The following is a 57,034-nucleotide window of genomic DNA, read 5'->3' as shown; positions in this document are numbered from 1 at the left end:
TCCTGCATAGGAATTTCCATTTCCTTGGAGATTCTATTTCCAGCATACCAACAGTTATCCTATTTTGTATTTCCTAGGAAATCCAAATTCAAGTTGAATTTGAGGTAAACCAAACGACCTCTAAGTCAAAGAGAGCTATGGTGTCCTCTTTAAAAAAATTTTTTTTGCCCCAACTGTAAAAAATGCTTATTTTAAATTTTTTTTTAATTCCTTCTTAATATACAATTATGTGTAATAAGAAAATTTAAGATTGCCTAACTTTATAATAAGATTTAATTTATGCACAAAACCTTTAATTTCCAAAAAAAATAAGAGAAATTTTTGATTGAAAATTTAAAGTAATTCCAAAAGATTACAAAGTGAGAACTTCCAAAGTTTTTTTTCTATCTAAACTTTCAATTGCAATTAAAATTTCAAAAGACATACATTAACAAACCATAAATATGAACATACCAAGAAAAATAAGAGGTTAATCTTACCTTTTTATTTTTTTGGCTTTTATAATTGCCGTATGTGTCGATTATTATAATTTATCATTATATTTTTTTAAAGGTTCGTAATAATCGTTTGTGTGAGTTGGGATAATTCATCTCATCATTTTTTTATGTATGAATATGTCATGGTTATTAGATATATTATTTAAAATATGTTCGTCATTCAAATATATTAAAAAAAATAGACTTATACCGTCCAATTTCTCAATGTAATAGTACACAATCAATTACATTATATTAAAGAGATTAACATATATCATTTAATAATATCAATCTATAATACATTCTGATACATGTTCGTTTATCGCATTGAAAAAAGAATTCAATTTTGAATGATCAAATTAAACTACAATAATACCTAATACCAGTATTAATGTAATATGTCGTCGCATGCATCAGGTGTGCATATGAGACTATACTCTATAAACAATTCCGTCGGGACAAAAACATGCATAATTAAGGAAACATTAATAAGAAGGTACCGCGCAAATTATTCTACAATAATTTTAGGAATTGCAATTTCCAAAGTACTCAATCAAGCTAAGTTTGACCAAAATCTTTCATTAGGAAAGTAAATTAGGAGATCATTATAATGAAACATTATTTCCTTTCTAGAAACTGTTACCGATCTTTGATTTCCTTGCAAGTCTACCGTACATTATAGGAGGACACTTCCTATGATTACAAGTAAATTAGTTATTAGGCTCGGGCTATGTCCCGGGTAAGAAAAAATTTCATTTATCAATATAATACTTTATGATAATAACACTAAATACAACTTAGTCTAGTGGTTAGAAATTTAGTATATGTACTTGAGGTCTTGGGATCAAACCCTATACTATGCAATTTCTTAATTTTTTTTATTATATATGGATTACATGATCTAAAACTCTATAGGGAGAATGCCACGTGGCATAGTTTCTTGTTTTCGCACGCCTTTTAATATATTTGTATAAGATAGTAAATCTAAAATATTAGAGCAATATTTAAACTTCTATATTATTATATGTTATTCTACACACTTTTTTGTTCTTACTAACTATTTTTTAGGCTCGTACTACACCCGATTAATTATATTTACGGTTTTTTCACCATATATCCCTGACAAAAATTTTTTTTCACTGTATACCCTCGCAAGTTTCCAAATTCAGTTTCTTGTTTTCGCACGCCTTTTAATATATTTGTATAAGATAGTAAACCTAAAATATTAGAGCAATATTTAAACTTCTATATTATTATATGTTATTCTACACACTTTTTTATTCTTACTAACTATTTTTTAGGCTCGTGCTACACCCGATTAATTATATTTACGGTTTTTTCACCATATACCCCTGACAAAATTTTTTTTTCACTGTATACCCTCGCAAGTTTCCAAATTCACCATATACCCTTGACGTTTTAAAAAATACATCCACTTGCCCTTATGACTAACGGTGTTAGACTTCTGTTAGTCATTAACCCTTAAACCCTCCTCTAACCCTACTTCCCCCTCTAAACCTAATTAACAAACCTAAACCTAACCCCTAATATAATACCCCTAACCCTAACCACCCAACCCCACCCTTTCCTCCCACCCCAACCCATCCCCTCTCCACCCCCAAAGCCCCCCTCCACCGCATCCCCGCAGCCACCTCCCCCGGATCCTCGCAACCCCCACCCCCTCCCCGAAGCTCCGCAGTCAGGCGCCTCCCACGCATCCCCGCAACCCCATCCCCTTCCACCTCCCATGCATCCCGCAGCCCCTCTCCAATGCATCTGGGTTGTTCAAATCTGGGTTCTTCCAATCTGGATTCTTCAAATCTAGGTTCTTCAAATCCGGGTTCTTCAAATTCAAGATTCTTCAAATTCTGGGTTCTTCAAATTCTGGGTTCAAAAATTCAGGGTTCGAAAATTCTGGATGCGTGGGAGGGGGGATCTCTACAAAAATAAATTAATTTAGCAACAGTAAAAAATTGTTGGTATTCACGAGAAATTTGTTGCTAACTCGCGTTAGCAACAAATTGGAAACAAAAAATAGTTGTTGCTAAAAGGCTTGTTTCCATATGATTTTAGCTACAAAATCTGAAACATTTTCGTTGCCACATAGCATCCATTGAAATATTGTTGCCATATTGGTTTCTATATTTGGTGAATTTGTTGCCAACTCTAGTAACGAGTTATAAATGATTGTTGTGACTTATCGCAACAAATTATTAATGTTTTGTTGCTACACATTAGTAACAAATTATTGATATTGGTTGCTAAAAATAGAAACAAACTTTTGATTGTTATAGAGTTACACTTTGACTAATGCACTTTTCATACAACGTGGGTTAACCTTATATTTTTTGTTAATTGTTTCATAATTTGATAAATACATTTATGCAAATCAATAAAGAGAAGGAGAGTCAGTCCACTTACAATTCTGAATGATATCTGCATACTGATACTAATAGAAATTGATAATAGTGTTTGAAATTTCTTGATATATAAAGTGGTAGTTTGGCTAATCTTTCTTCGATGTGGGACACATTGTTAGGAAAAACTGATGTTATTTCAGCAACAAATAATAAAATATATTGTTTCCAATGATAACAAATCAAATATCTATTTCCATATTGGTTTCTAAATAGCAACATAACGAATATATGATGTCATCTATCAACAAATCATAAAATTAATTGTTTCTAATGTGATCAACGAATGAAATATTGGTTTTGGTAATTTGTTGCTAAATGGCAACAAATTGGAAATATGATGCCATCTAGTAACAGTTAGTAAAATTAATTGTTCCTAATGTCAACAGAGCCACAATTGGTTGTCGTAATTTGTTGCTAAATGACAACAAATCGCAAATATGATGCCATCTAACAACAAATAGTAAAATTAATTGTCTCTAATGACAACAAACCAAATATTTGTTGTCGTAGTTTGTTGTTATATGAAAACAAATCGAAAATACGATGCTATCTAGCAACAAATAGTAAAACAACTAGTTTCCAATAGCAACAAATCAAAAATATGTTGCTTTTATTTGTTGAAAAATTAGAGTAAAAAACGTCACTTTATAATAGGTAACAAAAAAAAATATATGTTGCTATCTACCAACGATTCAAATTTTTGTTGCCATAATTTGTTTCTATAATGCTCTAATTTTTGTAGTGATGCGGGATGCATGGGAGGGGGAAGGGGAGGGGGTTGCGGGGATGCATGGGAGGGCGGGGGCCGCGGAGCTTCGAAAAGGGGAGGGGGGAGTCGGCTACGGGGATACGGGGGGGGGGCCGGGAAGGGGGATTCTAGGGTGGTGGAGAGGGGCTACGCGACTGGCGGAGGAGGGGGGCGGCGCAACTGGCAAGGAAGGGGATGGGACGGGGACCGGCGCGACTAGCAAGGAAGGGGAGGGGCGGCGGTGGAGGGGGGCTAGGTGGTGGGGTAGTGAGTGGTTAGGGGTAAGGAGTGGGGGAGGGGGGGTTGTTAGGGTTAGGGTTAGAGTTAGGGTGAGGGTTTGACTTAGGTTTAGGTTAGTTAATTAAGGTTAGGGGGGATTAGGGCATAATGACTAATGGAAGTCTAACACCGTCGGTCATAAGGGCAAGTGGATGTATTTTTTAACACATCAAGGGTATATGGTGAATTTGGAAACTTGCGAGGGTATATGGTGCAAAAAAAAATTGTCAGGGGTATATGGTGAAAAACCGTTATATTTATTTATTAATATTTTACTTTGAAGTAATATCATCAAGTATCACTTGATTTGGCTTCTTGGCTCGCCCAAACCTGCGGGTACAAAATGAGACGAGGCAAAGCCTGCGGGCTGTTGTGTTAGTTACACTAGACACACACATGCACCACACACACACCCCTCCAATGCAAATATTCTGACTACCATCTCTACAATAGTCTATATATAGCTCATATGTAGACCTGGTTATTATGCGGGTCGTGCGGGTTGAAAGCGGGTCGGGTCATACGAGGGTCGTCTCATAAAGGGTCGTAGCGGGTTGGGCCAAATGGGTAGTAGGCCGATAATGATGGGCGGCAAAGCAAGAAAAACAAGGAACAAAGAGAGTCAAAACTAAGTTTAAATGAATGTGAATTGGAATATGTAATTGTTTTCACAAAACCTATTTTATTTTTCAAAATTATTGGGTTCTTTTATTAATCCTATAATGGCCCTGTCCAATAATGACCCTATCTAATAAAACTTTGTATAATAAAAGTCCTGTAAATTTAACTCTAACCCTTTAGCCATTGGACTATACTATTTAATAACTAGGTCTATTCATATGTAATTGAGCATTTGACATTTTACAGTTTTTTTGGCCCATCCGGAACATATAAGATCTATCTAAGAGTGTTTGGCATAAGGGCTGTGAGAGAGACCAAAAAGCCATTGACCGACCCCATTGTCATTGTATCATGGCAAGATGTAATATAGGTACAGTGCAAAACCTTTAGCCAAGCTATTAAGATATCTGAAAATTGATAGATCCACTTAAGTTGTGAAGCTTTTAGTAGTATCTATATTATTAATCTATACATATATATTAAAAGGCGTGCGGAAGAATGCCTAGATGTCACGTGGCACTCTCCTTAAATTTCTAATGCAAAGTCTATGTGCCACGTGGCACCCTCAATCTGTCAATTTTCCCACGTGTCTTAACCAAGAATAAGTCATGTGATCATTATTTTAAAAAATATATATGCTGAAGCTTGGACTCGAACACCTGACCTCAAGTAAGGATTTCCAAAGATTTACCATCTAATCTAACATCTTTTAGTGATTCATGTTTCCACAAAATTATAGATATGTATTGCAATTAGTAATTAATTCATGTGATCATTATTTTAAAAAATATATATGCTGAAGCTTGGACTCGAACACCTGACCTCAAGTAAGGATTTAAAAAGATTTACCATCTAATCTAACATCTTTTAGTGATTCATGTTTCCACAAAATTATAGATATGTATTGCGATTAGTAATTAAATCATGTGATCATTATTTTAAAAAATATATATGCTGAAGCTTGGACTCGAACACCTGACCTTAAGTAAGGATTTCCAAAAATTTACCATTTAATCTAACATCTTTTAGTGATTCATGTTTCCACAAAATTCTAGATATGTATTACAATTAGTAATGTGGCACTTAATGCCTACTTTTAGCCATAAAGTTTATTTTTCTTATTTGATTTCTTTTTTGCAGTCATTCCCTTCCTCCATCCCTCCTTTCGAAATTTACCATGATCATTAGAGTCCTCTACTTCATAATTAATGGGGCAACATTATAAATTATTCTTGATGCTAATCAAATCTTATTGTTGTTGTCGAGAATACGAATTAGGAGATGAAGTTCAAAGGATCAAATGACATATTAATAAGAATTAAGATACATTTACCACTACACCAAGTGATATATGGTGTAATCATTTTAAAGTTAAATTATTAATAGATGAACAATATAAGTACCCGAAGCGTAGCCCGGGCCTAAAAACTAGTTAATATATTAAAAGGTGTGCGTAAACCAGAAACGATGCCACGTGGCGCTCTCCCTAAGGAGTTTTAGTTCATGTAATCCATGTACAATAAAAAAATTTACAAATTGCAAAGTATAGGTTTTGATCCCGTGACTTCAAGTTCATGAACTAAAGTTTTAACCACTAGACCAAGTTGTATTTAGTGCTATCATATCAAAGTACAATATTAATAAATGAAAATTTTCTTACCCGGGGCATAGCCCGGGCCTAATAACTAGTTACTACTCAAAATTTGAATCATTCATTGTACGCATCCCTATTGTTGTATAATTCTTTATGGGCCAAAAATGTTGCAAATTGATAATGTGTATAAAACTTGTATGCCATACTGTATCTTTATCATGAAAAATGAGTAACTCGGACACTAAAACATAGCAAAAAACAATATGAATTATTATTTGATTTTGAATGATACAAAACGATAGATAATAATATGAATTTAACGCAACTTAATCTCTCATTGGGAGTAATGTTAAGATAATGCAAAGACAAGCATTTTGTAATGTATTTCTCTTAATAGCCGTATGAGGGACCGGGAGAATATGTAGGAGCAGTGGCGGATCTTAACTAACTATTTAACAGGGGCCGAGTTGGTAAAATAAAAGTTTTAGTGTAAAATTTTAAATGATGAATAAAAACACTAATACACACCAAAATATTAATATACTATTATTAATGGCTACAAAGAGCTTGTAGCTAATGTAATAAATCAAAATCTCAAAGGTGCAATTTTTAAGAGATTATTTCAATTTATTTGTTTGACCATTATTCATGTTCAAAAAATTGAGTAATTTTAAAGAAATTGAAGGTATAGTTCATTAGCAAGTTAATAAATTATCCCAGTTAAAAAAAATTACCAAATTGCTTTCTTAAGTCACAAAAAAAGAGATAAACTTATTTTTTATGATCGTTAGAATGAGTTTAAGAAAATAAGAAGTACTATTATAATTAAATAAAAAAGAAAGTTTTTTAGAGAAGAAGAATAAAAGATAGTACGATTAATGGAATTTTTTTCTAAATTAGGCAAATTGATATAAACCAAATATAAAGGGGGAGAAGAAATAAGTTAAAAAAAAAAGAAGGAAAAGAAAAAAAAGAAGCATTTAAAATGAAGAAAAACAATAAAATCCAAATATGTTGATGCAAGGTTTGAACTTGCAACCTCTAAGGCTCAAACTTCCTTTTACACCTTGCTTCAAGGCCATTGTGCCATAGTTTATTTTGTGACATAAATTACAATTTACTTAATTTATCTTATATATTTATGGGGGCCAAGCCCCCACCCGCCCCAACCAAAATCCGCCTCTGTGTAGGAGTAGTGTAAGTTGGGGTGTAAATTGGTGATGCGGTATATTCAGGAGACTTGTATATTGGGGATATGGTGAGTACTATACTGGAGATGTGGTATACTCTGGTGACTCGTACACTGGAGAAGGGGTGAATTCTGGTGACTCGTATACTCGAGATGGTGTGTAAATCGGTGAGTTGTATATTGGAGATGGAATATATTCTGGTGACTTGTATACATGGGATGGATTGTATACAAGTGACTTGTACACGAGAGATGGATTGTATTTTGGTGACTTGTACATTGGAGATGGGTGTATTCTTGTGACTTGTACACTGGAGATGGAGTGTATATTGGTGACTTGAACACGGGAGATGGGTTGTATTCAGGTGACTTATACACTGGGGATGGAGTATAAACAAGTGACTTGTACAAGGGAGATGGGATGTATTTTGGAGACTTGTATACTAGAGATGTAAATGGATCAGGTTCGGGGTGGGTGGAGTGTCACCCGCATCCATCACTCGCATCCCCCACTCCACCCGATCCATCCATCACCCGCATCCATCTCCACCCGAATCCATCCATCCATTTGTAACCGGGTTAAACGGATAGATCGCTCGGGTGATTAACGGGTGAAATCAAATAGTATTAGGAGAAGAAAGAAAAATTACTAACAAGAACCACTAGTCCATTTATATAATTCTATTTACTATGTAAAATCGTCTCCAAACTAACCCTAATCCACATTATTAACATTTATATAATACTTATATTATCATCTTGTAACTTTTGGGCTATAGATTAATAAAGTTGTAAAATGAAAAAGCCAAAAATTAAAAAAATTATATATTTTTTATTTTAAACGGGTGACGGATCGGGTGGTAAATGGATGATGGGTCGGGTGATGGATGAAAAAATATCACCCGAACCCGACCCGCATCCATCACACGATTATCCGTCACCCGGCTATCATCCCTTTAAACCGGGTTTTTCACCCACTTAATAAACCGGATGGAGCAGATAGTCGGATGATTCACTGGATATTGCCATCTCTATTGTATACTAGAGATGGGGTGTATTCTGTTTGTAGGATCTTGATAATGATGATATAACAAACTAAGCTTTTTATAACAAAAAGGGAGAATGGAGGTAAGCAAGTTATATTGGAGCAAGATGTTAGAGGAATACAAACCATTGCCTTAAGAGTCTACTTTGGAAGAATTATTATTATTATTATTATTATTATTATTATTTGAGTAACTTAAACTTATTGTAGACCAATTGTGAGTTGTAACATTTTGGTATTACATTGTTGTGGTTGTTTAATTTGGGATATTTTGTTGAAAAATTAAACTATTTCGATCTTTTATCATTTTAATTACTAAGGAAAACGTGCGTAAAAAAATCGCAAGGTAAAATAATATATAAAAAGTCAAAATATGCTTGAGACCCATTTTGCACATACCCGTCAGACCCATTGGATCTGGGTAAGGTTTCGAAATTTTCAGGCATTGTGGGTCCGGGGGCCGGAGCAGGCCTGGGTGCAAATAAAAAACGGGTCTTGATTTGGGTCTGGTTAGTTGGACCCGTCCTAAATCTGGCCCATGTCCATCTCTAACTTCGCATTGCTCTTCATCATATAAGACATATAACAATATCGTTCCAAAAACCACACTTTACCTGTGATTATTTTTTTTTTAACGGAATGTGATTATTAACACCAATAATAAAAAGTAAAAAGTACTAAAGGTGGATATTCTAAATATTTTGAACAATTTTTTTTTTTACGGGAAATGTTTTGAACGTTTATGATATTAGGAGCGGATCCAGGATTTTAGTCCTAAGAAGCCAATCCTATACGACCAATATGAGAATTCAAAAAAAAAAAATCTAAAAATTCTATTAAAATCACAATCTAACTGTTCTTCTAAATGAACTCTTACAATAACTTGTGTGTACTTTTAATATGTAATCTCTTTTGTATTTATTCATCCAACATAGTACTTGTGGGAATGTAGAAATAAAATATATTAGTCCAATTAAATTGCTTTGTTTGTTTTATTGGGTAGAGACAAGTCAGACAACCACACATCTATCTATCTCTATTACATAAGGGAAGGGGAGCAACGGTGTCCTCTTTTGAACTGACTATTTTGCCCTCCTTCCTTTTCGAAATTACAAAAGGAATCACAATAAGAATGGGGGTCAAACAAACGCCATCGGAAATTAATTTTCAACAATCACTCACAAATCACTTATATGATGAAACTTTACAAATCACTCATAGAATTGAGAAAATCACGTTATAAAAATCACGCAAAAAACTAAAAATTAACTTACAAGCAAAACTAATATACTAGGACGTCAATACATACAAAAACATTCACAAAATTCACTTACAAATCATTGTTCTCAATAATCATTACAATTACATACTCACAAAAATTACCTATAAACACAAACGAAAAAACATAAGATTTTGACAGTGAAATCACACATTCGTCCATTGGTGGTTTGCGAACTTTCAAATAGGTACTAATTCTTTTAATCTTCAAAGTTATTTCACATTAGTCGACTGTTATGTAGTTGAAAAAATGAGAGAATAAACAATTAGTTGAAAAGGGCTTTTATATAATTAGACTTAAATTTGATTCATTTTCATATAAAATCAGAAAACAAGATGTGTATGAAATTTGATTCATTTTTATGACACATTTAGTTCTTTTTTTAAAATTCCAATATAAATTTTTGCCCAAAACTTTTGCAAAATATCCATGTTCAGAAATAAATTTTGAAAAACAAAACAATATCAAACCTTTTTGCGAACAACTTTTGCAAAAATCCATTTTCAGAAAAAAAAATTTACATTAATTTGCGAAAACCATTTCATGCGAAATCAGATTTGTATGAAAATTTTAAAATTTCATTTCACTATAATTGAAACTCAAAGTGTTAAATTTAGAAAAGGAGAAAAATTAAAAATGCCATTTCATGAAATCAGATTTGTATGAAAAATTAAAATTTCATTTCAAATATAATTGAAACTCAAAGTGTTAAAATTTAAAAAGGAGAAAAATTAAATGACCATTTCATGCAAAATCAGATTGTGTATGAAAATTTTAAAATTTCATTTCAAATATAATTGAAACTCAAAGTGTGAACATTTAGAAAAGGAGAAAAATTACTCTTCACCGATTTAAGTGGCAAATAAGTGTATGGACCAACCGTTCCTGGTTAACAAGCAAGATTTTTTTTAAAAAAAATCCTCCTAAATTAAATCAAATAGGCAGTGCACAAGTTTTATTGCTCAAAATAAAAATAACCCAAACCAACCCATCATGATTCATTTGGATGTATCCTCGCACGCATCGCGTGCACAAAAGGCTAGTACTAATATATTAAAAGGCGTGCCTAAGTCAGAAACAGTGTCACGTGGCGCTCTCCCTAAGGGAGTTTTACTCCATGCAATCCACAACAATAAAAAAAAAATAGAAATTGCATAGTATAAGGTTTGATCCCGGAACCTCAAGAACATACACTAAAGTCTTAACCACTAGACCAAATAATAATTAGTGTTGTCATCTTAAATTATAATATTAATAAATGAAAATTTTCCTTACCCGGGCGTAGCCCGAACCTAATAACTAGTTATATACTCCTGATCGGTGGCCCCAAGGCCCCATGCCCCACAAACACGTCAAAAAAGCATTGAGTATACGGTGGATAATCTATTCAGCAGAGATGGACATAGCACATAAGTATCCAACTTAGCGTAGCTAAACTTATTTACTATAAAAAAAACATACTTCATTTTAATTTTAATATTTGAAGTAGCTTTTGTATTTGTACTAAAACTATTTTTTTGGACTAAATTAATTTTTTTAGTTTAGTTCAGATAAATTCAGTTAGTTTATTCTTACAATTTTAATTCAATTCAGTTAGGATAAGTTAAGTTTAGTTCAAATAAATTAAATCGAGTTCAAACAAATTAAGTTAAGTTCAATTTAGTACAAAAAAAGAGAGCCTGATTCAAAACTCTAAGAGCATGTACAATGTAGCTCTCCAACTAGTTCTCTAACTAGCTCTCCAAGTAGAGAGGAAATGAAGAGTCACTTCTTACCTAACAATGGAGCTCTTGGGTGTGTTTTGGGTGTCTCTCCATGGAGACACTTTGCATAGTAGCTTTTGGGGAGGATACCATTTAGGTTGAAGGAGAGATGACTCTCCAATGTGTGGGATCCACATACCATTGCAATTACCTAAACTTTTTTTTTATTCTTGCAACCATTGAATGATCTCTTTTATATAAAAAGAAAGGTAACAATTACTATCCCAACAACTATAATATTTATATATCTATAAAATGAGCCTAATATTGAATATATTTCATATACAAAATCTAATATCTTTTTTTAATTTTTGAAATTAAATAATAGCATTCAAAATTAATATATTTTTAAAAAAAATTCCACATTACATAAATTATGAAAAAGATAATTTATTCGTAATTATATTTAATTTACATGAATAACTTTATTTATATAACTTTGATCATAATATGAATTGGGGTTTATTTATTGATATGGGGATCACCAAAAAATGAAAAGTTGAATGAAAAGCTCTTTAAAGAGTTTTATTGCTGTTGGATGTTGTTAGATATAGTTATTGAGAGAGTAGCTTGAAGAGAGAATAGATAAGAGAGAGAGTGGAGAGCTAATTGGAGAGCTATGTACCATTATGATGAAAAGTATAATATTTGGAGAAGTAGTGTTCGAACTAATGTTTTGAAAAAACTATTAAATATTAGCTTTCAGAATATAGGTAGCTTTTAAGATTTGATAAAAATTTATTTTTATTTTATTTTTCTCAAAAAACACCTAAATCTACGTAACTAATTGTCATATTACACTTTTCAGAATCAAACTCTATGAGTTAACCATTAGTATAATCATTAAAACTTACACTATTTTTGCCAAACATATCTTAATGACTAGCAAATTTGGAGTATCCTATTTTGAGAATATTTATAGTACACCTGGGTGTACCATGCTTATGGTACACCCAAGACTATTTTCTCCAAATGAGTAAAATGAGCGAATGAGCGAATGAGCAAATGAGCAAAATGAACAAATGAGCAAACATTTCTATTCATTTAAGAAAATGAGCAAACAATTTTATTACAAAATGAGCAAAATGAGCAAATGAGTAAATGAGCAAAATGAGCAAATGAGTAAATGAGCAAAATGCCCATATGAGCAAATTTGGTCTCAAATGAGCACATGAATTTCTAATTTATTACAAAAATACCCCTGGGTGTACCATGCTCATGGTACACCCGGGTGTACCATGAGTGAACTCTCCTACTTTCATGTACTCCCTCCGTCCCTATAATATAGTGCTTGCATTCCTTTTTGGGTGTCCCAAAATGTTTTGCATATTTCTTTTTTATCAATTTGTTTGGACTAAATTATCCTTCATTTCTACATAAAACTTTCCAAAATACCCCTACTTTCTTTTAAAATATGTATCCCTATTTATTGTTTTACACCATTCCAAGATATATTTATTGCTCTTTTATTTTATTTTAAAGGGAAAATAAAAAGAAAACTAGTTCCAATACAAAAACACCCAATAAACATTTACTTAAATATATATTTTTGTGAAATCCTAAAACTTTTTCCATTTCCCTTAATTCTTATGAAAAATAAAAAGTGAGCACTATATTATGGGACGGAGGGAGTAATTCACAGAGTTCGACAAGCAATCGATATTTCACGAATAAGGGTGTATACACTTTGTGGTAGTAAAATATATATTTTTGTAAGATGGTAAGATGGAACTGACAATTCGCACACGTACAACAACTAGGTTTGCAGGTCAGACTCTATAAAAGCAGGGGGAATGATAAGAGAAACCTGGTCCCCAGAAAACCTCTAGTGGGATTTGATCCCATGACCTTGAAGTCATAGACCAAATATCTCTATTATATAAGGGAAGGGGGGAGCAATGGTGTCCTCTTTTGAAACGCCTATTTTGCTCCCCCCCTCCCCCTTCCTTTCTAAATTAAAAAAGGAATATCAAAATCAAAATCGACACTCAAAGAAAACTAACGAAAATTAATTTACAACACTCACTCACAAATCACTTAAAAGAATAAACTTTGCAAATCACTCATACAATTGAGAAAATCACGTTATAAAAATCACACAAATTAATCAGGAAACTTTATTAAAACTTAAAATTAACATACAAACTAAAATTAATAACCTAGAACGTCAATACATACAAAAATTTACTTACAAATCACTATTCTTAAGAACCATTCACAATTAATGGTGGGTCATGATAAAAAATAGAGGTGTATTTGTAGTGAAATCATAATTTAGAAGTTAGACAAGGAAAAAAAATAGTTACTTTTTTTATAGTGTTTTCTATATATAATGAAACTTTTACATATATTTGAACCTATCTTTTTCTATTATATAATAGCGATTAATTATCAAGGTAAAAAGGTTTATGTAAAATATCATTCAAGAATTAAAGTACAACATATCTCTATTATATAAGGGAAGGGGGGAGCTATGGTGTCCCCGAATGAAGAAACTATGTTACCCCCTTCCCATTCTAAATTACAAATTCACTTACAAATCAAAGGGGGCATCAAACAAAAATACGAAAAATATAACTATAATAATCACTCAAGTCAACTAAAATCATAAAATTGCATAATTTACGTTATGCAAATCACTAAAATGAAGAGATTAAACTTTAACAGAAACTTAAAAATTCACTTACAAACTACAACCTATGAAAAAATTGACTTGAAATCAAAGTGTCCTTTTTCTTTACGATTTATGAAGTATTGTACTTAATTTAAAAATCAACTAAAAAATGAGAGCACTCATGGTACACCCGGGTGTACCATGAGCATGGTACACCCAGGTATTTTTGTAATAAATTAGAACCTCAGGGGCACGTTTGTAATTTCGCGTACTCTCTTTCCTCTTCCTCTTCTGCGTGCTTTCACTGAATTTTTTCCGGCGACGCTGTCGGACCTGCCGCTGCTCATTTCCGACGGGGTGTGCGACAACGACTGACCGTTTGTTCGTCATTTTTGTCGTCGTTGTTGTTTCAGGGCTCATTTCTCTCAATTCTTTCTCTCTCTTCTTTCTCGCCGGAAACATAGAAATCAAAACTTCCACGATCTGAAATTCGCGAGATGATGATGATGAGGCGACTGAAATTCCATGATTTGAAAGTCGACAGATCTGAAATTCGCGAAACAAAAAGAAACGAGTTGAAATTCGTCGATTTGTTTAATTTCTCATTGTTCGTTTGTGCTGTTCTTGTTGTTTTGCTCATTGTTGTTCATTTTTTCAATTGATCTGCTGTTGTTCTATTCTTGTTGTTTCAATAGTTCTCTCTCTTCTCCTTCCTTCCAAACATAACAATGACAAAGTTTCCAGATCTAAAATTTGCGAAAAAAAAGAAGAAATTCCCAGATCTGAAATTGAGGAAGAAGATGATGAGCAAATGACCAAGTTTGCTCGTTTGGGTAAAAGTGTGCTCATTTTCTTAAATGAGTAAAAATGCTTACTCATTTTGCTCACTTGCTCATTTTACTCATTTCCTCATTTTACTCATTTGCTCATTTGCTCATTTGCTCATTTTGTTCGTTTGCTCATTTTGCTTATTTGCTGAAAATAACCTTGGGTGTACCATGCTCATGGTACACCCAGGTATATTATAAAGATTCTCCTAAAAAATTATAATATTAGAAATCATAAATAAATTTAATAAAATTTCTATTTTGTTCATAGAATTTAACTTTCAAAGTAAAAAAAAAAAAAAAAGAATGGTGAAAGACTTAAGTGACAGAAACTAAACCAATCAAATTTTGCAACTAAAAACAATTATATTTCGTATGTCTAATGTTCAAATTTTGACTCTTATGCAAAAAAAAATCGAGTTTCTGTTTAAAAAAAAATTGCATGCAAAAAATTATAGTTTACCACTAGGTGAAGTCTTGCTTGAATTGTACTGTATGCAATATGGTTCTTCCCAAAAAGCACCTATTAACCTGTAACCGTCAGTCACTGTTAAATCATCTCAACCAACCAACTGGCGCAACTCATAAAATTTCCAACTTGAAATAAATATCTTTTCTCCTTCCCATTTTCAGTTAAACCTTCCATTTCCTCTTACTCACTCAGAATTCCCCAACACAAACTAAGATGGGAATTCCAAGTGTTCTAATTTTGGTTGCATTATCATCAATTATCCTACACAATGCTAGTGTTGTCTCTGCTTCTTGCTCTAATAGGCAATGCAAGGTACTTAATTGCATGATACTATATCATACTCCTAAAGCAATCATTTTAAGATTTTCTGCACAAAATTTGCTTTAATCTCAAATTATGCTGTCTATATTATTATATTTTATTTTGCAAAATTGTAATGTTGGTTAATTCTACTTAGTACTGGCTACTGATAGTTGCTGCTATTTGTTTGTTTTATCTATTTGGCAGTTGTTGGAAAGTTGCTCTAGAAATTCAGATTGTGCTGCTGGTTTGTACTGTTCCAAGTGTCAATATCCAAGACCAAGATTCAGTGGATCAAAATGTGTTAGATCAACTGTTACTAATCAGTTCAAACTTGTGGTACTCCACCTTTTCAGTTTTTTCTCAATCCCCTTGCTATATATTACAAAATTTATGATGGTTTAAGGCCTTTTTTTCTTATATTTTTACTAGTATAGGACTATAGGAGAATCAAACAGTAAATTGAGAAATAAAGCTCGAAATTTTAAAACCTGTTACATATGATGATTCGTCTGATAGGCGGTAATAAATGGTGGAAATGATAATGGGTAAATTGGCTAGAATAGCACAACTTTTGGCTCAAGTGCAAGGAACAACACAACCTTAAGCGGGTGCAAAGCGTAGCACAAACTTAAATACGTGGTGCAGAAAATAGCATAAATGGCACCGAAGTACGGAGATTCCACCGGAGCTAGGGAATCTCCGTTTAAGGTTATGTTGTCCCTTGCACTTGAGCCAAAGGTTGTGTTGTTCTAGTCAACTTCCAACTTCAATCTCAAAAAAAAATTGATCTCATCTTTACTCTTCTTCGCTGCTATGCTACTTCCTCATTTTGCGATTGTCTTCCCTATTTGACGCACCATAGATCTTCACATCATCAACAAATTGCATCAGCACCAATAACGAAATGAAGTCGCTAGATTTACTTCTATCATTATTAGTAATTGACGTGTAACAACTGTGGTGGCTGATCTCAATTTCTCGTAGCTCAATTAATATTCATTGTTGATTCACCAAAGACCACTCCACGTGCTATTTGTAAAAGGATTGGTTTGATGAGCGCCTGCTTCGAGGTCGCGCCATGGTCGTTCAAACTTTCTGGAACTCTTTTATTTTGTGGTGAATTAGTACGGAGGGCCTGCTCTTGTGGGCTGGGAGTAATGCGAGGCTGTGGTGGAGATGGTGTGGTGTTGCGGTGTTTGGGGCAGAGGATGACATTGTTGGAGTGGAGGTGGTGTTTGGTGTGGTGAACGAAGATGATGGTGTTGAGGGCGGTGGTGGCGTTGTAGTGCTGTGGGCTAGGGAAGAGAGTGGTGGTGATGTAGTGTGGTGTAGGGTAGATTTAGTGAGATGGAGGTTAAGGAATGGTGTGTTTATTAAAATAAGGGTTGTGCTGTTCCTTGCACTTGAGCCAAAGGTTGTGTTGTTCCTTGCCAATTAACCCTTAAAATAATGGAGATTCCCTAGTTCCGGTGGAATCTCCGTGCTCCGGTGCCATTTATGCTATTTTCTGCATCACGTGTTTTAGTTGGTGCTTTGCTTTGCACCCGTTTAAGGTTGTGTTGTTCCTTGCACTTGAGCCCAAGGTTGTGCTGTTCTAGCCAATTAACCCAATGATAATTTATGGGTTTTTCTAACCTTTGTATCAATTATTACATAGATTTAGCTATTTGTTTTTACATTTGCTCATCAAAACTAATATAAGTATATGGCATATATAGTCATTAATTGATATAATTCTCATAATTGATATCTAAGTAGAAAAGGGAATAGGATCAAATTATCATATATCCAATTGATATCAATAAGGAGAATAATATCCTTACTTTAAAATGTCATATTTTTCGGTTTTGTTGAGCAAAGATACAAATAAATAACTATACCTACGCATTTTGGTGCATAAGTTGGGAAAAACCCTTACTTTGAAGTATATAAATTTTGTTAATGAAGTGCCATGACAACTCCGGCAATCACAAAATATTACCTGCCTGCCAAACAGGCTATGATAATCTATAATTGAATGCTACAAGTTAGATCAAAATTCTCGCGAGTATATCTAATTAGCCTTTTGAATTCGCCAATTCGCCCAAAATGAGCCAAAAATGAACTAAAACCGACCAAAATTTGCTTTTCTCAATTTGCGTGATTAGCAGGGGAATTAGGGAATTAGGTAACACTGGATTCGACGCTACTTCCACCTCAATAACCTTAGTTGGCGTGGTTTGTGGGTCAAGCTAGTTCAATGAGCTTCTGCCTTGAGCCCTTGATAACTTACTGCTGTACACATCTACAAAAATATCATTATATAGAAACTTTTTTTTTTTTGATAAAAGCCATACAATGCATAAAGCAACGATAGCTTATATGAGATTCCGCTAGTATTGAGTTTATTCTAGGGTGGCATCTATGATTCATGGTTGACTTGATCACAAGATAAGTGGCAAATACTATCTTTGTCATATGATCATTTTCTGTTCTTCTTGCGTACAGAATAATTCTCTTCCTTTCAACAAATATGCATTTTTGACAACTCATAACTCCTTCGCTATCGAAGGAGAGGCACACAACACCAAAGCTCCTAGAGTAACCTTCAGAAATCAAGAAGATAGCATCACAGAACAGCTACATGTGAGCCTTTTTTGCCTCCTTTTTCTTTAGTAATGTTTTAGTTTGTTGTTGTCTGTAGTCTGTAGAACAAAGATAAATGTTTAATCTTCTGTGCAGAATGGTGTTCGAGCATTGATGCTGGATACGTATGACTACAGAGGAGATGTTTGGTTGTGTCATTCTTTTAAAGGCAAATGCCACTCCTACACTGCATTTGTAAGAACTAATTAAGCTACATTTTTCACTCATTATACTTTAAATTTAGGATATTGCCTTAACAAACTTATTCGAAGGGGTTAAATGCAGTCTTGAACAATATTTATGATATAGGGCATTATCAACAAAATTTCCTGAGCCAATGTTGTTTTGAAATTGTGGTATAATTTTCTTTTCGTGGTTGTAGGAACGTGCCATCGATACATTTAAGGAGATAGAAGCATTCATGGCATCAAATCCATCAGAAATTATAACACTAATCTTAGAAGATTATGTGAAGACTCCAAAGGGTTTGACAAATCTTTTCAAGGCATCAGGCTTGATGAAGTACTGGTTCCCTGTATCAAGCATGCCTAAAAATGGCGAAAACTGGCCCTTGGTTAAGCATATGATTGCTAAGAATCAACGGCTTGTTGTATTCACATCTGATAGGACTAAGCAGCAAAGTGAGGGAATTGCTTACCAGTGGAAGTACATGGTTGAAAATCAATGTGAGGATATGATTTCAAATTCCCTTTGCTTCATCATGAATCTAAAACCATTACTATATAATCTGATTCGAAAGAAATTATATCCGTTGCCCTTTTTTGGGGAAAGTTTGAGAATTTGTTATAAAGTTCAAGCAAAATATCAAAAAATGGGGTTCCAGATGCCAGAAGAAACCCTTGTAAATTGAGTGAACTTTATGATTTTCCTTTAAATGAACTCCTTTGCAGATGGAAGTAAAGGAATGGAACCAGGAAGTTGTCCTAAGCGTAATGAGTCATCTCCGATGAATGATCGCACCAAATCATTGGTATTAGTGAATCATTTTAAGACGGTTCCTGTGAAGCTAACAGCATGCGAACACAACTCAAGAGAACTGATTGAGATGCTAAAAACTTGTTATGCTGCTGCTGGTAACCGCTGGGCTAACTTTGTTGCTGTTGATTTTTACAAGGTAACTTAAGATAAGCTCAGTTATATAATCCAGATTATGAGATGTAAATATATTTAGTTTATGTCATTCAATGGTATGACTATTACAAACATTAACAGAGGAGTGCTGGAGGAGGGGCATTTGAAGCAGTCGATACCCTGAATGGAGAGCTGCTCTGTGGTTCCAATGACATTCATGCATGCATGGTAATATGACACATCATTAAAGGAGTATATTAAACGCAACGCTTAGATCCTACACTTGTGAGCATGATTTTTTCATTAGATGCTAATGCTCAAGTTGCATGTGTATTTCATTACAATTACACATCTACATTATATAAACAAAGGGCATCATATAAAGAACATACATATCTTTTAAAAAAAAATTATGCTAAAGAACATCCATGTACATTGATAAAAAAATGCAAGTGGAATGGAAAGAACATGCAATTAAGAGCATGATGCACATGTATGTAGGATCTAATTTGCACATTGAGTGGCTTTGAGGATTACAAACTTACCCATCTCTCGTCTTTTGTTTGGCAGAGGAAATAGTGAAGGTGAACATGGCCACGTAAAGTATCTGATGCTTGCTTTCATTCAATTGAGATGATTAGAGACATGCTTTGGATCCTTAATTGATCCTGTGAGGGTTTTTCTAGGCTTTGATGCCAACTGCTAACTTAAGTTTTAGTATGTGTTTTGACAAGGTATCTACTGTGTAACCGTTACTCGACTGGCAAAAAGGCCTTTTCCTCCACACAGGAATTTGTATTTTTTGTGATATATTTTTGAACCAAAGACATAACAAGTAATTTACACTCTGCAAGATCTGCAGACTTCCACAAATTTCTGCCTCTAGTCAACTTTATATAGCGAAACACATAGTGATGGATGCTCACTGATGCATATATTGCCGAGGCCGGTATATGTCATATCAGTCACATTTACAAAGGAAGAATTCTTAAGATAGAAGAATTTACATCATAATATGTTACCCTGCATCTAAAGCACAGGATACTATAATTGTGAATTATCTGCTTTTAGCACAACAAAAATGTATTGGATTCATTGAAACTTGGTATCTTGCGCTTTACATCGAAAAACTGACACTGGAATCAAAATTTGTTTGACACGTCTCCGTCTTTTGCTTCAGAAAAGTACCAATTTAAGCTGGCTAGCTATTGCCTATTTGTATGGAGTCTCTGTCCCTTCTTTCTTAGGCTGCAAAAAACCCAGCAGTGTTTGAAATTGATGCAGTCCTGGTTGGCAGTTGAAATCAAGCAGCAATGTTAGGTAAACCTCTGACCATGGACAGCCATCACTGGGTTGTTGTGCACCATCAGTCAGGACAGAAGAACTGACTGTACAGATATATACTCATATTGCAAAATGAACACATTTGTAGAATGTAGAAAACTGCTGTCAGAGATTGTAGATGTTGCACTTTACCAGATCTCAAGTATGGAGATAAATGCACAGCTGACCGCCATCCCCGGCTATAGCCACAGCAGAAGAAGTTAAATCATCAGTAGCAATATGTGAGACCCCATTGCCTGAAAGAGAGAAAACGAGTACCAAAATAAGTCATCCAGGAAAGAATGCAAGGTTAACAAATGTACAGAACAGAGCAGCAACAAAGATAAATACTTCATAGAACCTTGTCTAGCTATTCTGTAAGGAATTCAGAGGTTCCTAAAAATTTCAAGTGACTAAAATGTCAACTTAAATGTTTCTAATTTATGAATTTAATTAGTATCAACTGGTGCACAACAATTTAATAACATATTGTCACTAATGCAGTAACATAACAGTATATAACAGATGCCATAATGTGATTCAGAAACACATGTTATGAAACAGCATTTCACAGAGTGGCAAGTTGGAACACCCCTTTGTAGAATGGCCTTTACATAAAGATCTTAATTGAATTCCCGTTGCCCTAGGCCATATCCGATAGGATTTCGATTACCCTCAAATTTGCTCGAATAGAGATGGTCTTCCCTCCATGCCCTGTTGGACATCAACCCACAAGATACAAGTATCAGGCTCCTCTACTTTACCTACGGTCAAGACGTCACAGGGTCTTATACTCGGCCGTAATCAATACTTAGCAATAAAATATCACAAAAATCTGATTCACCACATTTTTTGCTATGGTTTTTCTTAACTACAAAGACATAAAAAGGAGAAAACAAAAAGGACAAGCCGGACTCAGCAACCTTGGAAAGCTACCATATTGATCCAACTAATTTTCACTAGTACAGCACTTGTTATGTAGAGTTCTGCCTTGCGATAATTAGAACTTCCATATTCAACTCACAAGATCACATACCAATTTGACAAGATCATATAATTAAACCTTAGTGTGTAAGCTTGTTTGCATCATGTGTGGGTCTCTTTGTGTTACATATGAAGTCCCTTTTCACTATGAACTATGAAGTAGGAAGGTGCTAAGGCCCAATACAAGCCTCCTTTATTGTACACGTATCACAGGAAGAAAAGGAAGAATGAAGCTTCTAGAAGGTGATAAGCTATATGGTTATGTTACTGCACTTATCATCAAGGGGGGAAGAATCTGTTAGAAAGTTGTTATGGCTTGAAGACATCTGGCTAGAGGACACCTCAGCACTAGATCTTTGTAATAAATAGCCAGTAGGCAGTAGAGTATTTTCTTATGCAAATATTAAGTGAGAAAAGATATGAGTGGGAGAAACCTTACTATCTGGTGACTAAAATTAGTGTGCAATCTTTCTGATTTTGTGAGCTAACCTGAGGGTTATTTAGCAGTTGGTATCAGAGCAGATTACGGTTTAGATCTTGGAAGTGATGGTGAGCAACATGCAGAGGATTGAACAACTGGAACAGGGGATGGCGGGGCTTCGATCTCCCAGGAAATCCAATCAGCGATGAGTAGTGCTATGTTGGTATTCCAACAAACTCTCTCTACACAGATTGCTGAAAGCATGGAGAAGGCGACCCAAAAGATGGGAGAGGAATTCGTTTCACTTTCTGACCGTCTGGAGGGAAGGGTTTCCAGGGCCAGGGCTGACCATGAAACCATGATCGCCACGGGTCGGCGCCAGCAAGAGAGTTTCCAGGCGGAGGTTCGGGCTGCCCCGGAGGTGAGACAAACCGAGGAGGAGATTCCCGAATCTTCTCACGCTGGAGAAAGGCGAGGAAGGGGAAGAGGGAATCGAGGTGAACCGGAGCAAGAAAATGAGTTGGAGCGTCGTTATGACGACGAGGAGGGTGTTGGGTTTGGCGGTGGCTACCGCGGCGGAGGATGGCGAGCTAAGAAACTAGATCTACCGCTTTTTAATGGCTTGAACCCCGATGGATGGATAATCCGGGCTGAGCGGTTTTTCAGTTTCTACTACCTGACGGAGTTAGAGCGGGTGGAGGCGGCGGTAGTATCGCTCGAAGGTGATGCGCTTCTCTGGTACTAATGGGAGCATAGGCGGCGCCCGATACGACACTAGGAAGAAATGAAGGGGTTATTGTTGAGGGAATTTCGGCCAACTGCCGCGGGTTCACTTCATGAGCAGTGGTTGGACCACCGGCAGCTAGGGATTGTGGAGGAGTACCGGCGAAAGTTCATTGAGCTTATCGCACCGTTGGACGGAATTCCAGAGGAAGTGGCATTGGGCAAATTCATTAGTGGGTTGAGTGAGAGTATTAAGGCTGAACTATGGGTCAATGGGCCCAGGACACTTGAAATGGATCAATCCTTGAAAATTGAGAACAGACAAAAGTCCATAGGCTGGACTTATTCTGGGCCTAGGAGAAACACAGGATCCAACAGCCACCAGAATTCCACCCTCCATTTTAAATCCAACCCCCCACAAATAACCCAATCCGTAGCCTCAAAAACTTTCTCACCTACTTTTCAAACCCAAACCAGCCATAATGAAGCCATCCCCATAGCCAAACCCATTTGAGAGATTAAAAGGATAAGTGACAAGGAACTACAGTACAAAAGGGAGAGAGGACTCCGTTTTAAATGTGATGTTAAATGGCACGTGGGCCATCGTTGTGCAAGGAAGGAACTGTTCACTCAGGATGGTGAAGACTGAGTATATTGAAAATGCAGAGCCATTGTACCTCACCCACTATGACCCAGCCACCACCACAAATACACCCCCACCCCCACCTGAAAACCCCCAGCAAGAAATTTCCCTAAACTCAGTCATGGGAATTTCAAGCCCCAAGATCCTTAAACTAGAAGGAACGATACATGGGGAGAGGGTAGTGATCATGGTCGATCCCGAAGAAACCCACAACTTCATCACACCTGAAACCATCCAGAGGCTTAATATTCCCATCTCACCCCTCTAAGACCTTTGGGGTGTCCTTGGAAACCGGAGCTGCCGTACAAGGTGAAGGAGAATGTAAGAAAGTGACGTTGGTGATGCAAGGGGTTCAGGTGATTGAGGATTTCTTGCCCTTACCTTTAGGGAACTCCGATCTCATTCTCAGAATTTAGTGGTTGGAAAAATTGGGAACGATGACCACAAATTGGAAGACTCAAACCATCTCTTTCAAGCACGGCATTGATACGGTCACCTTGAAGGGGGACCCGTCATTAAGCAGAGCTCGCATCTCTCTTAAGGCGATGCTACGAACCATCAGGAAGGAGAAAGGAGGAATTCTGGTGGAGTTAAATCAAATGGAGCAAGCTTCGGCGCTGCAAGAGCAGGACATAACGTGCCCAGATTGCCCAGAAGAGTTGTTACCAATACTGTTGACATATGAACAAGTATTCCACATGCCTTCTGGTTTACCTCCCTTACGCAATCATGAGCATGTTATCACCCTGAAACACGACACATACCCCATTAGTGTTCGGCCATACAAGTACCCACAAGTTCAAAAAGATGAAATAGAGGCTTTGATTAAAGACATGTTGCTGGCAGGAATCATTCAAGCCTCTCACAGTGCATATTCTAGCCCCGTACTCTTAGTTAAGAAAAAAGACGGGTCATGGCGTTTTTGCGTTGATTACAGGGGCATTAAATAAAGCCATAGTGCCTGATAAATATCCTATTCCCGTGATCGATGAGCTTTTAGATGAGCTACATTGAGCCACCGTGTTCTCAAAACTAGACCTCAAATCGGGGTATGTATGCGACACGAAGATATTCCTAAGACTGCCTTCCGCACTCACGAAGGGCACTATGAATTTTTGATTATGCCTTTCGGCTTAACCAATGCACCTGCTACTTTTCAAGGCCTTATGAATGAGGTATTTCGCCCTTATCTTAGGCGTTTTGTGCGGGTCTTTTTCGATGATATTCTCATCTACAGTGAGAATGTGCAGCATCATGTTGATCACATGAATACTATTCTTGGGGTGTTAACTGCCCACCAGCTCTATGCAAACAAGAAGAAATGTGAATTTGGCAAGTCTGAGGTAGCATATATTGGGCATGTGATTTCTGAAAAAGGAGTAGCGATGGATCAAAGTATAATACAAGCCATGTTGGATTGGCCGGAACCAAGGTCGTTGCGGGAGTTAAGAGGCTTCCTGGGCCTTACCGTTATTACGATAAGTTTGTGCAAGGCTATGCTAGATGCAGCAGCTCTAAGAAGGACAAATTTGGTAACACCTCGAAAAGGCCCTCACCGAGGCTCCTATACTTGCTATGCCTAACTTTCAATTGCCTTTTGTGGTGGAGGCAGATGCGTGTGGATACGGGGGATACGGCTGGGGGCAGTCTTGCTCCAAGAAAGTAACCCTATAGCATATTTCAGCAAGACACTGGGGGTACGAGCCATGAGTAAATCCATATATGAAAAAGAACTCATGGCGATGGTCCTTGCGGTGCAAAAGTGGCGACATTATCTTATGGGCAAGCATTTCATCATTCACTCTGATCAAGGCCACAATATAAAAATGGGTGGGGAAGCTACTAGTGTTTGATTTTACGATTAAATACAAACCGGGACCCTGTAACAAGGTGGCTGATGCCTTGTCCAGGGGGTTCCCTCCTCACTCTGAATTTGGTTCCTTGGTAACTACTCATGGCATAGATTGGGCTGATGTACACAAGCACATTCAACAAGACCCTTGGATACAACAACTCACCACTGACATCCTTGTGGGCAGCAACACTCTGAAGGGTTTTACGGTTGACTAAGGCCTGCTCAAGTATAAAAATAGGTTGGTGTTACCTAAGGGGCTGGACATCATTCCGCTCCTCCACCAGGAATATCACACTTCACCTATTGGAGGGCATTCGGGAGTTCACAAAACTTATCACCGGTTAAGGGCTGAATGGTTTTGGAGGGGTATGAGAAGGGATGTGGAAACCTTGGTCCAATCATGTGCTATCTGCCAACAACAGAAGACTTCTACGCTGAGCCCTGGGTTATTGCAGCCCCTCCCCATTCCCAACCAGATTTGGGAGGACATCTCCATGGATTTCGTCGAAGGCCTACCTAAATCTTTGAGTATGGATTCCATTATGGTGGTAGTGGACAGGTTGTCCAAATATGGTCATTTCATCGCCCTCAAGCACCCCTTCTCCGCCCAAAGATTGGCAAAGACTTTCATCAAAGAAGTAGTGCGCCTGCACGAGTTTCCCTCTACCATTGTGTCCAACCGTGATAAGGTTTTCATGAGCGTCTTCTGGAAAGAGCTCTTCAGGTTACAAGGCACTCAGCTTAATAAAAGCACGTCATACCACCCCCAATCCGATGGCAGGTAGTTAACAAGTCTTTGGAGGCATATTTGCGTTGCTTCATTCAGGAAAACCCACGAGCTGGGCAGCTTGGTTACCATGGGCAGAGTACTGGTATAATACCTCTTGGCATTCCTCTCTTAATTGCACTCCCTTCAAGGCGGTCTATGGGCGGGATCCCCCTCCTCTGTATAGATGTGAGAAAGGTAGTAATGTTGTTAGCACTCTCAAAGAGCAACTTCTGGACCGGGACTACATCCTGGATGAGTTAAAATTTGAGCTCCTCCGAGCTCAGCACAGTATGAAGATTCAAGAGAATCAAAAGAGAAGGGATGTGCACTTCAACACCGGGGATATGGTTTATCTCAAATTACAGCCTTATCGCCAAATCTCGTTGGCTAAGAAGCCTTATGACAAACTGGTTCCAAGATTTTATATCCCCTATAAGGTGTTAGCCAAAATAGGTGTTGTTGCCTATAAACTGGAGCTCCCTTCACACGCCAAAATTCATCCCGTGTTTCATGTGTCACAACTAGAGGTGGTTATTGGACAGGGTAGCCTAATGGTTAAAGGGTTAGAGTCAATTTTACAGGGCTTTATTGGACAGGGTTTTATTGGACAGGGTCATTATTGGATAGGGTCATTATAGGGTCAACAAAGAAACTCAATAATTTTAAAAAATAAAATAAGTTTTGTAAAAACAATTACATATTCGGATTCGCGTTCATTTATACTTACTTTTGGCTCTTTTTGTTCCTTGTTTTTCTTGCTCGTTTACCGACCCGTCCATTATCGGCCCACTATAAGCCCTCCACCCATTTGGCCCGACCCGCTACCGACCCTCTATGAGGCGACCCTCTGATGACCCGACCCGCTTCCGACCCGCACTGACCCTGACCCGACCCGTCCAATAACCAGGTCTAGTCACAACTGAAACAAGTTGTTGGCAATCACCCCATTTGTCCCACCATACCTGTCCAACTCTCTGCTGACTTCACTCTGGATGTGGAGCCACAAGCTATATTGGGTGTCAAGACAATCACCAACAACCCATCTACAATCTCACAAGTCTTGGTTCAATGGAAAGACTTACCTCTTTTTGATGCTACTTGGGAAGATGCTCAGTCTCTACACTTGCGCTTTCCATCTTTCCACCTTGAGGACAAGGTGGCAGTTTGGCTGGGGGGTAATGCTAAGGCCCAATACAAGCCTCCTTTATTGTACACGTATCACAAGAAGAAAAGGAAGAATGAAGCTTCTAGAAGGTGATAAGCTATATGGTTATGTTACTGCACTTATCATCAAGGGGGGAGGAATCTGTTAGAAAGTTGTTATGGCTTGAGGACACCTGGCTAGAGGACACCTCAGCACTAGATCTTTGTAATAAATAGCCAGTAGGCAGTAGAGTATTTTCTTATGCAAATATTAAGTGAGAAAAGATCTGAGTGGGAGAAACCTTACCTCTCGAAGAGTAAGGAGTTGTAATTCTTGGTTACTCTGATCAAGTAATACAGCTTACTATCGGGTGACTAAAATTAGTGTGCAATCTTTCTGATTTTGTGAGCTAACCTGAGGGTTATTTAGCAGAAGGCAGAAAGATGCATTTCTAATTCAACTGGCAGGTACAAGCTAGATGGTGGAACAGCATAAGCTAAGCTCGAGGCATCAATAGTGACTAAAGGCTATATCCATAAAGAACAGGATGCACGTAGTGAAGTTCCAAATGAACTTAACATGACATTGTATTGCTTCCAAAATATGAACTTGCAGTCAATCAGCTGCCCAAAACTGTAGGTAATAATTTGGCTCATTCTTATCCAGTTACCTTGTGTTGCATTAAAAGGTCACTGACCCAGGTTCATCGACACGAGACGTAGAAAGCTTATAATATATTACACTTTTTGTATTGACATCAGTTTCCAAGAATTCCAGGGGAAAACCCTGATCACTCAGCTAGGGATAGAATAGAGATGGACTTGATGATTCATCAGGACAGAGTAGACATCTGAGTATCTGACACTATATAGCACATTGCGAACAGCAATTTCAGGAGAAGCTTTAATTTAAACATAAGTGGAGCTAATGCTACAATCACATCAACATTGCACCACGATTCATATGTATAAATGTATCACTTTGAAGAGTACTGCTTTCTGTTACAACCATACCTTCCAGGTCTTGTGAGGCTTCAAGTTTGCTTCCTGAGGCCAGCTCCCAAGCATACACTTGTCCTTCACGGGTACCAATAATTCCAGTGCCAGATGATGTACCGATTGCCGTAGTGCTGAAACACAATCAAGACCAAAGATTTTCAAATGGGACTTGATTGTCTGTAAAGGATAAGGTTCAATGATGATGTTTGCTATTTTCTTCTTATTTCAGTGTTACTAGAAGTTGTGCTGCTATCAGAACTCTTTCAGCTCAAAATGGGCAGGAGGCTAAAATAATGGTAGGTCCAGGACTCAGTCTGAGAATTCAAGTTCAGTGGCATTTGTACAACGCCAAAGCAACATATCAAATTAAGTATAATACTACCACTATACTTATTAAACCATAAGAGTACCTTGAATAAAGGGTACCTCCCAAGATCACTTTTCCTTTAATCAACAAACCAAGTCTCCAACATCCATCCGAGTTCAGGTAATTGCTCGAGTAACAAGCAGATTGAGCATGAGAATCTGATGAAGTAAAGATAAGAAGCCAAACAGCAACATCCTCCCCTTCTATTGGGCAAAAGTTGTTAGCTTCACTGATCCTTGAGAACCATGACAAAGTAGCTTCCTCAAGTTTCCTTGTACATTCCTCCATGAAGTCATGTGATAGGCCTTTACTTAGCCAACTAAACAAACTTACTGGTAGGAAATCAAAAACTGAACTTGCGGGAGCTGAAAATCGTGATATAACAGTGCGCTTGATTATGTTCCTTGCAAAATCAAAAAACAAGAACTTAAAAAAACGAAAAATCAAATTTATGTGCTGAATGGTGTTTTCAGCTTGTGGCTGAATAGATAAGTATTTGACACGTGATATAATGAAATTTGATGTTTAGTGGAAAAAGCTGGATACCACAAACTAAATTCTCCATAACCATTATGCCCAATCACCATAGAAGTCGATTTAGGAATTCTCTTCAACTCTACAACGCGAGAAGATAGGTAGTCATAGCTTGGTATAACATATTCCTCTGTTTGTACACTGCAAGTGATTCGAAACAACAAGTGGCAATTACTTAATCATTACTCGTCGCATCCCGGTCGAAAAGATGACATAATTTGAAAAGGTGTGATAGACAGACGCAACTTTTACAATTGCTAACAACTATTTTATTCAATAGAACAGTGGCTGTTGAAACTTGAATTTAGATGCAGTTATACAACTGATATTTACTGCAGTATACACAAACACAAAGGCTTTAAACATAAAAAATTATGTTCAAACCTTTCATGTTTCTAACTAATCCAGCTTACACCTAAGGGGAGAAGACTACTAAATCGGAACTTAAATGCAGAGAGATTTTCTTAAATGCAATAGTTAAAAATCTAAAAGGGTAAATAACGAATTTAAATGCAGATAGATAGAGACTCAAGCTAGGTTCAATCTTAACCTAAGCCTAGGTTTGAGCCAGCAACAATTCAAAGAGTTTCTTTTCTTTCTTTTTTTGAAAGAAATGCAAAGAGTTTCTTCATCTAAGTGAATTTGGCTTATGCTATCCCGAAAATAAATCTGAAAGTATGAATCCTAGATTTAATGATTTTCCAGCAGAACAAGGTAGATGAGAAGATTCACCTCCAGGTTGAATTCATAATCCAAATGTAGATTCTTCCACTCTCATCCACAGCAATCAAATGCTCAGGTTCACAAACTAATACACAATGAATAGGAAACATAGATTTTAGCTTCACCACAAGGGAGACGTAGCCAAGATTGACTTGTACAATCTTTACAGCATTCTCCTCAAAACAGCAAGATTCACATTGCCGACACAGACAATGTAGATTCTTCTCCCTGGACAAATGTAGCTTGAATTAGATTGATATCTCTTAACAATCTAACAGGGGAGAAGTTTAGGAAAGGATTAAGAACCTGCAATATGGTATCCTAATGGAATCTGCCAAAACCAGACCTCTGGCATCTGGTGTAAACTGCAATCCAGATTTATCAACTGCAATCTAATAAAGATGACGGAGGAAAAGGCCAACTAAGTCTGCTAGCTCATAGTAATAGAAAAAATTTGAATGGTTGATACATGTTTGATTACTTACTTCACGACCAAATTCATCCTTCAAGATAGGCAAGCTCATTGATGTATGACCAACCATATAGGGAGTCCCTAAACAAGGTTCTTTAGTAGATAGCTCGTAGAGAAACAAATCCCTCGCTCTTTCTTCCAGAAGACCACATGACACACAAATAAAGATCGATTGGGGTTTTCTTGTCAACATTACTGATGAAATTCGCTTTAGATGAGAGTAACATCCAATAAGCTTCATGACTCCTATCGCATCATTCAACTCATGTTTCTCCAAACAACTTGCATGGACTTCCGCTTCATCTTCCTTGTTATTGGACGTACAATTTTGAGAAGTACCTCTTTCCTGGTGCGGTGACAGATACACTGAGTCAAAGTCTTGTTGTTCAATCTTACCCTTGGCAACATAGGCCTCAGGATATCTGACGTGGAAATTGCGGCCATCAATATATTGCATATCATTGTTATTCAAGGTAAAATTCAATGCGAGGTCTTCCACATTATCATTCTGCATAATAGAAATTTGACCTTCAGGCCTTCCTGCGGTGAATGAAGCTTTGCTGCTGTCGCTATCACCAAATGCACTAACTAGGAAAGAATTAGGTGATACCAAATTTCTAGACCTGTGATGCATTTCAGGAACACAATCCTCCCCATATTCCCTGCAAGTTATGCTCTCTGACAGAGGAGCACCGTATTTGTCCATCTTTGACAGTGTATTTGGAGGAGAAGATTGTTTTTTTCCAGGTATTGGAATAAACCCATGCCCTGTAAAAAAAGTGCTCATCTTATCTATGCTCATAATGATTAGATCAGCATAACAGTTTGTTGAAGATAATTTATGAACGTTAAAACTTTGTGACTTTGACCGACTTTATTGCACCAAATATATAAGCTTAGGGATAGAACACTGAATAAGTTGGAACTGTCATGAGTACACGGATTCACCTTTTAAACAACAAAAAGAATGGGTGCGATTGGGGAAGTTAATTACCTTTGCACTCAGGCATAATGTCTTGATCTGTGTTCTTGGAGGAATTCTCAATGGGTTTAGAATTGCCATCGGCAATTAAGCACTGATCTTCTGATTTGGCAAGAAGGCCTAGTGGAACAGATGATGGGAAGGGTAAAGCAGAATGCAGAGCAGAAACACAAACATTCTGAGGCATCCCGTCGAAAATTTTGTCCAGTTCTTCACGAGGGAAGATTTTTTTGACTCCAGTGGTCTCATTTAGATAGGAGGACGACTCAGTTGCATCAAGCACAGAAGGAGACCCTTTTCTGTCAGGAGGTTCATGATTCTCTTTCTGCAAAGTGGCTGGAACTGCTTCAGTATTATCAGAAGATGGTGGCAGTTCATTGACTACATGATCTTCATATTGGTCATTATCCAAACTGTCTGGAACGACGTATCTGACATTTTCCATCTTTGATGCGCTCGAATCAACAAAATCACTTGCAAGATGTGACTTTATTTGTCCATCTGAGCCAGAACAAGCAAGTACTCTAGCTGCAAAAAAAAACAGTTGTTGTCACTTACCAAAGAGAAGATATACACTAGGTCCAGTTGATTCAAATGCATTCAACTATTCAATAAGAGAAGCAGGAAATCAATAAGATCACACAATAAGGAGCTTAATTTTATTTAAATAATTATTAAAAAAACTCTATACCAGGAGGTTCGACATCAGCAGATGGGATGGCTTCAATTAGATTATGTTCTGGTTTTGGTGCACCAGAAAAATCTTTATGGAGTTCGTTTCTTCTCCTCCTTTTTCGTGATGAATATTTAAGGAGAGGAATTGCTCGTGGAAGAAGAACTTTCATCATTGACTTAGTTATATCCTCATCAAAAGAATCAAAATCGCTCTTTTCTGAATTGCCATTCAAGTAAAAACTTCCTTCCTCTGAATGAGATCCCGTTATTGTATCCTCAGAATAGACCAAATCAGCAACTAGTTTATTCCTTGCTGTGGCCTGTTCTCCCCCGTGGCTGCCAATATTTGGAGCACAGGTAATTTCTGCATAGAGGCCAGCTGCATTATCAGCAGATAAAACTACTTTAAGAAAAAATGAGTTCAGTTTGACATTTCATCTCTTTTATGTTTTACCCTGCATCCTTGTGACAGCTAATTGAGGGAGGGTCCTTGGGTAGATAGTCAATATCTAATCATAACTTTAACATGTGCACATGTTCATTACAAAGAATCCACAATAACGATCCCACCCAGGCAATTAAACTTGTGTTTCAAGACATCACAGTAACACACACAAAAATTTTACTCGGCAAACAACCTTGACAAATTATCAATACCTTCCTGAGTATCTAAGGTATCAGGGGCATAAAGATCACCATGATGATTGACCTCAGAATCCCTTAGAAGTGGAGGCTTTGGCTCTAACAAGATAGGTAAAACTTGAACCTTCTGATTTCCTTCTTTGATTGCCACCGGTAGACCAATTCCTTGGACTTCAAGACGCTGTATGTCAAGCTGAGATATATGAAGAGCTTCCTCCTAGTCAAGTAAGCGCGGAAAACTAAATAAACGTCAGAAAAGTTTGATGAGGAATTCGGCAGATAAGTTTTTATATTATCATCAAACATAATCGGGTTACTTAAAATGTCAATGGAAAGGAAAACGAAATAAAGCAGATAAAAGACATTGATTCACTTTTAAAATTACAAATTTCCAGTAAATGATTTCAAAGAGACAACTGCTTACAGGTTTTTCTTCTTGAGGCATGTCTACAGCAAGCAAGGACGCTGACACGCATGTTTCCATACTAGGAAGCTCACTCTGCACTTGTATACAACAAGGATCTGATTTTGGATCAACAGGGAATTCATGAGACTTCACGGGCAACCCATGAGCTGATAACGGAACTGTCGGAACATTTTCTCCAGGCTCTATATTTGGTAAAACTTGCAAAGCTCCTTGAGCTTGGCCATTACTCAAAGCAGAGTATATCAGGGGTTCATCACTATTGGTCTTCCCAGCTGCAGGATCTAAAACTTTGGCATCATCACCTTGATGTGGAGGTGGACATCTTTCATGGCCACTCTCACGAGCTGACTTTATATCATTTCTTCTGCAGGTTCTGCTTCTCTTTCCTGTTACAATAGCTTTCTTAAGAGCTACCCTCAAATCAGGGAGCTCATCTCTCAAAAGGTATCCAACATCATGACCTTTTGAAGAAGCTTCATTGCAGTTGGTAACAACAGAACTTTGATCAGAGGCATCATTTACAGTGGCCACCAACTCCCGGAGTAATCTTTGGACCAATGCATTTTTAAATCCGAAAAGCTGCATAATGTACACAAATAGTGACAAACACAATCAACAAAATATGCAGCAGGGGCATGCTAAACAATGCACTGAACCAATTGCAAGGGGTAAAACTCATAGGAAATCCCATGGTATCTTGAATATTAACAGACATAGTTATAAAAGATTAAGGATTCTAAAAGGTATAAGTATAAATCATTTAACCTGAAATTATATAAGAGTAACTTTCGTTCAGTTAAATTTCTATGAACTAGGACATGATCTTGCTAGCCTGCTTCAGTATGTAAGATGTATAATCACTGACCCCATGTTTGTGTTAATTTCCAAGGCGACTCTCAAGGCATGTAAAAGATCTCGCTACACAATAAAATTAAAGGAACCTTAATAGTCAAATTACCCAAAAAGTAAGTTTTTTTGATCTGTTAGCTTTCATATGTGTTAATACAAAGAGCTGTAAGAGGAGACGCCAAAAGAATCTACAAAGACATTCTTCGAATTGAACTCTCCAAGAAAGAGCAAGACTCTAAGAAAGACACCATCATTTATCTGATATTGTACTTCTCAAGGATGGATTCCAAGAAACACTTGCTGATCTTTTAACACAGTTTCCAATATTAGAGCAACACATTAAAGGCATACTTCATATGATAAGTTGCCCTCTTTCTCAAGACACCTCATAGTTGCCTATTTTTCCCCTAATTTGGACCTATTGCATGACCAAGGGGGAAAACAAGTAACATCAAGCTGAAGCATTCCAACCATTTCTCTGAATGCCATAATTGTGCCAAAGAGGACTGTGCTCCAAAAGAAATGAACACAACCATAACTAACAAGACACTTGAGTCAGCATACTCCTAAAGAATAAGTCCTGGTTCTATAGACTAAGACAAAACTCACAAGATGACCTTGCTTCTCTTATTCACTCCAAGGAAATATGTTGCTAATTCTCCAGTACCACACTAATAGTAATGATGAAGGGAGAAAAAACAAGTGGATGGAAGTAGGCAAATATAATTGAATGAACTTAAATTCCGAAATCGAGGTAGCTCTCTTCCAGGTACACCTATCCAGCTGTTCAAACACTTTCTAGTTAATAAGGAACAAAGAGAGCATCTTCGGGCTACCACTTTTTGAAATCCCCTAAGAGAATAGAGGAAAACATAAAGACCAGCCAAGCAGGGACCAGGTAAAGATCAGTGGCAAGAACGTAATTTAGGTTTCACAAAGAACCATATTTCTAAACTCAATTAGTTTATCAGCTGGGGAAAATTATGATGCCAGCAAAGTCCAAGTATGAAAATGATAAATTGATCTGATCGTTTCTACTCAGAGACACTCAACATAACGACATTATTTCTCCTCAAGTGATCATACACCTAAGAACATCCATCATAAAAGTGCAGATAAAAGAATACGAAATATCCTCATGTCTTTGAATCTCCCAATGCGTCAAACTAAGTAGTTAGTAGTCTATTGACAAGAAGCCAAAAACAGGCTTTAGGGAGGCTCAGATCCACCACCTCCACCTACTCCCAAAGCTTATGTTGTCCATCATTATCAAGTATAGCCATAAGCCTTTTCAAAATTCATTTTGAATGTGGCTACTCCAGCATGTCTTCCATCTTACCAGCTACTGAGACGGCATCCAAGATTTGCCTAACCTATCTTGACCTCCCTGCTTTTCCCTTCTTCCAGTAAGTGTGGATTGAGTGCCTCACTTTGATATTTTCTACTTCATGAATTTTATCATGCTACCTGCTGCTCAAACAAAGATCACACAGGACGACAAGAGCAAGTTCCAGGTCTTATTTCAAGGTGATTCTTCAAATCTACACTGTTTGGTCAGGGTTCGGAAATATTACGCTATGGTCACAGATATCTTCAATTTTTCAGGCTTACTTTTAGTTAAGTTATACAGAAGTGTCGCAAGGCCAATCAAATAGACAGGAGTACAGGACTAAGGAGGCAGGGGTAATCCTTTATGCCTTTTATTGTAATAGGGTTTTCACGCGGTTTCTTGGGCCCCAAGGGCCTCCTGGTTGAGTAGAACCCCAACTCTTCCCTCTCACCTCAAAAACACAAAACATACAAATTCAACATAGTTGTAGAAAACTAAGCATCGAGCCTATCAGATAGTACGCTGGCAGAGTCTGTAGAGCAATAACAATTATTATCAGCCTAAAGCTTCTGACTTTAACGGACCCAACTTTTTGCAGAACTGGGGTGATGAGAATAGAAATCATGATCTTACCAACTATTCTCATACAGCCACTTAAATACATAAAGCAAGTCATCCTTGACTGTAACGGGAAGAATGCTGCAACTTTTTCTAGACTAGGATAATTTTGCATTTATAACAAAGAGTCCTCCAACAAACAATAAATTGAAGAGCACCGCGAGCGAATCACACTTTAGTGAAGATAGAGTACACCATTCCACACCCATACATTATGTAAAAGACCCTAGCCTCCATATCCACAAAACCCAAAGAACCAACTAAGCATACCAAATTACAATCTAAAAGATATTTAAGAAACTTGTTTCCTTCTACCCTTCCAAATCCCACGTGAGCTACCTCCAAGCAAACAAAGGCAAAGAAACCTAGTGGACGACCGTAAACCCATAAATCTAGACAGTCTATTGCAAAGACAACTCAACAAGTAGCCACCTCATAAATCCCCCCCCCCCCAAAAAAAGGAGGATGATTCCTTGTATGACAACTCTGTAGGCAAGAAATATGTGCATATCAGGAGGAAATGTATCTAAGACACACAAAATCATCAGCAATGATGTAGCCAATCTGAGCACCTATCCACTAAAGGGTTTTTACGTTCTTTGCAAACTCAGATTTACAAATGCAAAAGGCTAAATAAAAGACGCAAAGTGGCTAACTTAAGGGTCTATAATTGCAGTCATGGGCAACCAAACTCAACTCTCAACTGAAAATAAGTTCAAAAGGGACAAAAACTTCAGATCAAGTGCAAATAAACAGTTTTTCAAGCTGGAAGAACAACCCCATTACTCAAGGTGTTAAAACCCCTTACTCATGGGTATGGATTGGGAATCCACTAGTTCTTTATTCAGTTCACTCAAAAAATGGATTTAAAACCCATTATTTTGAATGGGAGAAGTATGGGATCTCAACCCCTTGGGAAGGATGTATGAGATTTAGGGGCTTTAGTGGGGATGAGAAACTTAGTGAGTATGAGGTTCAATATCCATGTTATCTCAACTAAGCAACTATTTCAAATTTGTTGGTATCATATTCATTCCATTCCTAACAATATGCTTAAATTTGTACATTATTTATATGACGGCGTAAGGAATGATATTTTTTTATTTTAATGTGGATTAAGAACCAGCTGCACTTGGCAAATGGCTAATGTTGTCTCACTTGGCACAATGGTTAATGTGGTTCTTAGCTTTGTGGAGTTTATATAATGTTTTATTGCTTTCCTAAGAACCACACGGTTTTACACGCCTCTTTAAGCATGGGATTTGCTTGTTATGATTTGTTTAGGTAATGTTATATTACCTAGTTTGGGCTTACAATGTGTATTAGTAAATAGTCGGCTATTTCATTTCATTAATTACTTAAATAGTTGTTTTAGTTTCCTAAACTATGTAGAAGACAAAAAGAGGTTAGAAATGTTTACAAAAAAAAGGCAAAATGCCAAGAATAATAATTGGGCAAATATGTATTGAGTCAAAAGAACTCTTGTTGGGATTCACACAGGTTTAATGTCAGTGCCATAAAAATCAAACTCATGAGGCTTGTTACATTGAACTCAAACATGAGCTAACCACAAGCTGCAACATAATAGTTTGAAATCCTAAATGCAAAAATTGATAGATTAAACCATCTTAGGCATCTCTAATCTGAATCCCTAACTGAGCAGATTATATAGGAAAATTACCTCGTATGGAAACAAAGAAGTTTATTAAATTAACAAATGTGCGCTACAATGCTGTGGTTGACAATGGTGTATTCACAAACTTAAAGGGGAAATATGAAAAGCAACCAAGCACTGGGAACATTCTTGACTTCCTCACTACAAAAGGAGCATCTTGCAGTTGTTTACCTAGCCTATATCACTAACAAGTGAAAAATTTAGTGATCAATCTATTAAGACAAATACACCAAACAAAGGACACAAAACAAGGATGAATCCCTTCACCCGTTCCAGTCCAACCATATTAAGGGACAAATACTTATCATCTTTTTAGATTCCCCTGATCACATCAACAAAACAAAATAGAAGAAAGATTTACCTCCACACCGTCAATTTTACCCGAAAATCTCTTCCCGTGCCAAAGCTTGATACGAGAATATTTCTTTTGAAAGCTCTCCCATGCTCTGTCAGGTGTTTCTCCAGAACCAAAGTGTTTGTCATTGGAGGTAATCTACAAGGAAAAACAAAACTATTGAAGGAGATCCCATTTCTCGATTCAGCTATACTAAGAAATAAGTTAGCAAGTGCCAGTGACTTACTTGAAATATGGGACCTTTTGAACCCTCATGGATTTCCATCTTATACATGAGCCCTTTGTGGGTTCGGAGGGCCTTGTAACCAACTGGATAAGGATATCGGTCTTTTCCCTAACAAAGAATTTAGTTCGTGCAGTATGAGATACAGTCACAATAGGAAATACTGTTGCAATGTCATTGATCACAAAAATATATAAATCACTTAAAACTTTTCGATATCCTGCTTACTTGAATTGCTTATGTAATATTCAGATTTGATAAAGTTTACAAGGAAAAATTTAATGTCTCACCACCCGCAAAGTTCTCTACTTAAACACCATCAGAGAACAATACTCGCCGAAAGCATTGTCTATAGAAAATGCCAATGGATAAACTATTATGCTACAACTTCGTCCACATAACACTTACTATAGTGCCAACAACCACCCATATAGTACTTCCTCCGTTTCTAAGCAAGTGTAGCATGTTGACTTCTACACTGTTCATCAATGAACTATGACAACATTCACTAATGTATAAAAAATGATGTTATTACGTAAAGTATTGATGGATTACTTTCAATCTGTACTTCTAGATATCAGCTTTCTATAACTTTTTAAGTATACATAACTGAATTCTCATCTGTAGGTTAAAACTTACAATTTACATGTATCATAAAGACAATCACACAAGCCTATGCACCTTTACATCATATCAATTAAGCTCACTTTCTTACAACACTCAACAAATCCTGTGATTAACTCATAAGGCAGGCTATAACGAATGAGAAAAACATTTCAATGTTGTTTCGTGGTACGAATCCAGAAGGTCCATCATCTGCTGCCAACAGTACCAGCTCAATGTCGCAAACTCAAACTTATCTGAACCGTTTTCATCTATAAACTAATCATCCAACTCACGGACAACAACACAAGTTTCATCAATTAGTTCAATTTACAAAACCTAAAACAGTTCCAAAACTCACTTCCATCAGTTTCAACCTATCAATAAATTATCAATCAACTTCACACAAATACTCCTCAATCACCACCGCCACTTCGAACACTTCGCTAACGTAATACCGTATACTAAAAATCAGAACAACCTTCAATTCCTGCACACTGCAGATATTGCATGATTAAATCTCCCAAATTAGGTCCAATCCATCACATTCTTCTTCCTGGAGCAACAACGCCTTAAACCGACTAAAACACACAAATAATAATACAACTATATAATATATCTAGCAATAGTTTTATCACGATGCCTGATTATCGCACATCTTATGTCTACAATCGAATTCGATAAGCTACTTTTTTTCAGATTTTACTCGGCGAATATATAGATTAATTTTGGCAATCCAAAAATTAGTTTAATTGAAGTACTGATAAAGAAGGAGAGAGAAAGAGGAACAAACCCTAGAGGAGCTCCAGTACTTCTTGTCCCAATTAGTTCCGGAAAAGAGAGCTCCAATGGACAGAATCTCTAGGCCGTCTGATTTCGATTCGTCCTCTGATTTCGCCATTGAAATCGCATTCATCCACAATTTTCAAACAATTGACGAAAAATAGGAGAGAGAAAGATGAGGATTTTGGGAGGAAGGGTTGAGCAGAGAGGAGAGTGACCCAATGTTCTAACTATGGCGGGAAGGCAAAATGTTCTTCCCTCCAAGTGTTCTCTCTTCTTTTTCTAACTTTTTAAGTTTGTTTTTTTTTTTTTTTTTTTTTGTTGCAATAGTAGCATTAGCAAGGATATACATAAGACTTTTTTCGGTTAATTTCAGTTTAATTAATTTTAGTTTAGCTATTATTATTATTATTATTACTAGTTTTGAAGTCCGTGTGTTGCATGGATTATTATGTTTTTTAAAAAAAAAATTGTTAACATTGTTGATTTTTTGTTGCTGTGAAATGAGATTTTTCAAAGCCATTTTGTTTATATAATTTCTCCATTCTTTTTCTATTGCAACAATTATCACCTTGGGTAGTTTTATCTATTAGAACCATTCCACTTTTGTTAAAAAAAATAATTATAATTGACAACATCGTCTTTACTTAATGTTAATAAAACCATCATTAATTACTCAAATTACCTCAAAAAGTTGTGTTTAATTTATTAAGGATTCACGTATCCCCTACTCTAGTTAACCCCTCTATGTTAAACTATCCATAATTTTTATTTTCTTAAAAATCATGCCCAAACCCATTGTTGCAGTAGAAAAAAGACAGAGAAAGTATTTGCCATTATACTTTAATTTTTAGATTTGTTATATAAATTTTTATATTTTTAATGTTCGATTAAATATGCTAGCTAAGTCTAGTATTAAATAAAATATCAATAATTGGTATGACTAACAATAGCTAACACAGTTTTAACATGAAAAATGTCTGAATGATACTTTAAGAAAGTATAAGGTAATAATCTAATAGATGTAGGACCGAAAGAATAGAGAAAAAATATGAGTGTCAGCCACAACTTCAACTTTTAATATGCCACATAAACACTAACGCATATATAATAGAAGATGGAAAAGCAAAAAAAAAAGATCATAATGATGGTATCGTGAATAAAATAACTTAAATATAAAAGTAACCTCTATTAATAATCGAAAATACTATTTAAGAGAAAAAAAAATCTTATCATCAATCATGACCATATCAAAACTTATCAAACTTTCCATTTTTTATAATTTGCTTCCTCGAATAGTCTAAAAACTCGAACCTTGACCTTGATTTCCCAATTAGCTAGTTTTAGTAGAGTTAAGTTCATTGAGAAAATAATAAGAACTGACATATAGATACATGAAAAAGAAAAACATGAATAGTTTGGACCTATTATAAAATGTTATAATCACATATCGTACAATATAGTTATAACTATTACTATATTTATCTTGCTAAAAGAAAGACTAAAGAATATCTTACCCATCATTTAGTTAAATATATTTTCATGAATTGTAAAACTATATTGTAAATGGATCTTATTTTGAAGTATATTTCAAGCACTCTCAAAACGTAAAAAATTATAATGTTTTGAATTACTCCCTCCGTTTCCTAAAGATCTTCCCACTTACTGTTCCTACAGATACCAAGGAAAATCAAGTTGTGTGGGGTATGGTGTGAGTAAAGTAGGAGAGAGAAAGGGATTAAGATAAATAAACAAATAAAAAGGGGTTAAAGTAGGAGAGAGAAAAGGAGTAAAATTGAATTAATAATGTAATGGTGGACCATATGATAGTGACATGAGAGGGTAAATAGGGAAATTTGTTTTACCAAATAAGGAATAAAGCAAAAGAGGAAAGATCTTTTGGAAACACCCTTAAACGGAAAGAGGGAAGATCTTTAGGAAACGGAGGGAGTACATGTAGAACTCTATTTTTTAAAATAAAAAATAATGTCATAACAATCCTACATGGCGCTCTATGTTCCATAATTTGTAAAATTATATTATAAATGGATCTTAATGGAACAAAAGTTAGAATATTTCGAATTAAATAGCAAAAGCTATATGCGATTTACATAATATAATAATTTGGGTTGTTCATGCAAAACCAAACTCTAATATTTTCAATTTACATAATATGATAATTTAGATTGTTTATTCGAAACGAAACTCTAATTTCTCGTTATCCAAAACTCTTTTTATGTACTTAAATATATGTAGAACTCTATTTTCTAAAATATTAAAAAAAAATTAATGACATGACAATCCTACGTGGCCCTCTCTATTTCATAAGTTGTAGAACTGTATTGTAAATGAATCTTATTTCATAGCATATTTTGAGCACTACCCAATGGACACAAAAAATTAAATATTCCGAATTACTTAGCAAATGTTAGTTATACGTGATTTTACTTAATATAATAATTTAGGTAGTTCATGCAAATTAAAACTAAGCTCTAATTTTAGCTTATCTAAAACTCCTTATATTATTTAAATCCATGTAGTACTCTATTTTCGTAAAAGATACAAATTAAATTTGATGTCATGGCAATCCTATGTAGCGCGTATGGCCTCAAAATCTTGAAGGAGCTCCCTAAACTCCCTTTTTTTTGCAAATTTTGTGTTAACATGCATTGTTGATTTTGTGTTGCTGTAAAATGAAAAATTTCAACACCATTTTATTTACATATTTCCTATGTTCGTTTTCTATTCCAATAATCACCACTTTGGGTAGTTTTATCTATTTGAACCATTTCCACTTTTAGTAAAAAAAATGACTATAATTGACAATATTGACTTTATGTTAGTTACTAAAATTATCATTAATTACTCATCAAATTGCCTCATAAAGTTGTGTTTACTTTATTAAGAATTTACCTATCTCCTACACTTGTTAATTAAAGGTGCACCTCTATGCTAAACTACCATCTTTTCATTTCATTAAAAACCATACGCAAACTCATTGTTGTAGTGGAACGGATAAAGTATTTGTCATTATACTCTTATTTCTAGATTTTTTATTACGATATATAAATTATATAATTTTTAATATTAAACTAAATATTATAGCTACGTCTATTATTAAATAATATCCCGATAATTGGTATCACTAACATATTTGACACAATTTTAACACAAAGAATACCCCAATGATACTTGAAGAAAGTATAGGTTGCTTATTTGATAGATGCATGATAGAAAATTCATGGAAAACATGAGTGTCAGCCACAACTTCCAACTTTTAATGTCACATAAATACTAATGCATATAGAATGGAAGATGGGAAAGTGAAAAAAAGATCATATTAACGGTATCATAAATATAATTAATTAAATATAAAACTGACCTCTACTAATAATTGAAAATACTATTTTAGAGAAAATATACCTCTTCATCCATCATGATCATATCAAGATTTATCAAACTTTCTCCTTTATTTATGATCTGAGACCTTAAATAGTCTAAAAATGCGAACCTTGATTTTCCAATTAGTTTAGTAGAATCAAGTTCATGAAGAAAAGAATAAGATCTGACATATAGATATATGTGAGAAAACAAACATGAATAATTATGTATACAATAAATATTCTATGAATAAAATAATTAGTGAATTGCATAATACCTTTGCAATGTTGTTGACAAACTCTCATTTGATTCATGTAATGGCACCATAGTATATTATAAGTTCAAAATTATAAATATGTATTTTTATCTTTATATAACTCAATGTTTAAAAGTATGATTTTCAAAGATATAATTGATATTAACTCTAGTTTTTATTATATTTAAAATAAAAATTAATGACATGACAATCCTACGTGGTACTCTTTATTCATAAGTTGTAGAATTATATTGTATATGGATCTTATTTCGAATTATAATTCGAGCACTATCCAATGGTACAAAAATTATAATATTCTGAATTACGTAACAAAATTTATACACAAAATATATAATATAATAATTTAAGTTGTTCATTCAACACGAAACTCTATTTCTCTTATCCAAAGCTCCTTATATGTATTTAAATTTATATAGAACTCTATTTTTGTAAAAACAATTGATGACATGACAATCCTACGTGGCGCGTTCTATGCTCCCGAAAAGTTCCTCTTATATATATATTGATTGATTGATTTATTATTATTATATTCTTCTTCTTCTTATTCTTCTTATTATTATTATTATTATTATTGTTATTGTTATCATCATCATTATTATTTTTTATTACTACTATCTCTGTTCCTTTTTAATCTACACATCTTTTTTTGGTCGTCCTTCCGAATAGTTTCATTGTTATCTTATCTATATAAGGTAAAATGTCCAATCGTTATTTCTCACTTTTGTCCCATATGTGATACCTAACCAAATAAATTAACCCACTTAAAACCCCACTGTAACAGCCCTTATTTTTAAGTAAGTTTAATAAAAGACTAATTAATTATCTTAGTTTAATTATTATATTTCAATAGTAGGATGGATTACAATATTTAAAGACAAAAGGGAACACAATTGTTAAAATGGTAAAATAATGTTATGGTATATGTTTTTATGATGGATATCTTGATTTTTAGAAAAATAAAAGAGAAAAAGAACACTATTATTTCTCTATAATATATGTGGCTCATGTTGGGAATGCCATGTTATTTCCTTGTTGTCAAATTTCCTAACTCCTCATTAAAGATAGAAGGAACTCATAGTCTCGTACCCAATTTCCTCCTTATTCATTCACGGTGATATATCTCAATCCTCTGTTCTGTCCGTCAAATTCAAGCAGCATACTCTCATTTTTTGGTCTTTGTTCCTTCATCAAAGTTGTAGATCTCTTCGAGTTATTGAATTTAGGCTCAAAAATTTCTTCAATCGGAGTTCGGAGCTAGGAGTTATGATCTCTGGAAGTTGTAGTTGTTTGCTGCCACTGTTTCAGCGTTTTTCTCTCTCCTCTTCTTCGTGGATGCTGCTGCCACCTGATTTGTTGGTGTTGTGGCTGTTGCATGTTGTTGTTGTCAAAGAATTCTTTCTTTTGCTTCTGTCCCATCGGTGCTGCTACTGTTTTCCGGTCCTCTTCGCCGGCGAGCTACCACCATCGAGGTTGTGCGCATCGTGTTGATTGGCTGAATTGAGTTCTTGTGTCTTGTTGTTTGTGAATTCCAAAATCAGGTATAACAATTAATTTTCATAAATATGATTTCCTAAAGATATAATTATTGTTGTTTGATTCAATTCAAATTGTTAAAGTTGATCATGATTTATGTTGGTAAACTTTTATTTTACATTGTAGCTTCCAAATTACTTTGTTCTATCAGGAAGTTTTAAGTATATTTGTATACTTATAAACAATAACCAGTTTTAAGAGAAGATGTTTTTAATTCAGAATATAGTGGAACTAATAATCAAGATGGATATCATGTTCCAAACAAGTAACTTGCTGTGTTTTCTTTTCAATGGATTCAAGTGAGTTTTGTAAGAGCAATTTGATGATCTTGTTACGAAAATCAGATATGATAAAAGTTTGTTCAACTTAATGATTAAATCTTTCCTATTTATTTAATGGGTTGGGTTGAGGTTTAAAATTGTATTTATATTTCTTAAGTTAGTTTATGAAATCAAATTATCATAAGCCATGTTGTTTGATAGTATCCTCTGTGAATTAGAATGAGGTTAATTGGAGTTAGAGATTGATATAGTGAATTGAATTAGTAGAATGGTTTGTAAATAAGGAGTTGTGGGTAGTTGAAAGAGGTTAGAAGGTATGAGAAAGTTAATTTCTTTATCTAATTGGTAGTAAGGATGTTAATTGTTGTTCATATTGTTATGAGGTGATTGTTGGAGATTGATAAAGAATTTAGAGATGTCGGACCTTGAAGATTATAATGGAATCGAGCGTTCTTTGGGGAAATGAAGGAGGTACACACATGTCCTTCCACTTTTCAAATATATTATTGATATTTCGATTGATCATATAAACTATATAAGTTGATCTTGATATGTTTTCATAAGTTAAACTTATGCTGTATAAAAAAAAATGTGATTTGTGTACTATATGGTTTCTGAAATACATGTTTATGAGTTTTAAGACAAAGGTAGAACTAAATCGCATGTTAAGTTCTATTGGCTATAAGATATGTTGTTTTGAGACTCAATAGTATTAATTTGTTTGATGAACCATGTTTTGTGATATGAATAAGGCATGTACATTTGGTTCTAAATGAGAGTTTCACTATATTTTCAATAGTTATAAGTTTGATTCTATGAGTTCAGTGAGTTATATATATTAGGGGAATGGATAAGGTTATGAAGCTCAATTATGATTTCAGAAAAGAGTTCGTATATATATGGTTATAAATGTATAAACTTTATAAGAACATAATACCTGTAAGTTGTTGAGAACCTCGGTATCACATCTTGGTAACATTAATTCTTGTTCAAGTTTCGTGTATGAATTTTTAAGAAATCACTTATGATGTTTGATTACCCATTTCGAAATACATGCATTAGAGGTTGGAAGATATGGGTTTGGAGTTGTTTGTAATTTCAGAGTACGCTATAACATGAGTTCTGGAGGACTATTATTTGAGTACGGAATATACATGTAGTAAACTATGAACTAGAATAGTATGAACTATTATTATAAGGAGAATAAGTTCAGATTAAAAGGTTACATTATGTCATAGAAGGATAGCAACAAGGACTATTTGAGGAATTTGAGTTTTGTAATATTGAAAAGTTATGTCAAAGTAGTTGTGGGACAAATTAGTAGATCGAAGAATTATGTTTGAGAATGCTAGTTATTATTTGAAAAGTGGAGTTGGGTGATTGTGTAAGTTTTGGAGTGCCAACGTCAATTAATGGGTGAGTTGTCGATATAAAAATTATATGGTTCTTAAAGATCAGACGACTATAAAAGTATATATTGGAAGGTATGTATATATAGGGAATGAGAAACACTCAAAGTTGTAACATAGAGTTAAATAAATGAGTTTTGTAATAGTGATATCGATATAAAAGGGCTGGAGTGATGGTTTTGGGAAGTATCAGACACTAAATTTGAGTTATGTTGACTAAGTCGAGGGAAGGTGATAACTGAGTTTGGAAAACTTCTATTATGGGTATCAATGAGGAGTTAAAAGAGCTTAGGAGTCTTATTTTCTAATTGGAAAGTAAAAATAGGAAATGAGGGAGAGTGGGAAGAGTATAAAATGTTATGTATAAAAGTCAAGTTAGATATCTAATTATTTGGAAGTGAATTTTGGAAGTTCAACATTAATCTAAGGGTTAATAGAGTGGTTACGATAGCTTTGTGAGTCCAAGAAATGTTATAACCAAAATAAGTATTTGAGACGAAATATTAAATATTAAGAGGTAAGATCTGAAATGTGAAGGTCATACTAGAGAAATAAAGGATCAAGATATGGGTGGTGGTTTAAAAGAATATGAAATAGAGAAGTGTAACTTACAGTATTTAAGTTATGAAAGGTAATATGTGGAATTGGATTAAGTAAGAAAGTTTAAAGGTATAATTTTCTAGTAAGATAAGTAAGATTATATAAATGGATATTGGGAAAGAAAAATATAAATCTAGATAATAGAGAGCATGGTAATTAAGACAATACTAAGCGTATGGTGTTAAGGCTAATATGAGCTTTCGGTACGAATACATGGGGACGTATGGTTGTGAATTATAAATTTGAGAAGGATGAGGACAACGAGTGGAGTATTGGGAAATATGGAGTGAGATATTTTGACTTGCTATAGTAATTGTATGTGATTTATGATAATGTAATAAGGTTATATTCTGGCAATGAAAGTTCATGTATTGGGAATAAGAAAATCTTTAAGGGGAAAATTCATATCATGAGAATTTTGGAATGCTATAGTTTAGATGCTATAAGTTAAAGACGGAAGTCCAAGTACAAAGAGAAACTATTACGATGAAGGGAATTGCCAAGACATGTTAGAGTATACCTTATAGTCTACAAGTAAAACATTACTGGTTAATCGCACGAGCTTAGAATTGGGTCACCATAATAGTTATCTTATAAGTCTTTGAGAAACATATTTTACATTTTGATTATGTTATGGGTTCGAATGCGGAGAGACATTTGATTTCGAATACGTTTTATGTATATTACTTCCTTTAAAAGAATATTTGAGGTAAGTGAGGTTATTTGAGATTTGAGTTTGTGTTATAATAAGATTATTGAGGTTCAGGTATTTTGGATATGTTGGTTACATTTCAACCTTGTTTTGTTTTATATTAATTTACGGACGGAAGTTTAAGTCGTCGATACACTTTGGAATTGAGTATGCGATACGAATTAAGAACAAGAGTATAAGTTTTGAAAGATATAAGTTTGCGTTGTTGAGAAAATAAGCATTATGATTCAGTTATTGTTTTATGGGGAAAGTAAATAACATTTATGGAGCGAGATGCTCAATATGTATTATGGAGCGGGTATTGTTCCTTTGAGTAGTCATGACCCAAAAGTTATTGAGGTTCAGTGTTTTTGCTGCAATTATTTTGACAAAAGTTTCAAATGTTCAAGTTAACTCAACCCTTTTGGTAAAGTTTAAATTAGCACACTAAGTGCCTATACGACTTTTACAAGCAGTAAAAAATTGATTATTTCCTTATATCTTTACATGTAACTAATATGTGAAATTGTTGACGTAAAACAAAAGATTTCAAAAGAAGATTCAAGTCTTGCAATGATTAGCAACACCATAGTAGTTGTGATTCTTTTTCCTCTTCATGGATAAATATGTGTTCTTTGGAACACGTGTGGTATTGATAAACTGTGCATTTAAACTATTTATGTTAATAAACTATGAATACAAATGGGTAAAGGCCGATACCAAATAAGGTACGGTATGAACAACAACCCTTGGAGGATGGGTGATCTCCTTCCGAACCCTCGCTGGGTGGGTGAAGTCCAGCAGAGAATAAAAATGGGACATGTCCTGGTTAAGGCTTGCAAGCATAAATATTTAAACGGTGGGGTGACGACCTCCATTAGCTTAGAGACAGTCGGCTCCTTGTGTAAGGAGCCCCTCTCTATTCGTGTTCGCTTTACCCAATGAAATTAAATGCTTATATCGACCCAAAGGGTTTTTGAATGATCTAAGTGGTGATCTTCATGATAAAAAAGTTATTACTTTAATACGATTGTGCAAGGATAGTAATCCTGAAATTTTTAAACAAGTACCTTACTTGTGAAGCATACTGAATTCTAGCATGAATTGTATACGAATGGTCTTAAGCCACCAAAATGAGGTTTTGGGATGAGCTTATGTATTTCAACTGTTGTTGAACATTGTCCTTATGGCAAGGAACTTATTATCTGTAGTATATGTATGAGTACTTTTTATTGGACTTTCTAGTTAAGGGTTGCTGGAGTCGTGATAAAACATTTCTAACTATTTGATTTTAAGTATTTTTTTTTTTTGAAGTCTGGGATTGTTCCACTTGATGAGTAATAAACCGCACAACTATATTTTAAGCCACTAAAATGAATTTCTGGTTGGACAGTGTGTGTACTCAGTTTTTCTGATTTTGTTCTTGGAACCTGTCCTGGTGGGAGCAGAGTTCATTGTTACTGATCTTGCAGGTTCGTGCGTGGAAAACTCGGAATGGAGTGAAAGGAAGAATTTAGGTATCAAGGTTATAGTTAGATGTAATGGTTCAGAGTTTGTATTAGGGTTATATAACCTTATTTGTGAAGAAATTATTATATTGCTTTAGAAGTCGAGCAAGGTATTATGTAATATGTTATTTGGTTATTGAGGATGATTTGTTGTGGGCCCATAACCCACGGGTCCAGGATCGTTTATAGGTTATGTTTCCACTGCAAGTAAATGTAATTCGAGGTGATTAAGCGTTAATTGTAATTAGCGTATCTTAAGTGGATTTAGCTAGCAGTTCGGAAGTGCGGGCTGTTACACCCACCTACCTTATTTTTCTTTCTCCTCGATCTTTTATTTACTTTTTGTACTTCTTACTCCCCATTTGTCATAATTCATCTCCTCTGTTTTCTATTTTTTCACTTTTGTATTGGTTCTAATGAAAAGCAAAGTGCGTAGATTATTTAGAAATGGGGGTAGTATAAATTATTATTATTGTTATCTTTATTATTATTATTATATTATTATTATTATATTATTATCATTATTATAAGTTCACTCATGGTACACCCGGGTGTACTATGAGCACGGTATACCCATGACATTTTTGTAATTAGTCAAAACTTCAGTGGCATTTTCGTAATTTCTGCGGCTTATCATCATCTTCCTCATCAGCAACAAAAGTTAAACTTTTCGACGATAGAGATCAAATTGCGGTCGAAAATGTCGCCAGTGGTACTGGAGGAGACGCTCAACGGTCAATTCCGACGCCATTTTTGATGAAGACTTATCAATTTGTTGAAGATCCTTCCATTGATGACGTTATTTCATGGAATGATGACGGATCTTCCTTCATCTTTTGGAATTCTACTGTATTTGCTCGCTCATTTTGACGAGGAGAAAAGCATTTGCTTTGCGAAATTCAACGCTGGCGAAGCAGATTTCCACCGGAGATCCGATCTTCTTTCTCGCTCATTTCTTTTCTCCTCTCTCTGCCGGAATCACGAAATCAAAACTTGGAAATTGAAACTTCAATTCCCATATATGAGTACTTTGCATTTTGCTCATTTGTTTTATTTGTTGTTGTTTTGCTCGTTTTCTTCAATTTATTTTTGCTGGTTGTTCGGAGTGAAGACTTATGAAGTGGAGGAGAGAGAATCAACCACCATTGTTGAGGTGTTTGCTAATGGCGGATTATAATTGTTGTGGGAGGAGAAGAGAGAAAGTAGTTTGTTCATGGTGGTGATGGTGTGGAGCAGTGTTTATTTACATAATTTGTGCTCATTTAAGTTTGCTCATTTCTTAAATGAGTAGAAATGTTTACTCATTTGCTCATTTTGCTCAATTGCTCTTTTGCTCATTTTTCTCATTTGGAGAAAATAGTCTTGGGTGTACCATCAGGTGTACTCTAAATATTCTCTATTATTATTATTATTATTATTATTGTTGTTGTTGTTATTATTAATATTTTATTGTTATTATTATTACGGTTATTCACCAAATACCCCCGACAAATCAAGAAATTCACAATATACCCTCAATGTTTCAACAATTCACCATATACCCCTGACTTTTCATTTTTGTGCACCAAATACCCTTTTTTTAATTGTCGTTAACTCCCCGTTAACTTTATTTACCATATTGCCACAATTAACTCCTAACACTAAAATCTAAACCTAATCCCTAACCCTAATCTAATTACTAACCCTAAAATCTAAACCCTAACCCTTAATCCTAAGCCCAACCCAGCCCAACCCAGCCCCCTCCCCCTCCACCATCCCTCCACATCCCCCACCCACCCTCCATCTGCCGCAACCTCCACCCCTCCACCCCTCCCCCCGCCACAGTCCCCAACCCCTCCCCCTCCCTCCGTCGCAACCCCCACCCCCTTCCTCTCCCTCTGCCGCAACCTCCCACCCCTCCCCCTCCCGCTGCCGCAACCCCCACCCCCTCCCCCTCCCTCTCCCGCAGCCCGCGAAGTGTTTTCGAACACCAAACCCCCACCCCTCCCCTCCCTCTCCCCCTCCCTCTGTCCTCTGTTTTCAAACACCAAATGCGACGAATTTCCAACGAAGTTTTCTCTCTCCTCTGCTTGCCGGAGCTGGCGTCGCAGTCGCTTTTTTCTCTCCCTCCTTCGTCGCGTTTTTCTCTCTGTCTCTCCGGTGTTCGAAGGGGAGGGGTGGGGGTTTGGTGTTCGAAAGGGAAGGTGAGGGGTGGTCGTTGTTCGAAGAGGAAAGGTGGGGGTTTGGTGTTCGAAAGGGAAGGTGAGGGGTGGTCGGCGAACACGAGCAGGGGGTGGGGAGGCCGGCGGTGACGGAGGCGCAGGGAGTGGGGAAGGCCGGCGGTGGTGAAGGGGGAAGGATAGGGGCTGGGGAAGGCCGACGGTGGGGGGGAAGGGTAGGGGCTGGGGTGGGTGGAAGGGAGGGGGTGGGGCTGCCAAAGAGTTAGAGTTAGGGTTAGGTTAGGGTTAGGGTATGGGTTTAGGGGAAGGATTAGAGTAAGGATTAGGGTTGGATTAGGATTAGGATTAGGGTTAGGTTAGATTAGGGTTAGGGTTTAATGATGGCAAAATCGTAAATAAAGCTAACTGTGACTTAACGGAAGTTAGGAAAAGGGTATCTGGTGCACGTTTTCGAAAACTCAAGGGTATACGGTGCATTTCTGAAACATTGAGGGTATATGGTGAATTTCTTAATTTGTCGGGGGTATTTGGTGAAAAAACCATTATTATTACTATTATTATAAGTTATTATCATTATTTATTATTATTTTGTTATTTTTATTTATTTTTTTATTATTATTATCAGTTAATATCAGTTCATTTAAATAAGTTCAAAAGAACATGACCTAAAACATGCATCTCAACCAACTTTTAAGTTATTATGCATAATAGGGATTATATTCATTACTGATAGTCTGATACTCATGCCTCTCTCGCATATAGCTTCTTTTCCAACATCAAACTTCCAATATGAAAGCATGTCTGCCTCATGATAAGAGATTTTGATGCTTTAAACTTAGTTTAAAGCGTCATGATAGGAAAAAATCATACCAAAAGGTCAAAAGATGCACAACTAAACAAAATTCGAATGCATTTTGCTTATGGTGCAACGAAATGCAAGACACAACAGAATAATTTAAGTTAATGTTGTATCATCTGATATTCTGATGTATCTAATAACAAATATTTGCTAAATGATAAAATAATATATCTATTAAGTGTTATGCATGAGACAACATCTCGTCTTGGTTAGCAAGATTCCATCTAACAGAATCAAGATTTCTACAAGCGGCTTGTGCGAAGTATGCTTAGATTCATTCTCCTTCCACCCTGCAGATCAAATTTCTTCAAATGATTACAAGTAAAATATACTGCAACAGAAATCTGGACAAGAGAGGAAGGGGTAAAATGAGTTGCAACTCTGCACGAGCACACCAGTGCCAGTGTGGCAGAGAGAGAATAATTGTTTACCTGCTCAAAAAGGGGTAAAGATTCTGAAAAACCTGTTGGCCCTTGGGACATGAATTATAATATCGTCAAGAAAAGCTCTTGAATTTTAGCCAGCTGAGTAGCACGGATTCATAAACTTACATTGTCATATCACATTATTCAGGCATTGAGTAGATTCAAAGTCATGTACCATCAAACAACCAAATTTTGTCAATGACGATTAATATATTCCTTTGTACGAGTGTGGGAAATAATTGGGTTAACCTGACGTAGGTTAACCTGACATTCAATATTTATAATGTTTACAATACAGACATATGACTAGTAAAATATCATTCTACCCTTTATAATATATAAATATATAATATTATCACTTTACCTATAATATTATCTAATACACCCCCTCAAATTCTCAATCTTTACGGGGTGAAACGACGGATAAATTGGTACGATGTTTAGTAAACAAGTCAGTAGAGAGCCCTTTGTAAAATTGTCAGCAACCTGAGACTGAGTAGGAACATGTCGAACAATAAGTCCTCCCTTGGCAACCATTTCTCGAACAAAATGATAATCCACATCAATATGTTTGCTACGATCATGATGAACTGCGTTAGCAGTGAGATAAGTACCAGAGACATTATCACATAGACAATCACAGGACAACGGAGAAAATGACCAATGTCAGCAAGAAGTTGCTTGAGCCAAATAGTTTCTGCAGCTGTGTAGGCAACTGCCCTGTATTAAGCTTCAGTGGAGGATTTGGAGACAATAGGTTGCTTTTTCGAACGCCAGGAAATTAAATTCTTCCTAAGAAAAATAGCATAACCAGTAGTATAACGCCGTGTGTCAGGACATCCTGCTCAATCTGCATCAGAATAGGCAATAACAACAGTAGGAGAGTTGCTGCTATATAAATAAAGTCCATAATCCAAAGTGCCCTGCAGATATCTGAAAATTCTTTTCACAACATGAAGGTGAGTAGTACGAGGAGCATGCATAAACTGAGACACCATATTAACAGCATAAGCAATATCTGGACGAGTCATAGTTAAGTACTGCAATGCACCGACCATACTACGATAATCTGTGGGATCCGCAAGAAGTTCTCCATCAAGTAGAGACAATGTTACTCTAGAGACAACAGGAGTGGTAACTGGTTTAACCGTATGAAGATGGAATTCACGAAGTAAATCAGAAACATACTTATGTTGAGACAAAAATAAAACAGAGGGAGTACGCACAACCTGCACACCTAAGAAGTAATGGAGATCCCCTAAATCCTTCAGAGCAAATTGAGAAGAAAGGACAAATATGAATTTGGCAACAAGAGGAGGACTACTACCAGTAAGTACAATGTCATCAACATATAGAAAGGAATAATGAGATGACCACGATATTTAGAGTGAACATAGAAGTGTCACAACTGCTGCACTTGAAACCAATAGATAAAAAAATTGCTAAACCTGAAGAACCAAGCTCAGGAGCTTGTTTAAACCATAAATGGACTTACGAGACGACAAATATGAGTAGGTTTAGATGGATGAATAAAACCCGGAGGTTGACGCATATAAACCTCTTCTTAAGAAACCATGAAGAAACGCATTTTTGACATCTAACTGACGAATAGACCATTTAAGAGAAACAACAATAGTAAGAACCAAGCGAACATAGTAGGTTTAACAACAGGACTAAAGGTTTCAAAGTAATCAATACCTGCCTGCTGTGATTGCCAAAAACAACAAGTCTGGCTTTGAACCGCTCCACAGAACCATCAGAATGATATTTAATCCTGTACACCCACTTACAACCAAGTAAATTCTTATCATAGTTGCGAGGTACCAACTCCCATGTGTTATTTTTAATTAAAGCATTATATTCATCAAGCATAGCTTGGCGCCAATGTGAATCTTTAGAAGCTTGCTTAAAATTAGTAGGTTCAGACTATACAATTTCAGTGTTTAAGTTCATTAAGACACGAGGCTTAGACACACCATCTTTAAGCGAGTAACCATGGGATGACGATTACTGACAAGACTCAGATCAGGAGAGGAAGTGGGCGAAGATGCACGAAGATGGGAGGGGGAGGAGTGGAAGACTCAAAGGGAGACTCATGACCAAGTAGCACAGGAGAACCGGCAGCCTCGTGTGGCGGGCTATGGAACTCGTGGCGCACAGCAAGCGGGTCCGACGAAGCAAGAGGGGCAAGGGGCGGGCCAGCGTGCGAGGCTGGAGACACAAGTGTGCGAGCAGCAGGCGACGACGCAGCAGCGTGCGTGGCCGAGGCTGCGATAGGCGAGGGGCCAACGAGCGATGCTGGCGTCGCGACGCGCGTATTAGAGGGCCGAACAGCAGGAGACGACGCAGCAGTGTGCGTGTCCGAGGCTGCAGACCAAGCAGACGCGAGAGGAGGGGGTTGGCAGAAACCGAGTTGGCCACAAGGCTGGACGAACCAGACGACGCAGAAGACACATGAGCAACATTGGTCAAATTCCAGTCAAAGGTAAGGACCAAGGGTGAAGTGTAAGGCACGGGATACCCAGAACCAACTAAAGCACGATACAGGAATTCATGTTCATGAAAAAGAACATGACGACTAGTGTAGACTTTCATGGTAGTAGGATCAAAACATCGATACCCTTTATATTCCAATGCATATCCAATAAAAACACAAATTTTTGATTTAGGTTGCAGTTTGTGATTTTTAGAGTTCAGAAACAAAGGAAAGCATTCACATCCAAATGTTTTCGAAAATTGATAGGAAGGGGGACGATGAAATAATTTTTCAAAAGGAGAAACACCCCCTAAAACCAATCTGGGTAATCTATTGATAATGTAAGTGGCAGTATATGATGCATCAACCCAAAATTTCGCAGGAAAGTCGGAATGAATAATCATAGTACGAGCCATTTCAATGATATGACGATGTTTGCGTTCTGCAACAACGTTTTGAGCTGGAGTATGGGGACAAGATTTTTGAAAAATTATACCATTGTCAGAAAAATGTTGAAGAAGAGGAGAATTGTCAAATTATCTTCCTCCATCACTTTGAAATATTTTAATTTTGCAATTAAAAAGGTTTTCAACCATCTTTTGAAACACAAGAAAAATTTAGAATAAGCTTCCGATTTTCGACGTAAAGGATAAATCCAGGAATAGCGCGAAAAATTATCAACAAACACAACATAATATCGAAATAATTGATTTGACAAAACAGGAGATTGCCAAAGATCATTATGAATTTTATATAATGGATATGGAGAAATATGTTCAACTGAATCAAAAGGTAAATGATGAATTTTTCCTAGCTTACATCCAACACAATCATCATGAAGCTTAGAGGTACATGTGATATATTTATTTGAACATAAATTTCCTAAAATGCTAGAAGATGTATGACCCAGACGAGCATGCCAAACGTCACTCGACTCCTTAATGGCTAGGAAAGCAGGAGCTAAAGGCTCAGGAGGGACAATGCTGGGCTGAGAGGGTAGACACCTTGCTTACTAGTTCCCTGAAGCAGAAGTTCCCCCGTTATCTGGTCCTTAACATAAACAGAATTTTTATCAAAACTCACAACACAATCATTTTCATGACACAACTTGTTAACTAATAATAAATTATGTTTTAAATTAGGAACATGACAGACAGATGATAACTGTAGGGGACGACTTGCAGTTTTTAAGGTTAAATTTCCAGTTATTTTAATAAGGAGTAAGGTACCATTACCAACTACAACAGAACTAGACCCAGTATAAGGAGTTTTAGTAGAAAACGTACCATCCTAAGGAGTCATGTGGGATGCAGCTCCCGAATCCGGGTACCAAACTGAATCATTAGCTTCACCACTAACAGACAGTGCAGTTAAGGCTCGAGTGACACTTTCAGAGGAGGAGGGAACAAAGCTGGAATTGAAACGTTAAGGACAATACGCAGCTTGGTGACCTGGAAACCAACATAAACCACATGTATCAGAAGTAGGGGTAGAGGTTACATTGTTACTTGATGAATTACTCCCTGCAAACAATAAATTATTAGTAATATAATCTAGACAAGGCATACTATAGGATGACAAGTTAGAATATTTACTCATACTATTTGAGTGTCCCCGATTACCATTGTTGTTGTTGTTAGATCCAGAGCCACGATTATTAGGCTCTAGAAAAATATATTGAATAACGTAAAACAATATTTTAGATAGAAAAGAAAAATTAGGCTCTGATACCATGTACAAGTGTGGGAAATAATTGTGTTAAACCTGGCGTAGGTTAACCTAACATTCAATATTTATAATGTTTACAATACTGACGTATGACTAGTAAAGTACCATTCTACCCTTTATAATATAATATTATCCCTTTACATATAATATTACCCAATATCCCTATTGCAATATGCAAGCAGGAAACATGACAATCAATAAATGGAAGAAAAAAAAAAGAAGGGAATGTTATTTATAGAAAA

General features: G+C 36.0%; 2 protein-coding genes and 1 long non-coding RNA gene across 10 annotated transcripts; 2 read left to right on the top strand and 1 right to left on the bottom strand.

Annotated features, from left to right (window-relative positions):
• The first annotated feature begins 15,478 nt into the window (after positions 1-15,478).
• On the top strand, positions 15,479-20,220 carry LOC104895766 (PI-PLC X domain-containing protein At5g67130). The gene is made up of 8 exons (XM_010682355.3): positions 15,479-15,639; positions 15,835-15,966; positions 18,118-18,255; positions 18,352-18,450; positions 18,638-18,941; positions 19,167-19,390; positions 19,489-19,575; positions 19,918-20,220. The coding sequence occupies exons 1-8, from the start codon at positions 15,541-15,543 to the stop codon at positions 19,924-19,926; spliced, it is 1,092 nt and encodes a 363-aa protein (XP_010680657.1). The 5' UTR covers positions 15,479-15,540; the 3' UTR covers positions 19,927-20,220.
• A 97-nt stretch (positions 20,221-20,317) lies between these two features.
• Positions 20,318-39,889, bottom strand: LOC104895764 (hypothetical protein). Of its 7 annotated transcripts, XR_007274993.2 has the most exons (16): positions 39,476-39,889; positions 38,083-38,190; positions 37,863-37,994; positions 33,027-33,608; positions 32,618-32,819; positions 31,977-32,339; positions 31,298-31,813; positions 30,317-31,071; positions 30,138-30,223; positions 29,841-30,059; positions 29,121-29,249; positions 28,618-28,977; positions 28,223-28,338; positions 23,823-24,187; positions 20,824-20,927; positions 20,318-20,633 (listed from the first exon to the last, which is right to left on the bottom strand). XR_007274993.2 is itself a non-coding variant. In XM_048645905.2 (15 exons), the coding sequence occupies exons 1-14, from the start codon at positions 39,596-39,598 to the stop codon at positions 20,830-20,832; spliced, it is 3,789 nt and encodes a 1,262-aa protein (XP_048501862.1). In that variant the 5' UTR covers positions 39,599-39,889; the 3' UTR covers positions 20,318-20,735; positions 20,824-20,829. The 7 variants fall into 7 exon arrangements, 5 of the variants coding, with proteins under 5 accessions (XP_048501862.1, XP_048501863.1, XP_048501861.1 ...); XR_007274991.2 differs by having other exon boundaries at positions 20,318-20,927; XM_048645905.2 differs by lacking the exon at positions 23,823-24,187 and having other exon boundaries at positions 20,318-20,735.
• A 4,249-nt stretch (positions 39,890-44,138) lies between these two features.
• On the top strand, positions 44,139-49,499 carry LOC125498388 (uncharacterized). 2 transcript variants are annotated; one of them, XR_008969851.1, is made up of 3 exons: positions 44,139-44,661; positions 45,321-45,408; positions 49,086-49,499. It is a non-coding gene; the product is annotated as an uncharacterized LOC125498388 (long non-coding RNA). The 2 variants fall into 2 exon arrangements; XR_007275378.2 differs by lacking the exon at positions 44,139-44,661 and having other exon boundaries at positions 44,679-45,408.
• Positions 49,500-57,034: the final 7,535 nt, after the last annotated feature.

The sequence above is a fragment of the Beta vulgaris genome, chromosome 6, assembly GCF_026745355.1.
Source record: "Beta vulgaris subsp. vulgaris cultivar EL10 chromosome 6, EL10.2, whole genome shotgun sequence".
In the NCBI taxonomy this organism is placed as follows: domain Eukaryota; kingdom Viridiplantae; phylum Streptophyta; class Magnoliopsida; order Caryophyllales; family Amaranthaceae; genus Beta; species Beta vulgaris.
The sequence above is the reverse complement of the archived record's forward strand: the minus strand, read 5'-3'. Positions and strand labels throughout refer to the sequence as shown.

What these genes read in the sequence shown, in the direction of transcription:
- LOC104895766 (XM_010682355.3), top strand. Translation starts at nt 15,541, where the DNA reads ATGGGAATTCCAAGTGTTCTAATTTTGGTTGCATTATCATCAATTATC. An exon ending in GCATCACAGAACAGCTACAT is followed by an intron (nt 18,256 to 18,351) that starts GTGAGCCTTTTT and finishes TCTTCTGTGCAG; the next exon opens with AATGGTGTTCGAGCATTGAT. An exon ending in GTACATGGTTGAAAATCAAT is followed by an intron (nt 18,942 to 19,166) that starts GTGAGGATATGA and finishes ACTCCTTTGCAG; the next exon opens with ATGGAAGTAAAGGAATGGAA.
- LOC104895764 (XM_048645905.2), bottom strand. Translation starts at nt 39,598, where the DNA reads ATGAATGCGATTTCAATGGCGAAATCAGAGGACGAATCGAAATCAGAC. An exon ending in TGCTGATGTCGAACCTCCTG is followed by an intron (nt 31,814 to 31,976) that starts GTATAGAGTTTT and finishes TTTTTTTTGCAG; the next exon opens with CTAGAGTACTTGCTTGTTCT. An exon ending in AGCCTCACAAGACCTGGAAG is followed by an intron (nt 20,928 to 28,222) that starts GTATGGTTGTAA and finishes TCTCTCTTTCAG; the next exon opens with GCAATGGGGTCTCACATATT.